Source organism: Mizuhopecten yessoensis, unplaced genomic scaffold (assembly GCF_002113885.1).
Source record: "Mizuhopecten yessoensis strain PY_sf001 unplaced genomic scaffold, ASM211388v2 scaffold2213, whole genome shotgun sequence".
NCBI lineage: Eukaryota > Metazoa > Mollusca > Bivalvia > Pectinida > Pectinidae > Mizuhopecten > Mizuhopecten yessoensis.
The window spans coordinates 224,973-297,061 of NW_018404434.1; the positions used below are offsets into that span (position 1 = coordinate 224,973).

Consider the following 72,089-nt stretch of genomic DNA (forward strand, 5'->3'; position numbering starts at 1 on the left):
CTATTACAAAATTAAAGAGAAAACGTGAAGTCACGTGTGTAAGTTAGGTTCATAACCCGAAGTGATGTATATATATATCATATATATCTAAATTCATCATAATAACGTAATGTATTTCTAAACCAATATTGCCAGCGCTTTTATCTAACTCTTAGTCGAAATCAATATATATACATACGATGTACACGCCATAGGACAAAATGTGTGGGTTATAGTGTTGATTGAGCCGGCTGACAGCTGATGGTCTACAAGAGTGTCACACTCAGTTTGGCACTCTCCTTTCCTCTGATCGGTACCAAGATCAGCGACTAAGCTAGCAACTATTTTTTTGAGTTCGTCTGCGTGGAAAACATTTACTGAAACAAAAGACAATATGAATAAATGTGGGTAACAGAGAACAGTAGAAAAGGCCTGATCCTAAAAATAAAGGCTATCTCAAATGGATTCATCTTGCACAACACACCTACATATATATATATTTATATTAATTATTNCCCCCCCCCCCCCCCCCCCCTCAAAAACATGGTTACATGTACCACATAAAAAAAACCCACTACAAAATGCAAATAAACAAATTCTATCAAATAAAATATTGACCCCCGCAGAAAGTATTGTTTTTCTCTTAAAACCTGTCTTAAACAAGCAATGACCAATCCGATAGATTCTTCATAATAGTTACACATGTTCTGAGTACAAAATAGACTATATGAACAGCTAGCTTTTGTTGTGTTGACACAGATTTGCAAATAGCCGAAACTTAAACCAATTTTGAATATTGTCATTGAACAATTATGTAGCGCACATAGTCCACTTTATCAAGTGTATACAAAATTTAGTGCTGATACCCTTTTTTATTAATTTTGATACATGCTATATCAATAATTGTACAAAAGTATCACCCATGGCCACCGGACGTTACTGTACAACGGTACCTATACATGATTCAGTATATTTACACAGCACGCTTGTTTGTTTTGAAATGTTGTTCGGCCGATCGGCCTTTCGAGTGTTTTTGGGAATAGCAATTATATATATCCGTATTAACGTATAACTGTTTGCAATTTAAGGAATCGGGATTTGAAACCGGAAATGTAATCCACTCAAAATTAGTTGTTCTAACAAGTTGTGGAAATACATACTGATGGTTTGGATAAGCCAAACTGTTAACAATATGTTCATGCCGTATAGCAGGTTCTTAATGCGTGCTTTGATTATCACGATTTCGACACAAAAGTATATAATGAAATTCTACACAGATTAAAATTTTGCGATCTAAACATGTGAGGGAACTAAATATCTGCGGTGTTTTACCCCAAGGCACGGGTAGATATAAATGTGTGATATAAACTATTTTCAAACAACCTTACTATTTATGTATATGAATCGTCACAACTGCGTACACGATATATCATGACGACAATACGAGCATGAAGTTTATAATAGCGGCTCATTTGTACGCTATATTATTATATCATATTATTCTGCGGATCATATTTTCCCGATCACTTTATTAATCTGCGAAACGGCGAAACTATCCTTCTCAATAGTATCGTGAAAGTCATGTACGTTTCTTATCGACAGTGCATATGCAAAGTTAAACCGAAATAACATGCAAATGTTGTCTTGCTAAAACTTAATGTCATGTCAAATAAGAAAAAAATAATAAGAAAAAGCCTGAAGGTATGGATACGGAAATCAACATCAGATCAGAAGGACAAGAAAAACATGAAGTCGTCAATTTACTCACGGAGGCTTTGCAGGATTGGGTTAAATGAAAAAGCCCGGTCTTCATGGGGTGCAGACATTGCCAAAGGCAGGATGATCACGAGGAAAACAGCCAACTTCATTGTGATTTGCGTTTACGACAGTTCAACGTACTGTGGTGAAAAGAGAGCACAACAAAATGTACGTAAAACCTTTGCAGGTTCGGGCAAAGAATAGGCCATCTGTATTCCACTTCATGAAGTTAAAGGCACCCAATGTGGGAATCGGAAGCATTCTTCAGTGTGTTTTGCTTAAGGCACATCGCAGAAACCATAATTAAAGCCAAAAGTGTGGTATTGCCAAGCACGGCTCTGAGAAACAAAAGGTAGTTAGAAGTAGCGAGAAGTTCAAAAATCCCAAATAATGTAATGGGTGCAACAGGTTTATTTGGTCTCTTTCATGTCCTCTTCATAGAAGACATGGAAGAAAACCTCCGATTCTGCAGGTGGCCCCACGTTAGTCGCATTTTACAATACAAGTGCAGTTGGAAACAACAGGTATAATCCTGATTTCCAAGTGTCCCCTAAATAGAAGACAATGAAGAAACCGCCCCGATTATGCAGACAGGGAGGTTCCTTAAATGAAATAAACTTAGCTGTAAACAAGACGTCATCAAACCAAACTAACATTGACCTTGCAATATGGATTGTTAAAATAATGGCAATCTAAGAAGATATCAATATACTTCACCCAGCATATATTTCAGACACGAAGGCTTGTACTTAAATGACATTAGCTGTAAATAATATGCTTAACAAAATAAAACATTCATAATTATGATATATAGGAACCAAAAAGTAGTATTTCCCGCATGAAAACTCCTTGTGACAGAAGTCTGTGCACTTACCAATTCAATAGTCGGTGTAGTGATAGGTCGCACAATGGGCTGTGTTCGGTTTATGAAGAGATAGATATGTGCCGATTAAGCCGAAAGGGCAAACCACACCCACTGAGAAAGGACAGATGAAGTCGGTATCGTATGATTATCTAACCAAACTGACTTTTTATGTATGGAAACACTTCTGTCCTTGCCATCTCTGTCACGATACGGTTTTGTTTTCTATAGTTTAGCGTCCTATCGAGAACTTAGATAATTTAAGGACTGCCTTACTATGCTATGTCGATCTACTGGAGTGAATGTATATGTTGTTCTACATTGATTTGATTTGATTTTTATTAACGACGTCCTATAAACAGCTACAGTTATTTAGGGTCGTGCATCCATGTGTGTTGTGTATGCGTGGGTGTATGAGTGTGTGTGTCAGAGACAGGGTATGTTGATGTACTTGCCTCCTTGTAATAGCGCGGATCTGATACCGGCTTTATAGTGCGTTCTCCCTGAAGTATCATGCCTAAGGCACCTAGCACAGCATTCGCCCGGTAACATGTTGCATGCCCCTCAGTGCTGAACGTTAAGCATGTAATAACAACTACCGCTTGTACGGACTTTTGTATGCCTCGACTTTGAGACAGAACCCATTGCCTTCCTCAACAGGGCGAACGCCCAACATTAAAGACAAAAATAAGGTGTTGCCAAACAAGGCACTAAGAAATGGCAGGTAGTTTGAAGTAGAGAGAAAAATAAAGATCCCAAATATTGCAATTGGCGCAGCAGATTTATTTTGATCGCTCCTGTATCCCAAAATTGAGGACATAAAAAGTTTCCAAAATAGTTGCCTCTTACGATACAATCAGTGGGTAACAGCAGGTGTTTTTTTTTCATAATCCCCGACCTTCAGGGTTCGAGAATGAATAAGCCTGCTGTATCCCACTGCGGAGGCGACTAATCTCGTTTCTCTCCGTGTCTTTTCTGGAAGAGAATTTTTTTTATCTGCCACGACCATTATAGCACTTTTATCGTTTTTTATCATTTTTTTCTATTTCCAGCAGTGTCTCCCTAGGCACCGGTCCTTATATGAGCATGGCTGTTGCAGGGACGTTAAACCCCATAACAAACAAATATTACTAAAGTAGCTGACAGTTATCATAGAATAACGGCTACAATTTTAAGGACTATGGTTCATCTTCTGAAACGTTCAAAAGTCGAAAAGTGAGGTATTGCCAAAGACTCTTTAATATTGCCTTATAAGAAGAAACAGACGAAACCCGACCGTTCTACTGGGAGCGCCATAAGTCTCCTTTTTGGACATGCAGCGAGATGTTTGTGATTTTTCAGTTGTATTAACAGGTGAGGATTATTTTTTGCTTACCTGAAGTCTCCTTATGCCTTGGTGCATCGTCCGTCAAGTAACATCTTTTTTCTTCAAATCGCCCTGCATCAATCCGTCGTCCCTCCTCAAAACAGTACATGTTATCGCTATTTCTAAAAAAGGACTGGGGGGGGGGGGGGGGCTTTATTAAATCTGATAATTATTAAGTTCTCCTAGGTACCTAGCAGTGCATGTTACCTTTAAAACTTACTGGATAAATTTAAATGGCCGACCGGCAGCCTCCTTGGTTTTGACAGTTAATGTTGGTTATGGCTATCGCTATTTCTCAGAAAATATTGGAGGGATATTTCTCAAATTTAAATTGTATGCTTCCTTTGATCTTCAGTTTTGCTTGTTTACTTTTGAGTCTGATCTGGTGAATAAAATGTCCGACTGACGGCCATCTTGAATTTTAACAGCTAATGATTGTTATTGCTATTTGTCACCAACCATTGTCAATAAAACATTTGCTATTAGATTGCATTCACCACCAGCCAACAAGAGAACAAATACAATAATAAAACAGTTCTTAAATCCCTTTTCGAAAAGGTCAGTATCTCTACAATTCTAACCTACCTAAAAAATGTTGGTCTGTTCAGAATAATATACAGGTAACTAAATCATCGCCACTTTTACAATTTTTTCAAGTTGGCGTTTGTCTTTGACCTCTTTTGTGTTGATGAGCCGTTTAGAATCAAATAATAATAGTAATTGTAAGAAAGTGCATAAAGATCCTCTTTCATATATAATTAGTACATTCCCATTGGTCTCTAATTGTGCAAGTTTATTTTTTAGACCGATTTGTAAAACAATTGCCGACCGACGGCTATCTTTGACTTGACTGTAAAGGTTGGTTACATATGTACCGCCTTTTATCAGAAAATGGTAGAGAGATTTGTTTTCAAAATTTATACGAAGGCTCCCCTTGGTCTTTAAAAATGCATGCTTTCTTTTGAGATTGATCCAATGACAAAATGGCCGAACGGACGGTCGTCTTAAAATTTGACCGCTGAGGATTGTTATCGTTATTTGTAAGAAAGTATAGAAGGGATCTTTCTCAAATTTGATATGAATGTTACGTTCAGCATTTAGGGTAATGGCAATAAACGTTCATCCGTTGTCAGTTTATTGTGACCAGGCGGAATGCTCTGCTAGGTGTTTTCGGCATGGTATTTTATTGATATAGCACTATAATGTCGGCATCATACCTTGTCTTCAGCACACATGCACGCCTACGCAACACACATGGAAGAACATCATTAAATGACCAAAACTGTTAATAGAAATTTAAACAAATAATAACAAATCAAGCCAACTCAATATGAATGTCACCCTTGGTCTCTAGTTATGTATGTTATTTTTTATTTTGACAGTTTGTTTAGCTATGTCTCGAAATGCTGTGTTGTAGTTTTACCATCAGCAGCTGTACATTACACAAACGGATGCAACTCTTAAAATGACCTTAGCTGTTAAAACCATAAAAAAACCAGTTAAAGCTATAGTTGAATCCATATATAATTAAGCAGATATCAGCAAATCCCGATTACTGAATGCGTACAGAAAACAACTTTATCTCTACATGGAAGTTACACAATGTTTAAATTTCTTTATTTGGTGTATTTTTGAACACATCAACTTCCGGTAAATGTTGTTCTTCGTTTTCATTGTTGATTGTTGAATTCACTCGAGTTTTTTTAATTAACTTTTCCATTGTCATAAAATGGGAATTCAATATATATCCTATAAGTACAAAATATGTTGAATAAATTATTCACTGACAAGGAATAACTTAATTTGATTTTATAATTCCGATTATGCAATCCATGAATTAAAACAAGTTTAGTAGTGTAGCAGAACTCGTAAGAATTTAAGTTGAATATGGAAAACGTGATGTGATGCAGTGTAAACCAGCTCGATATCGTTTAGTACGCACTCACGAGGAAATAAGTTATCGATTTAATTTTGACACAGATAACCTTGTTATGCATGTACACCACCGTTGTAACATTATCTTTATTGTACCTGTAGATTACGTTTGTTTGTTTGGGATTTAACGTCCTCGCAACAGCCGGGTCATATGATGACGGGTGCCTAGGGAGAAACCCCCCAAAACAGAAAGCAGATAATATTATGTTGCAATGGGGACAGCAGATCAATGTTGGTCTCTTTCGTGATCTCTTCGTAGAAAAACATCCGATTCTGCAGGGGGCCTTATTAGTCGCCTTTTACGTTAAACATGTAGTTGGAAATACCATGTCTATTCTATGTAGAATTACGATTAGACAACTGTTCACCAAATAGACCCGATATATATATATACAGCAGGACAAAAATGATCACTTATTTACTACTTGGCTCTTTGACTAAAAAGATGACCGGATTTTAACTAAATTTATTTAGGAAAGTGCCTCATGTGTGTAATTAATGCGTGCTTGCTGAAGGCATGACATGTTGATGTGTTTGCCCGCTTGCGATAGCGCAGATCTAATGCCGACTTTAGGGAGCTACTTTACTGAAATGATATGCCGAAGGTACCAAGGACCGTATTCCACCTGGTCATATTATACTGACAACAGGTAAACTAGTTGTTGCGATTACCCTAACAACAGTTTAAGGACTCTGGCATGTCAGAACCAATTGTCTACCCCACTTGGTCGAACCCTTTTCACAAAGACCGAAAGTGAATATTGCCAAGCAAGGCAATAGGAAACAAACGTTTTCAGGGAAAAAGAGAAAATAAAAAAATACCGAATGCTCCAATAGGGGAAGTAGATCAATTGTGGTTTCATTAATGTTCCTTTAGCAGAAGATAGAAGAAAGTCAAGGGACCCACATTAATTATATAATGATAAAGGTACCCAGTACAGTATTCTTACCCGTCATGTAAAGCAGGAAATAACAACTCCCACTCTTAGGGACTTTTAAGATAAGCAAATACACTAACATACTCTGCCTCCAGCACTCGGGCACAATACAAATTGAGACCTTAAATGACCTTAGCTATGGATAGGACGTAAGCACTCGACCATATAGTATAAGCACTGTATAAACAAATCAATGCAAAAATTTAACTAGAAACTATTTATTCTATTTTCGGATCAAAGAACTTAAAAAAGAATGTAAATTCAATTAATGCATTTGTTTTTTCCAATATACTAAGTCGTCATCCATTCTTCGCAATATTACACCAACATTTCCTGTCTCCCAGTGGTGTAGCATACATTTATACCTGTATGCTTAAACAAACACTAACAAATTGAAATAGGATTTTTTTCAATCATATATTTTTATCGTTTTTTTTTATGATTAAAATTGACTGTCCTAAAAAAAGGAAAGAAAAAAAATCTTCTTGAAAATTTTAAGCCGACGGAACATATTATACCGTGTTGTCCTGAGATAAGCGTTTAAGGTTTGAACAAGCCCAATAAAAGATGTAATAGTCACCCTAAATTTCAATCCCTATTAAGTCATATTCAGAGAACCTTATTAAAATTCGGAATATATATAACATGTAGTTTTAGATATATTGGACTTTTACACAAGCTACTTAAAATGTACATAACCAGGTTAACGTAGTCAATAATAAAGCATTAAGACTGATGTCTTCACTTGACTTTTAACCTGTTAATCACTTTAGTAACCTAACTGAATACTACGAAATGACCTATTATTCAAAGTTCATTTATAAACCTAGGTCATGCAGAGCTTAATATCTCTTTAACTATGTGTGGAGAGGCTTTCCGTCTTACCGGATGATTGTTTCTATGGAAATATACAAAAATGATAGCGAAACGTCCGAGTAACATGTTTTACTGGTATATATGTCCAACACCATACACTTATGACCATAACAAAACACTTAAACTTCATATAAAGCGTCCTTTCATAACATTTAATATTTTTTATAAAAAAGATAGACATGCTATAAACATTAAAGCACTTTTCAGCTTCAATATTTATACAATGTAAAATGTCTAGCACATTTAAAACATATGATTCATCATATAAAGTTCATTTATCAATTAAAGATACTTAGCCATTGTGTTCTTATTTATAATCTGTTAAATTATATTACTATGGGATGTTAATATGATTTTAGTGGTTTCGCATGACAACATCTATCTTTATTTGAGGTAGGAGTTCTTCTCAGCTTCTAGGAGAAGAGAAATAAAGCTCCGCATGACCTAGGCATAAACATAAACTTTAAAGTAGGTGTCATTTCTTACATGTAGCACTCAGTTGGGTCGCAAAAGATATTGACGTGTTATAAATCCGATCATCTTGAATGCCTTATTTTCGACTACGTTAACATGGCCATGTTTTTAAATAGCCACGATACAAAGTTTAATATATTCAAATTACATATAATATATAAGTTCCGATTTTTAAAATTAAGGGCTTTGAATATGACTTATCAGGGGTTTGGAATTTTAGGTGACTACAGCATCTATTAAGGGGCTTGTTAAACCTTAAGGGCATTTCCTTCTTATTCCGTTTGATCATTAGCAAGTGAAAGTTTTACTTGTTAATAATCAGATTAAAAGGTGTTCTCAGAACACGGGTGATTGCGTATAGGGCCTGGTAGATGGTTTTTTTCCAGCTATGTAATTATACACTCCGAAAAGTGATTGGCTACGCCACTATCTCTATCACAAATGCATTACATTGTATACGCATTGTTTGGGTTTATATGGTTTAACGTCTTAGTAACAAAGGAAGCCTAAATGATATTGGCTCCAAAACAAGTACATGTATATATAACTATTCTGTTTGCATCTATATCGAACCAGAAATTGAGAAATGTATATATTCATCCGTTAGGGCACTGCACTGCCAAACTTATCATTTCATTTAACGCAAACATATCAACATTCAACATAGATCATATTTGCGAAACAATTAACAATCACACTATATAGCAGAACTTGCTATATGTATTGTATGAATAACTTAATAACTAAGTTACTTCACGGACATTTTTTTCTAATGTTACCACAAATCAATGTAAACATATGTTGCCTTAATCTTGTTTGATTCTGAACGAACCAACTCTCGACAATAAGTAACCTTATTATATATGTACTGCTAATAGCATAGGTCTTTAAAAAAACAGTACACATGTATGTTGGCTTACCAAGAAAAATGTACATGCTACAGCCAAGAACCCTAGCAGGTTCGGGGAAACAACTGTAGGAATTGATACAATGTTGTTGTATCTCACTGCATGATCGCAGGATGCGACTAATGTAGGGGCCTCCTACAGAATTAGGGTTGGATTCATCCATGTCCTCTGCATAGGGGACATCAAAATACCAAGAATAGACATGCAGCATGTGTATTGTAAAAGGCGACTAATGAGGTCCCCTACATACTCGGGTTTTATACTAAGAGGAGAAGAATAAGACCAAAATCGATCTGCTGCCTTTATTGCAACGAATGTTTTGGGTTTTTTTCACTGTCTTCCAGGCGGTTTTGCCCTGTGCACCCGTCCTTATATGACCCTGGCTGTTGCGAGAACGTTAAACCCAACAAAAACAAAGAAACCCATAGCTACGATCACGTTATTCTCCATACAGAAACCAACTATAAATTAACGAAAATAAGTCTGGCCCCCTCCCGCCACACTGCCTTTTCCCCGGTACATCCACCATAATAACATCTACTATTGGAAAGCACTAGCATACAATTTTAGGACTCTATCTAAACGGGATATCGGCTTGAAGTTTGCACTTTACCGAACCTTCGCATAGTGATATTTTATCTCTAACATCTTGACCTTCATCAAACAGCAAGCTAATATCTGCTTTGATCGAGCATATCGGCGTCCTTTTGACAAATAAATACGTAAGCAATATTATCATTATTTACGAATTGGACACGACATGTGGCTTGCGCTTATACCATTATGGATATATGAAATCGCGGTTCTCATTTTGTGTCCTGACAAGTGCCTTCTTTGAATACAACCACCCACGAATGTGAAGAGGTTTCCATTGCAGGGGAGCTCTAATTAGGTCTCCGACCTTTACATATTTCGAAATTGCTGGACCACAAAGTTGTCCATATATGTGTGTCACCATTATTTATTGTACGCTATTTATACAATACATCTCCAGCACACACGCATGCATACACACATAGGGAGATACATGTATAAGCCAGGTGGTATAGGACGAGTAGTTAGCGCCTGATAAGGCACCTCCAGCGAATTCTTCAAAATTGTATTGATTAATGATTATGCTAATTGTATTCATTGTATTAAATTGTATATATATGTACTGTAAAACGCTTTAGGGTGGCCTATGTTAGCTAGATAGGGCGATATATATTAAATGTTGTATATTTATGTATAATGTTTTATTTCAATTGTGTGCATTAGAAAATATGTTTAACCGTGGAAAACGGGATTTTCGATATTTTGTACCAGACCCACTCAAATTTATTGGATAAAGCACATGCACTTTTTAAAATAAAAAAAAAAGTTCAATTTTGCAATTTCTTTTATTCACACTTACTGAAATAAACAGAAACTTGACAAAATCATCTTTGGGCACGTGCTTAGGTCAGCTACGGTATTAAAACTATCTAATTCTCAAACTCTCTCCCTTAAACCAACTCAACAAATCTAAAAAAAAAAAATGACACCATAAGGGCAGTATGTTTAGGTAAGTATATGCCTCAACCCATTTTGTCAAATAGTACACACCAATGACGTAACGATTCTTATCTGTTTTAAGTACAGGCAAGACTGTGGTTATGTCGTGGAAGACTTGATGCTTGATTTACCTTGACCTGGCCCCTGTTCGTGCTTGCACACTGATCACACTTCTGATAGAAATGTTTGAATGTCTCGGCATGTCCTGATCAGGAAAAAAGATGTCCATTATGTAGTTGGTTCGTGACATTACATCTCTAACAATACGATGTGATAAATTCTTAAGAGTTATCTCCCCTGTATCACTGTTACATGATACCAGTTTCACCTACATAGATTGTATGCTGTTTTTCAGCCTGACAGTTTGGAATAATTCAGTAACATCTCCTCATCTCTGTTTTGAAATCATATAATTTAAACAATTACTATTATACGTCAATAATTAGTGAGCCTGCTAGCCGAGGACTTCTAAAGACTAACTCAACATACCCGACCAAGCCATATCAAGCCAGTATACCTGACGTTGTCTATTACAACCACTCTTCAGAGCGTAAAAAGATATACCCGGTACCTATATCAGGTTAAAACATAGGGAAGTATCAATATTGTGTTCTACACAAGACAGCATAGTCAAATAAGAAGGAATAAGAACACTTTGATGACCGGCAAATTCACATCTGTTTATGCTGTTGTTAACCGAGATCATTAAATTCAGCCAGGTATTAAAAGTATAATTATAAAATTGCATTCCCGCTACATTGATATCAATCAATGGGCGGGTTTATTTGTATATCTTTATAAATAATAGATATCACGAAGACACTGTGTGCACGTATGATGGGACCATTCACAGGCCATTTTATTGAGCAATGTCAATGTCAAAATCTTGACACGATAGCAAGACACTCCCTTGGTCACGTAATACTAACAACGGGTTAACCAGTCCTTGCCACCATCCACTTTAAGCTGATCATGAAACAGAATATGTCGACGATATATTAAGCTTTACGTTTAAGTTTATAATGACCGAGAAATCCAATCAAGTATTGCGTTTGAACACGTAAAATACTAATAAGTCCCGGAAGTGCATGATAAAAATACCGAGATAAAAGTAAATTTCTTGCGACATCAGGTGATATATGTTATTATTTTCAGATCAATTTGTTCAATGATAATTTGCCGCACTATGGATATCGACCAGTGAGCTTAGTATTAGAGGGAGCAATACTACTTTCCTGTACGGAACACAGTGAGGACCATTTCCAAAATAGAAACATTTCGACATGTTTGTGTATTTGAAATAAAACGTCCTTACATGACGGGTGCCAAGGGAGACACCCCTGCAGGTCGGGAAGCGAGTAAAGAATACACCTGGTGTGGGAACCCCCATCATAATTGGGGATATGCTTTTATGCTCTCTAATTGAGGACACAAAAGCGACATAAGTTAATCTGCATTGCAACATTTGGGATCTTTATCTTTCTTTCCACTTCTATCCACCTTTGATTTCCTAGTGCCTTGCTTCGAAAAACCTCACTTTTGGTTCAAATGTTAAGCATCCGCCCAGGTTAGGAAGGCAATGGGTTCTGCCCCCACCCTGATACATACATAGGTCCTTAAAAAGGCTTGTTGTTTCCTGCTTAACATTCAACATTAAGGGTAATGACAACAACTGGTTCACCCGTTGTCAGTAAAATATGACCGGGCGGACTGCCGTACTTGGTGCCTTCGGCTTGGTATTTCAGTGAGATAGCATTATAAAAATCGCAATCAGATCCGCGCCATCACAAGGAGGCAAATACGCCAACATACCCTGCCTCCAGCACATACATGCAAGAACACATACACAGCACACATGGACCTTAGATGATGATAGGACGTTAAACAAGATAAAACCAAATCAAAGAAAAAAACGTTAGAAGAAAAAAAAGGCAGTGGTACAGTGGGAACAGCAAATCAATTTTGGTTCCTTCAGGTCTCCTTAAATAAAAACCCAGAAAAAAACACGACCCCCCGAAATCTGTTTTTTAAGACATGTTGTTTGGACACATCATGACGTCTCTCCCTCGAACCTGCATGACATATCGCTATAAGGTCGGCATCATACCCGCGCTTTCACAAGAAGGCAAATACATGAACATACCCTTCGGCACATCCACGCATGTGCAACACACATGTAGGCACGTCCTTAAATTTCCTCGGATTTTGATGGGACGTTTAACCAACCAACAACCTGCATCGTTATTTTGTTCAAGTATATGGTGGAAAACCTATATACAATTACCTGTATGCCAGGACTAAAGGGCTTTTAAAAACTTCACATGCCAATCAAATATTAGATAAATCGTCTTTGTGGCCATCATTGTTGCTCGTTCTTTGATGTTTTGACTTTTCTTTCCACTTTATTCGCATCTAATGCATGTTTTGATAATTTCTTATGAATTACATTGAAAGCGATGTATTAGAATCCTAAGAATGCCGTTTAATCGTCCCAATCATTTGATATTTTAAATGCGATACGGTCATTTCTGCGAGAAAAGTGAAATCAGCATATATATCTATGATATATGATTGTATATGACTTGCATAATATAGATAATAAAACTCACATTTAATCAAATTGAAAACTTTGCAAAGGGAACGTAGAGAGGCTGTAAAATGTTCGTATGCCCGTCGTAAAATACCTATATTTAGATTTTTATGTAATGTAATACAGCGTAGATGATCCTGTTGAATTACATCGACAAATTTAAAACAAATAGGCATAACTTTCTCTCATTTATGAAATTTTGACACCTAGTATCAAGAATGGTCGAAAGAAGATGTATGTCTTGCAATAAACGAATAGAACGGTTAGGAATCAGCTTTGCCTTACAAGTGTGAATGCCAAAGCTATTTACCTGCATATGTAGCGAATTCATCTGCAAAATGTTTAATAGCAATAAGTGATTGCCGCTGGCATTGCTAGTCCTCCGTACTTCGCACTAGACACAGGTCGATACCCGAGAGATCACAACAAACGATAATGTACAGCCGGAAAGCATTTAGCCATTTAAGCGTGCAGGTGTACTTGCATCACGTAAAACAATAAAATGACAACATTATAAAATGACACTATCATGAGAGATATTTAGCGGGCATAGAGAAAATACAAAACAAACACACACAAAAAGCAGAAATATTATACCTCCGCGTCACCCGTTACTTTTGAGACTAACTTGTTCCAATATCTAAACAGTTTATCACTCGCCTACTGATCTATGGTGGGGATTGAATATTTAAAATCGAAGTCCAGATAAAACAATCAATACATCCATTATTGATATATTGATTGAACTTAGACCTGAACCACCAGAGATAAATAAGTTTCCAGGTAGATAAGACATGGAGTATGTTCCAGAAATTAATTGCATAAATACCCTTACTCCTACTGAGAAGAATTGATACAATGATACAAACACGCATATATGCCGGGGAGGGGAGTGTATTTTTAAGCTGTTTCATAATCCGTATTTTGTTATACCGACGCAGGAAATTTGAAGGGCGGATATACTGGAATTACTCTGTCTGGATGTCTGTATTCCGCAAAATGTTATCCGGGCATTGCACCAATTAGAACTTTACAGATACCATAACTACTGCCTGATACTGTGCATCTAGGTATTTTATTTTCATTCGGATTATTTTTACGGAGTTATGGCCCTTTTTAAAAAAAAATACTTCTTTAAACAACTCTACTAATGTAATGATTTCAACGAAACTTTACAGATATGGTAGATATAACTTTTCTCTGACGTTGTGCATCAAAACAGTATTTTTTCATTCTGACCATTTTTAAGGCCCTTCGTTGAAAAACCTTTGTATTTAAACAACTAGATCGATTTTAACGAAAGTTTAAAGATATTGTCACTACTCCCTGACGTTCTGCATCCGACTCTTTTTTTAACTTCTAGCGAACATTTACACATGTACGCATACATTTCACACATAAACGTATGTCGTAAATGAGATTATCTGTTGATAATGTTGATAAGACGTTCAACTTATGAAACCATACCAAACCGCGGTACCACAAGGAGGCATACTAAGACTCCTTGTCTCCAGCATTCGTAAATGTTATAAGCTATTAATAGGACGTTAAATCATATCAAAATCTGAATCTCTATACTTTTTCCTTAACATGCATTATATTGTAGTTTTACTGCTAGATCACAAGCGTGATGCTCAACTGTGCTACAAAAAAATGTAGAATGTATTGAAATAAATTAACCTACTTCTGTTGTCCCTGTCAACTTTTGCCATCCCCCGGCAAAACAATTTGATTGGTTTTTGGCCGTTATTGGATCTCATATATCTATTGATAGTTCTTCATGACAGTGAACAAGTCAGGTTTTATAATTGTATCTATAAATTACTCGCCACTGCAATATTAAACATCATATAGATGGTCCGAGGAATTTTCATGTGTCGATGGCACAAAATGGACCAAACTAATTGACAATATTATCACAAAATTTACACGAAGATCACAGCTGACTGATATGTACAGCTTATATCCATAACGATGTCCACTATTGATCTCTTTATTGAACGGGTCTATAACGGATAGTGATAACAACCGGGAACCCTCGCTTGGCAGCAATATCACTCATTCTCCACAATAAAGCTACATTTAATGCTAATTCAGTACAACCTACATTATTTGGACCAGTCAAAATATATGAGTAACGAGGCGATATATTTTTGTCAGGTAATCTGGAAAACAAACAAGGAATGTGATTCTTCCTTTGTTCTGAGGATTTCCTCAGTTCTTTTATTTTCCCAGAATTTTAAATGTTTTTGGTTTTTTCTGAAATATTAAAAAATTACTGAAGTTTCTTAGAACGTAAGGTGTGTCCCTTACTCTTCACTATAATTTCCTCCCCTTTCTCAAAACTCTCATCACATCCCCCAATAACCTAGAACATATCCTTAGTTTAATCAACATTCACGCGCATTTACTATTGTTCAGTAATACATGTACATAACCAATAAAAATGTCGTTACATCGCCTACGTAGCAGATTTGATAATACTCCATGTGCCTGTATATTGGTGTTTTGCATTTACCATGCACATGTTTCAAATTTAAACAAGCAACACAATTGATTCCAGCGTTCAGAAGTTTAAACATAAGCTGTGGGCGGCATGTTTGACAAGGTACAGCCTATGGTACCTGCAATTTCTATTACATGTATAGACTAGATAGAGTCATAATGAATAGGTTATGGTGAATTATATAACTCAGGATTCCAAAATGTCGGAAAATATTTAGCCAAAGCCGAAGCAGCATTCCCTTATATTTCCCCGGTTAGGTTTATTTTGTTTAACGTCCTATAAACAGCTAAGGTCATTTAAGAACGTGCCTACATGTGCGTTGTGTAAGCGTACCCTGTTTTTTTCCTTGTCCTTGTGATACATTCTTCAACAATACATTCATTCAAGTTGCCTATTATCTTCATTATCAGATGGGTTTGGTCTTATTGTACCATATAACCTTGTAATCAGGAACAATGTTTCTGGAATGCTACACGGATTAAAAAAAATTAGTCACGACTGTGTATAGTTTAAATGTGTAAGCAAGATTCACCGGTAACACTAGTACATTTGGGACACACGTGTGATATAATGTATTCACACAAAGGTGCACCCGCTAGCCTCCATTTTTTTTAAATCCGATAAAGAAGCATGTAAAAAATACCTCCTGACTTCTCCATGTTCAGTACCCAATACGCTGACGATATGGCGATCGCTGTTGCCTGCACTCTGTTGAATAACCAAAAGGTCTTGTTAACGGCTGGGAGAGAAAATCATTATAAAGGTACATCGAGAAGCCCTACATAGCTATATAACAGACTCAGCTAGTATGCCATACAAGTTGCAGATAAATAGTATAATTTCCAAAGCGATGCATTCGTGTATGTTCTCTATATTCCCGGGTTATTTAAAAAAATGCGATATTTTCTTCTTTTTTGTATAAACAAAATCAGGTGAAATGTAAATTGTACAGTCATGCGGACAAATCACGATGGAATAACTCAATTAAAAATAATTGAGATTGACATCAATAATAAATGAAATATAAATACACTGCTATTGAAATACATGCTATCAAGGAATAATATTTCATTATTACATTTTCAACATGCTCGTATTTATAAATTATTAATTTACATTTAAACAGCATGTTATCCTCCTGTAATTATCCCGTAAATCACCCGAAAAAGTACAGGTGGGCTTTTATAAATCAATACAATAATACATAATCGTTCAATTGGCGGTATACCTTTTCATTATATAGACTCAATCATTTTTCAAGACCACTTTCAACATTATTTATTTTCTGTTTAATTTGCAAAATATTAAGCGTAAATATGAAAACTAGGTTGGTGTGAGCCTTATTAATTAAGGCAAAAGTAATCTGAAAATTGTAAATCACGATGTCGTTATAACTTGTTCATGAATTAATTGACATGAATACTGGTAACCAGCGGCTAGGAGAATGAGTGGTTTTTACCGAGGAGGGAGACACCGACAATTGTTATCGTCATGTCAAACAACGTGTTTACACCATAGATCATGGTCTTACCTGTATGTCATCAGAGATCAGGTATTGTGTACAAATATCCCAAAGGGAGTCGATTTAAACTGTACGCCATACACAACAAACCGGATCATTGGTTCATAGGGGCTTTAAGCATTGTCGTTATACACGTTAGCGTCGTGCGGCACTGGCAGGCCGGTACACCATAGGTGACAAAGATCAAAACGTTGGGGAACAGATGCAGCGACTTGTGCGTGCGTTTCGTGCAATTGGAAATGCACACGGAAGAGAAGCCGTGGACAATTTGTTCCTGTGGGATTTCCTGTTCTGAATTATGCATTGGATGCAGATTCCTAAATACGACCAATGCTGCTGGATATGTGTAATTTGATAATTGAAATGGAATCGTTGACAGTGTTTTTGTGACTAATTTAAAAAAGAAAAAGGGATTTGTTGTCAAATATCTAAATTAAGTATGCAGATTTCTGAACACTATCAAGGTTCTATCATTGGTTGATTTCTATGATTGGAAATATCACCAGTTTACTGATTTGAATCTGAGTAGTTTACGCTTCGGTTGTTGTAGAATATATCTTATGAAACAACTAAATATTTTAAAGCATGTTACTTTTTAGAAACATCAGAAGATGCAAACTATATCTATCATTAACTCTATATATATTATACTCTCATTGAGTGACTCCAAACAATGTAGACAAATCAACAGCATGAATCATTTATGAAAGTGAGGATGTTAGGTTATGTGTTAAAATATCGATTTCATGCTGCTAAAAAAAACATGGAACCGTGATGAAATGATATTACGGCAGACCTAATTACTCAAGTTAATATAGAACTCGCTACCGCTCTATGGACAAGCAGATGCTTAGGTAGGCGTTTGCTGGGTAATACCGGAGCAAGCAAAATGTGTACAAGTACAATCACATAGAACATTATGGATAGAAGTATCTCACTGTGCAACATGGAAGGAAGCAATACTGTAGATGAAGACGAGACGTATTCAAGGAATGAAGATAGCAAGTCCCTTAGGCTAAATACGCCAAACAGTATAACCGTGACACTGTGTCTCTTATAAAGTGAAGATGACAGCGAAAAGAATGGCGATCAAGTATAGGTAAGGTTGTTATCAGTTGATATCATGAAATAATCCCAATTTTAAATTTGTGTTTGAAAAACTCGATGCATGATTCAGCTAGAAAATGGATAGACTACTACACACAGAAAGGAAATGTTGCTAGTTTTGAGTACTATAATCCACGATTTGTAATATTCATAATCACTGTTACATGATTTGGATGAACTAACCAGATCAAGGGAAGACAGATAGAATGGTTGAAAGAGAGGAATACTGAGAAAGAGAGCAATGAGACAGATTTTGTGTCGACATATAACAGTCAGCAGCAGTTTCGTTAATTGTTAAAAGATAATTAAACCCACGAAACTATCTTAACTAAGGAGGCGACAGTTTTTACACAACCTGTTGAGTCTGGCCCGTTATTATTAACAATAATGTCGCGTCAAAGCAATAATTCTGTACTCAAACGAACTTTCTTCTTTTTGTCGTTGAAATAATGAGAAACAGTCAAAACGAAATATCATGACATAGATCTGTTCGAAATTTATTTGTTTTAAAAGATTTCCTTAATGATTTATCACTTACATAAGGAATAATGCCTGGTACAGGATTCGAGCATAAGCTTGATAATGATACACGAAAACTGTTAATCTTTGTCATATTGAAGTGCTGTATGTGTCCTAGTCTTAGCCAACCTGCAGTGTCCAAAATTGATCAGCTTTTGAAATTGCAAAACCGAAACTTTCCACTTTTTTTCCTGAATTAGCTTCTATTTAATGGTACATGTAAGCACACCCTCCGAATAATGTGTTCAGGAATGATATCAGGATGCCGGGTCCAGTTTGTAACTTTTATTATTATTCTTATTATTATTTACATGTACTTAACGGCCTATCAACACAAAAGAGGTAATTATGGCCAATAAACGTAGATAAAACATGTTAAAGGAAATACCTTCAAATGAACGAACAGATAAAATACTTCAACTTGAAGTTTTGTAAATGTGGCAATGATTTCGTTGAACAGATCAAACAGTTTTAGGTAGGTAAAATTGTAGATATACTGACCGTTTCGAAAGTGATTTAAGATATGTTATATTATTATAAAAAACAACAACGGTTTGTTGGCTAAAGATCAATGAAATATAATACAAGTGTTTTAAATCGAACTACACTCTCTGTTGATAGGCGAAACGTCCAAGGTCGAGTGATATATGAAATAAACAATTTTCTTACATCGTTGTGCAGGTAAACGATACAAATCATTCACTCAGTCGTCGCTTGACAACGGGACCAGTCGGTCTTGAAACGATGCGACACGTTAAATACATAAAATGTGTATACAATAAAACTTTTATATTGCATATATAAACGTATGAATCCTATTGGAGATACCAAATTATGTTTAATATTCACAAGTAAACAGTATTAGTTATGTGACTTACTGTATAGTAAGTATACAAAATATTGGTTGCTGATATAACTTTTCAATAGTAATAGATTATAATGTTAACACTGAGAAAATACAGATATACTAGTCCCGATTATTTTGAAAATACAACTAAAGAACAGACTTTATTTAAAATTGATGCAAATTTCTTCCATTATATGATTTAAGTTAATGAATACATTTTCAAACATATCTTGTAATGGGTATAAAAAGTATTAGTAATTATTCATAAATTAAGAAAAACTTTTTTAATTTAAATAATGTATATTTAGTTTTGAACATGTATAGTACATATTTCCAGTCTTAGTTTCAATTAATCTGTAATTATTTACAGTCAATTGATCTGTATACATTGTAATACATTCTGATATGATTTACAACCAACTCGTTCCCGGTTGATGCATTTTTACACCTTTTAAACCTATTTATTTCTAGATTGATGTATTCATTTTTGTGATTGTCTATTTTAACGTGTTGTTAAACTCGAAATAACTCGCATTGTCGATCGGCCGTGAAAGAATAAAAACAAACTATATAAAAGACTGAATAAAAAAAGTAAACTCTGAACTAAAGATTTTGTTTCAAAAGTAGGGCCTGATTCACTCATACACTTGTGATACGTCTTTTAATGAGTTCAAAGATCGGTAACTGTATGCTGATGATTTTATCAGCCTACTTTAGAGATCGACATCAACCCGATTACTCGTGTTTTTGTCTTCGATCCTGTATGAGAATGTCATGATAAGTGATCAAAAGAATTGTACCATGAAATAGACAGAATTTCGATGTTTTTGAAGTGTTTTTGATCTGATATTTTGTTGAAAAATATTCATTTCACCATTCTAGCACATACCTGTGTGTCAAAACGGTACACAAATGTGACAGATTAATAAATGACTAAAACATTCGATATAAAAACCTGTGAAATGTCGCAAGTATTGTTAACCTCCAAGCGAAAGAAATTTTGTAATTAGCACAGGTAAGACAGCAGGTGTAACTATGTTTGACCTTTGATCCTCTCATCAAGTATACATGTGATGCCATTTTGCGTAAAGTCTAGCGAAATTAAACCCATTCATGGTTGTATACATTGATTGTCGTAAATAATTGTATTATTTAACCACTTAAGCATTTTGTACAAGGTTCCATACGAAACCTCAATGCCCATATTTGTTGTCTTCATCACACCTGTATAGTATATTTGAACAGACTTACAAAAGGCAAACAGCCCAATATTTACAAACATCTTCTTCATAGTCTATAAATAGCTTGAGTAAATACTGGCCTGTCGTTATCGATTTCCTTTATCACAAACACCTGGACAAGCCTCTGATAAAGGTATGAAGAGAGAGATACATTCACAAGTCCGAAGAAGACATAAAAACAAAACACCAGACAATGGCAAGCAGATCTTCACATTGTCATATGATATATTTGTGCGGCCAAACGTGTACATAAAGATACATTTGTTTGTTTTGTTTGTGTGTGTGTGTGTTTCACATTACCTGTACTTTAACATATGAGTAGTATTAGGTTTGGGCTTGTAATTAGCTGTGTCAGTGTAGAGAATCAAAGACCAATCCCTTTATCGATCATGGTATTGATCTCATTGTTCTAAGCATACCTGTTTGACCAAGCTTGATAAGCTTCAGTTAAACTCAAGTGTAGTCTGCTTTTAAACCTTTGTTGTGATTTTTGAATATATTTAAATCGTTTAAGTTTTGTTTTAGCTTAAATAGAATATAAAAATATAATGTGAAATGTTTATCAATTGCTTAAGTTTTTTGTATTAAGTTCATTTCCTTATACGTCGTATCGAATTTCCAAGATGATTTCTGGCGAAAGTCCAGTGATATTAGACTGATCGTGATACATTTTAATCCAAAGCAATATATATTTAACAAAATCATTATTAGTGCAAGAGTGCAAGAGATCACCACGACTCAATGCTTCTTTAGGTAGTTTGCATATTTTTATTTTTTGCAGAGGTTACAGAAACAAACTGTGAAACATATTGGATTTGTCAGTAAACGATATAAAAAGTTCAAATATATTACCATTATGTGCACACTTCAAAGTTGTCACGTTCTGAATATATTAGATTGTACGTCATAACACAGGGGCAATAAATACTGAGAATGACACTGACGAATAGAGTACCTGATAACAGTACGTAAACGTATGGTCAGCTTAATAACAATTTACATTAAATATTCAAGAAGTATTTTTTTTAATATTGACTCTACTTATAAAACCAGATTGTTTGCGACAATAAATGATTACTTCAAGCCAACAATAAAAAAATATATGTAAAATATTGATATTTCATTTTAGAAGTACAAGCAAAACACTTAAGTAAATGACATTCTAAGTTGATGGGACTTCAAACATACATATTAAGGTATCAAAACTGTACGTTCTATATACATTAAAGTTATTATAGTTAGAGTAAAAGCAAAGCATCTATGTATTTTATTATATGTTATCCCGACTACTGATACATGAATGTGATATTATTCGTTTTCCTGTTTATATGCATGTTAATAATCTTTATTAAATCGTATTTGAGTAAAACATTTTAATTATTCGATTCAGTTTGAGCTTTTCAAATGCGTGTCTGGTTTCTAAATTGTACCATATAACATACACCTATTTCATGCTGGCAAAGACAATTGCCTGAAATATTCCCCTCCGGGGGTTTTGATGAACCAAAAGTACTAATACCCATGGCCAAAGGCAATTTCATTTAGGTCGACCGAAACAACAAGGAAGACATATTTCAGACTGTTTTCCGGAACACGGTTGAAGTAATTTATTAACTGATTTGTTACCATTATATATCAAAGTCTAAAGCATACATCGAGTCCTTATCATTGAAATCAAAATATTGGTAATATCTACATTTAGATATTTTTAAGATTCCCAAATACGGGGTCGTACTTTCAAGAGAATATATATATGCAAGGACAGAATGATTTCCAGACGTTCACAGTGCAAACGGTCCCTGCGCATGGTTTATTTTGCCGTTTTTCAACTCAAGTTTTTAAACAGAAAACAAATAATATTTCATCTAAAGCAAGATAGGTGATAGAAATCGGAATAACGCGTATATGATCGATCTTCCGATCTTGACATCAAAGGGATCAGAAAACATACTTTACCTGAACCTCCCAAGTAAAGCAACTGTCTGCGCAGTTTGGGATATCGACTGTCTGTACTTCTTATTATCCTTGGCATACTTGTGTACAATTCGCAGTCATTTTGTCTGGACAGCTTTGTATGCAATACTTACAGTGTATAGCTAATATTCTTGATCATAAGGTAGTCATAAAACATATGTATGACGGTATACACTGAATATATTTCCTATTGTATCATTTTTTATTCTGCCTTAACCTTACAGAAGACATGCCCTTTTAAAACCGAGACGTATAATTTAATCGCAAGTATAGATTGTCAGTGTGAAATCATTATCAATAATTCAAGATATGAATTTAAGCGTCACATAAACTCACCTCATCGTAATTAAAGGAGTTTAAACATCCATGAAGCAATTCAAAATTATATAATACAGGTACTGTAAAAAATTGTTCGGGGAAATAATATACCTTGTGTATCCCATCGCACGTTATCGAAGAGACGACCCATTTTGGAAACCCTACAGAATCCGGTTTATTTTCTTCCGTGTCTTCTGATGGCAGACATACCAAAATAGATCTGTTACGTTATTGCAATAATAAGATCTGTCCTTCCTTTCTTCACCTCCCTGCTCATATACTTCTTTTCGGCGATATAACTTAACACAATACTTCTCCAGCACACACACAGGCATACACACATAGGGAGATATTAGCCAGGTGGCATAGGACTAGTAGTTAGCGCCTGGTAAAGCAGCTCCTGTATACTGTATCGACTGTATACCAGCTGTATAGCTATGTACTGTAAAGCGCGTTAGGGTGGCTTATGTTAGCTAGATAGGGCGCTAAATCAAATGTTGTATATTTATTTAATTTATTATCTATAACTTCTAGATCTAATGTTAAGCATTGAGGGCAATGGCAACTGATTCACCCATTGTCAGTATAATGTGAGCGGGCGGGACGTTGAGCTGGGTGCCTTCGGCATGATATTTCAGTAATATAGCACTATAAAGTCGGCATCAGGTCCGCGCTTGCACAAGGAGGCCATTACAACAACAAACCCTGTCCGGCACACATACACACATGCTAGCATACACAACACACACAGAGGTACGTCCTTAAATTACCTTAGCTGTAGATACATATAGAATGCTAGACCCTATAAAACCAACCCAAACTCTTCTAAACACCCGTCTTCAGACGCTGCAGGTAGGGCGTAAGAATTGAACCTGCTGCCCCCAATTGCATGATCGTAAGTGGCGACTAAATGTACAGTTGTGGGACCGCACAACGCACCAAAAATGGCGTGCGCACACCGTGCATACATCGTTCACACACCGTCCGCACATCGTCCACACATGGTGCGCACAACTGTGCGATTTAGCAATCGTTCGCCCCGTTGTGCGCTTCTCTCCGCACAACTGTGCGATTTGGTATCGTTTGTAGATCAAAATTACGGAATGACAAAAATACGGAAGGCTTGTATGCGATAATGTACACTGTGTATATATCTGTAATTTCTCATCCCAATAATCAAGATTATACAATTTCACAATGCGTATTACACAGTATTACAGTGACCGTTAGGCTGTCAAGAATGGGTTTGGCTCCAAGGTAACAGAACAGGTAAATAACAATTTTATGAGTGTCCGGAGTTTTACCTGACCAGTGCCTGACACACAGAGCTGATATGCGATACCGTTTGACCGTAATAAAAAGGATTTGTTATTTGCATTCGTTTACCTATATATAGCTCCCCTTCACCTGGATTTTCACACCCCCGGCCTTACCCGACGAGTTACGTAAATGCCCCAGGCGGGGAGAAAACTACGGTCCAGGTACATGTACACAATGGTTATGTTTACCTGTATACGGGGTTGTGTTGTAATTTTACATGTGTCGATTAAGTTTGTTTAAAAACACAGAAAACACAATTCCTAAATATAAGAATTTATAGACAGAAAGATAAGTTTATAGATGTTGCTAGAATATAGAAACATACGTAAACATCAAGTTTATATGTTTAACAAGAAACCGTATAAATTGTTAAGGCATTCCTCAATTTACACCAACCACGATTGTTATCGCACAACGTCCGTCCATCGTGCGCACATATGTGCGCAAGCAATGATCGTTCAGCTTTTTATCGTTCGCTCATCGTGCACACACCGTTCACACACCGTGCACACATCGTGCGCACACCGCACATCGTGTAACGTTGTGCGATCCCACAACTGTAGGACCTTATCTCTTCTCTCCTTTCTAAATAACTTTCTTGTGCCTAATGCCTCACTTTTGGCCATGTGTTGAGCGTTCGCCCCTGTGAGGAAGGCTTTGGGTTCTGTCCCCTGGCCGAGCCATACCAAAGTCTTTAAAAATGGTAGTTTCTACTCCTGCTTAACGCTCAGCAAATGAGGAGTGGGACGACTGGTTTGCCCGTTGTCAGTATAATGTGACCGGGTGGGGCGTCCTGCTGGTTGTCTTGGGCAGCATGTTGCAGTGAGGTAGCACTATAAAGTCGGCATCAGTTCCGCGCTATCACAAGGAGACAAACACGAACATATCGCAGCCTCCATAAATACACACATATACACTACACGCATGCATCTTGCACACAGGGGAGGCCGTCCGTAAATGACATTAGCTGTTAATAGGACGTTAAACAAAATCAAACAATCAAACAAACAAACACCCGTCTTCAGGTAAATCCCAAACAGATTGACGACTTCGGGTGTTATACTACTTTATTATGAATTTATTAACATTTGGTTTAGCGTAACTTCAAAATCGCTTCAAGAGATGTCGAAATGTTTATAGTTGTAACTATGAACATTTGATTATGTCTGCATAATTTTCAATTTTGTGTAAGATGGCAATTTTGAACAATGTTGTCAATGATATGTAAATTAATATGCAATAATACACAGAAATGGGTTATATGTGCGACAGTTTCATTTTTGTGATATTCTGTTTAGAATCTGCGGATTTAAGTCGGTATCCACACCTGGCAACCTAAATATAACGATTTCACTGAGAAAAGTTGATATTCTACATGAAATCAAAAATAAACATAAAATAAATGATATCTACGGTAATAAATATCCAAACATTTTGTCCTTTTAACAGCTGACTATTAACAACAGCCGTACTACTGCCAAAAATGTAACTATGAATAGAAACTGTCTTAACTTGCATAATAAATATATTTAATAAATTATTTCTGACCTTGTTGAACAATTGTGCAAAGATGAAAGAAACGAAAACAGTATATCTAACAGATTAACTGACAGTGAAAATGCAACAAGGCAATACTGGAATTCGAGCCCTTGACTTGTGTTTACATACGATTGATCCCACAACCTGGGGTAGTTTAATGATAGATATCAACTACAATTGTATCATATACAAAATTAAAGGCAGATTATGTTACTGTTTGTATAAAAGAAAACTACGATGAAATTCTCAAGCGTTTTGACTGTAGTGGGTAAGGGTCCGTAACTCGGGCATTATATCCTTTGCAAGTAACAAAACACTGAAATAATAATGACTGCTATTAATTATTCATTAAAAGCGGTTTTATGCTGTGTAAATCACTTCGAGTCTTGTATAGAGAACATTGTATGGGCTTTGTTTAAATCCGTTTAGTTTGATCTGATATTCTCAGAGGTAGCCATACTTTGTACATATAACAATGCATTACAGCTGTAAATGATAACGGGTTACAATGAAAGTACTTTATTACCTTATCATAAAGGGCACCTTTTGCTATGGGACAATAACATAATCAGTTACCTATTCATCATTACAATTTGGTATTATACAACTTCAACAATACAAGCCAGCACTAGTGTATTGGTAATTTTACAGTATACAAGCTTTAACAATGTAAACTTAAAACATGTATGAGGAGTATAAAGTTCTCACACACTAGAAAGTGAGAATATTGTCATTATATTTGGAGTTCTCCTTTGATGAGTAGCTTAAGGTTGGTTTCTATTCTATTCACTATGGACGGTTTGGGTACACCTGTCCGTGTATCGGTTTCGTTTGTGAAAACGTGAGAACGACTTAAGTCCAAAATGACAATATCATTGTTGAGAATGACGGTAATATTTTCTCAGCATACCGTTGGCAAGCCAATCTATAGGGATAAGATTGCCCTCCTCTTAACCGACTTGTAATTGTTGTCATTAGAGACTAACTTTATCGAAGATATTATCAGGGCAGGTAATAAAGACCTTGTCAAATCCCTTATATCATTTTAAGAGATATCGATAATGTGTTATCTTTCAATAACAAGAACATTAGTGATGACATCGACCGAATGTCCTCTCTTTAATTAAAAAGAACATTAGTAACCGTCTCCTCTACTGTCACCGCTGCTCTCGATCTTTGCTTACGACATGAGTAACAAAAAAGGCTTATTTCTAAGCTGCATAATAAGTATGACGTCAACAGGTTTCCCGCCTGTTGTTTTCCCCCTTCCTGATAGTAACCACTCGGCTTTCCCTCACCTACGGTGTTACAATATAGCATGTAGTGAATTTGGTATTTCAGGTTTTATTTTCGAATTTGTTGCTTAAAGGCAAATGTTGATGGATTAACCTGTAACAATTATTTCAAGGGATGCAGGTTGATAAGGACTTTGTAATCTTACGTGGAAAATATCTACGATTTCGATCACTGTATGCAAAAAAGAGGAGCTTTGGACAGTTTTTGTTGGTGTTAATGCCGATTACATTTCAAGTCGAGTGACTTCCGGGAAGAAACGACGTCTCGTTATATAATCTCAGAAAGGCCTATATGAAACATGATCACAGTAGGATATACAGAACAAGCAGAATATAAAAAAAGTTGACTGTTATTGAACATTCACATATGTTAACATTAATTGAAACAATATTTCATTATCCCCCATGCGGTGTTGTCGATGAAGCTGAAGACGCTTATCCTTTCGTAACACCATGTTTCAATTTGATAAACACCCGTGTTAATTCTCCCTTATTGGTCATTCACTCTTTTATAATTCGACCCCTGCAGAAAAAGAGGCATTTTTTGCCATCCCATTTAGGTGATATTGAAGAACCTAAAATTGATCTGCTGTCTCCCATCGCAAGACTGGGTATTAATAGAATAGATCACCCACTTGGGGTAAAGATAGGGGAATTTCAACCCGAGGGGAAATAATCTTATGTTGCCAAGCACGAGGCTTTGCCGAGTGTCTGGCTACTTAAGAATCTTTTCCCGATGATTGATTCCCCTATCTTACCCACAAGGGGGTGAATGATTCTTTTTCTCTTACCCTGTTCTCCCAATATGTATCATATACACAATGTAATGATAAAGTTACATGCTAAATTCAGGGTTGACGTGACGTCATTGTATTGTTGAACTGACGTTAAACCATTGTTATGAATAGGGGAATCCCCCGTCTCAACCCTAGGGTGAGACAAGTAAATCTCACACCGGTAAAAGTGCGGATACACCTGTCCAGAGTAAGAGAAATATCTTTGCTTTATCTGTTTCTCTGCTCTTTCTATAAGGCGATTTTTCTCTCGAGGCACCCGTCGTCATAAATTCGTCGCTCCTGTGACGACATGCGACCCCATTAAACGAACGAACAATAATATAAAACACAGCAGTTAAAGAAATTTTGTAGAATGTAAAAACATTGTATTGGTGTAGGTAAGAAATGTAGGCACACCTGGTAAATGTATTCTAGGCGTCGGAAAACGCCATATACCACTTTGTTCATATCTGTATGTTAATATTAACGGCATGCAGTAAATCAATATATATTTTTACAACTTGTCAGCCATACAAAGGTTTACACCAGTAAATTTGATTTAATGTGGTGCATTCTGTGTATTTCAGTGTTTGTGTTCTGTACATCAAAGACTTAAGCATTTTGCGTGTCTATAATATGTCTTATATTAAGGTCAAAGAGTCTAGACGTTTCGACAAATTAAAAAATGTAATTTATTATGATCGATGTGATTTTTTTTTTTTTTTAAATATTTTATGTACATGGCGTGTCGATTCGATTTTAACTGGTTATTCTAGCGTTACAGTTACTAAGACAAGTTTTGTTCGCCATCCTGCACTCAACAGCAGACAACCTACATTCCGCCTATTATTTTGTTTGCAGTTATGTTAGAACTATACTCTTTGTAACTTTTGCAAGTGTTCCATATCTCTACAAAACTATAACCTACCTTAAAACTGTTGGTCTGTTTAAAAAGATATAACTTACTATAGCCACTTTAATTTTCAAGTTGACGTTTGTCTTTTACCTTTTCGTTTATTTGATGTAATTCCCTTTAACATACTTTCTTTACTTTTTATTAGCGCTAATGGCCTCCTTTGTGCTGATGGGCCGTTTGGAATCTAACAAAAATAATAATCATTGTCACCAGATCAGGCGTGTTGCAAAGAGGCAAACATTTATCAGCCCTAATGATTATATAAAAAGTCCTTAAAAACGGTAGTTGTTATTCCCTGCAGAATATTCAGCATTGAGGGTATTGGCAACATCCCAAAATTGTCCCTATATATATACTTATGTCGATATGATGACCTCTACAATCATACCATTTTACAAAATAATCACAGTAAAAACCATGGAGAGCCAATTCCGTAACTTTATGTTTACGTCGATATCGTTTTTAATGAGGACACAAAATTAATCTAGCATCGACAACACCTTCCCTCGGGAATGTAACAGACACCTACACGTTTTGACTCCCGGATTTACTGTCACATTATATTGATGTCAATAGCAAAGGTTATGAAATTGATATAGGGAAAAACTAAGTGAGTTTTATCCAAACAAAGGATGACATATCGTAGATGATTGCCTAGGTATCGGGGACATTTTTTACGACAATTGCACTACATCCTGGTTGAGACTCATTGAATCGAGTGGACTAGTCTTTATGCAAAGCATGTCATCAATCGTTAACATTAAAACGCTTATTATTGCAACGACCTACATCCGACAAGAGAACATTTTTAAATACATATATAATATTACATATCTTAAATTTCTTTTCGAAGTTGCAAATATCTTTACGTTTCGAAACTACATCTTGCACAGGAAAACTGTTGCTCTGTTCTAAAGTTTTTGAATTGACGTGTGTCGTGAATTCCTTTAAAGTGTTTCAATCAACTATATTATGGCCCCTTCTGAGTTGATAATGTTTGGCCTTAAATATGTACTTTAAATTTATATCGCTTCTTTATCCCTAACGCGTATTGGAGTGTATCTAGTGGGGGAGATTATAGAATTCCAAAGTATTGTGGGTGGCCTTATCTTCGGTTTGTACTATTGATAAGAAACGGAATTAATAACGTGAGTATGTGGCAGGTTATCTTTCACAGTGTCATGGCACATGTACCATTGGTAATTGTGATTAGATTAGCTCTGTAAACTTAGCATTCTAAAAACAGTTATTGCGCGGTATTGTTTAGAATCGATACTTATCCTAAACTTGGCAATGAATTCAACGTTTATCATTTCACAAATAATGCTTATGAGTTAAACCGGAAATAGCTAGATTGAATGTTCACAATATTTTGATACAGAGTAGTTATTTTAGTTATATGGTGTATGCGTTATTATAACAAGCTGCTTGTAACCGTTTGTACCGGAAGAAAAACAATGTACACACTATTAATGTTAAAACACTCTCAACATTTCATTGCACTAAAAGCATCCGGTTTAGATAGTATTTTGGTATTCCCATTCCCCCTTCTGTTCTTAATTTCCATAAACATCTAGTCATTGTATGTCTATCGATTGGGAGTTTGCTTGATTTGAAACCTGCTTGTTTAATAATTCACTTAAACCTATTGCTGTACACACAATTGCATGCATGTAATTCTGCACAGATTGTCCCTGGCTGTAGCAAGGACATTTAACTTCAATCAAATAAATAGCTGGATTCGACAAAACTCCTTCTCTCTATGTTGTTATTTTAAATATCATCTGCTTGTCATTGTACCAATATACTTTGCGTTGTTATGAGGCTTTTAATTCTGAAATAGAGCATGACATCCATAAAATAACATTTGTTATTTTTATGTGGGGCATTATGAACCATTTTTGTTCTTATTGATTGACTTTTATAGTTTCAATAGCATTAAAAGACACATGTACTTCAAATAGCCTGGTCCTTTGACATTACTTTCTTTGCTAAACTCATTAAACCTGGGTCGATAAGGGCCACTTTGTTCGTTTTATGAGATAACATGAATTTCCCTTGTGGTTTAAAGACTTGTATCGCTTGATGTTATGAATCACATCGAACTTTGTCGCACGATATTAGCAAGAGGACATTCTCAGTCGAAAGTTGGTCATATAGACAGCTGATAGTGTGCTAAAATTGCATTTTAAAGAAGCTTGGCAATCTTTAGAGTATAAATGATTATATAAAAAAAGAAGATGTGGACAAGCCAAGTGTTGTCAGTACGCGAGGTGGCATGTAAAACGAGAGCCATTGAAATGATTATGTATCGATTGTGTTTTTTCTCATTTGAACATTATAACAATTACTGACAAGAAATTTGCATTTTGTTTAGGGAAACTCCATCGGTTTAAGTTAAAATGAAACGATGCGTGCATCATCTGGCATATTGTGTTTAGAACTATATAGTTCATAACTCTGTTAAAGCATTTTAAAATCATTATTTCGTTCTAAGGTGAGATCGTTATCATATCCAAACATCAGTGAACTACTTAAAGTAAAGTAAGGTATATTACAACTTTGTATAAGAGCAAACAGTACTGACAGTAGCATAACAAGTTACTTTGTTATTGATGCGTATGTCTGATAAGACGCGACTTTCCTCTACAATATAATACAGCGTAGGATCTAATAACACCGCCTAGCCACTTATAAACTTTTGTCGTAAATGTAAATCCCAATATATGATAGCACTGTAAAGTCGGCATCAGATATGCACTACACATGGAGGCACATACACCAACATACCCTTTGTCCGGCACACATACTCGCATGCACGCATATCCAACACACGTGGAGGTACATGTGCGTCCTTAAATGACCTTAGCTGTTAATAAGACATTAAACCCTATAAATCAATTATTCAATCCAACATATGACATAAATTCGTTGAAGTGTATCAATCAATACTTCGTGTTTCATATCAAGTAGACATATACCATGTATCTTACTTTGTAAGGTTTTGTTAATATTTGCTTTTCACATACAACTAAGCATGTGTGGTTAACATGAAAATTGGTAAGGCATCTCTGCTTGTTTCACGTGTGTAGCCGCCTTATAATACATCTGGAGGGGAAGGTTCATGATGTAAAGTCTAACTTGCAAAAAACAGAAACGGCCCAATACATTTACTTTGCTTTCTATATGTCACTTGATCATTTAAAGCCATTTTATTTTATTAATAAAGCAAAGTCATTATCTGTGTATTAATGTTATTTTCATGTTTATTTCAAATTAATTGATTTAAGTTTTTGCCATCATATACTTGAAAACGAAAATTCATCTGAAGCCAATCTGTCTTAGAAATTATTTTATATCCAGTCGTGGTAAGGTAGTGTGTGGTTTTCCGCACGAACGTGCACTGTTTTGTCGTTGCCATACTTGTTTTCGATTCAAATTAAACCATATTACAAGTCGGTATACCCTCTTTGAGAACCGATCTGTTACCTGAGGTGTCACAAATGACATATCAATGACATATTCAGATGATTTATTATAATCCAAACCTCTTTTTGTCATCATGTCGATAAATCATGATTTTTGTACTGTAGTAAAATTTAACTTCCTTCAACAACACATTGCATAAGAATGTTTATACTAAAAGTTATTCATATAGTTTTGTGATTGAAAGTTCCTCGACCGCTTTAGGATAATTTAGAAATAAGCAGACTATTGGATAGAAGTAGCTTTTGAACAATAATAATAAAATTGATGTATATTTAATTGATTCTGATATTTTTTGCCTTTGGATTTTAATTTAGAATCACCTGGCGAAAGCAGTATTGAAAACATTATCTAACATTTTAAATGAAATGCCTGAATCTATCTTCATTTCATTTGATCATAGCTAATATTTTATAACGTCACATTTGTATTTACCTGAAAGAGATTTGTCAAGCTAACAAATGTGATGTGAAAATGCCTTCCAAAATGAAACCTAATGATTTTCATTTTAGTTTAGTTGTTCAAATGATTAACTTAAACAAGTACCATAATAATATTTGTTACATATTCTAGACTGATAATACAATCACTCATTAATGGAAATATTTGATGCATGAATCATTTTGATAAAATCGGATTCTTGACCCAAACCTTTATATCCATTATGAAAGGAAGGATTTAAATGATAACGTTAGAATATTAAAACACCCTATATAGTATCGTTGTATTATTAAGTTTTGTTCAAGTCTGATGTCCGCGAATCATCTACGTTATTGTGAGACGGGTGCCTTAACAAAAGACAAAACAATGAAATATGATTTCTCCTGTTTTTCATCTTTAAAACCCCTTTAACACAAGACACGGAGGAAAATCCACGATCTGCATTAGTTCACATATTAGTTAACTTTTTATTTGACATTCACTGGGATACAGCAGGCTTATTCTTTCCCCCGAAGCTTTCCATTTATTATTATCATATCAAATCAGTATTGGAGAGGAAGTTCTAGAGGCAACGACCCCCAATTCGCGGAGAAAATGACACGCTTCTCTTTTTATCCCTGCGTTACTTGTATGTCTTATATTGTAGTATTTGATATGTACATTTTCATATGCAGACAGATTGTTTATAACTGCAACTGCGCTGATTGTTGAGATTATCGGGGGAAGGGGCACTGCAAGATATAATTTGGAACAGAGCTGGATACTGAATATGAGGACCTCGAACGGAAGATATCAAAACCAGAGAAGGTGTGAAGGAAACATCAGTGCTAAAATCCTGCTCCGGACTTTATCTGGAATTGTAAACAATTAGGTGAAGACGTGACCTTTAAACACTTCATTTGATAAGGAATGTTTGAACTTATATGAACTCTTACATATACTGAATACATACCCGATGACTTGTATTTAAACTTGATAACATTTTAGCACTAAACACCAACGCTAGGTGTGTTTGTACCCAGTCGAAGGCAGAAACAGCATGTGACGGAACACAGGGAGCGTCTGTTATGTTTCGGTGAAAGCGAAGTAAATATGTTTATTTTTCTCTCCTACCATCCAGACTATCGCTAGCATAGTGTTTGACTTCTAACTGCTGTTTAATACTCGCATAGGATCATCAGGTACAATGTTAGATATACGAATTTCACACATTTTCTTCATAAGAGTAGATGCAAAATGTTGGCTAAAATAGCGATTTCAGGTGAGAGACAACTTTGTACATAATATATACAAACCAGGTGGTAAATCGATAGGGTTCATCTCTCGATCTAAATTTTTTGTCTTTTAACAAAACTTTTCGTGACAATTATAATTTGGCAATCATTTCGTAATGTTTTATGTTGTAATATAATTTTTATATTTCGTGACGAGAGATAATTGAAAAAAAATGCTAGATCTATAACGCATCTAATTAGCGAGACAAATTGAAAATGTCGGTTGATACGAGATCGCGTTCCATTTTGCCAACGTTAAGCACAATCAATTAACGACAACAACCATGTCTGTTTGGTTGATCAGAAGCACGCGCAAGTCATTGATTCGCACTTTGTAGATTTCAATTATCTTTTTAAAGAGTTTTGAAATTAAACTAGTCGTAAATGTAAACGATATTCAACACTCGAAAGATATACGGAAGTTTTTGTGTAATTAGAGTGTTTGTCGGGAAAAAATCGATTCACATTCTATGTAGATTTTAATTATATATAATAAAGTACTTTCACACTGCTGATGGTATGCGTAATGGTAGTGCAATCGTGTCGTGTTTGTTTAGACGACAATGAGCAGCCGACAGTAGTTAAAGTTTGCCGGATTAAAATCGCTTCCTTTTTTATAAAATACGAAATACCAGTAGATGCCTTATACAACTCATCTCGTGATCAATTTCATTTTTTGATAAGTATAGGTATCACACACAACGAAACTTAGACACGATGAGAAAATAAGAGTGAATTCTTCATTGATTGTTGAAGCTATAATGAAGCACACGCTAATACAACTGCTCACGTCTAATAATTCGTTTGCTGTAGCGCAATGTGTAATAAACGCGGTGATAGCGTGCGCATTAAAGCAAGCCCGCCAAACAAAGCCGATTACATTTTGTTGATTTTTATAAACCCTTTGTACTTCCAAAAAAAGGATCACCACGCGTTTGGGATTTATTTCATACGTTATTGGCGGTCAACGAACAGAGTGAAGCTTGGTTTCTTCGCAGTTAACAACCTCGCAACAGCTAACGTCCTTATACGACAGTATCCATGGACAACAGGACCACTAAAGGGCCACTTATAGTATCGTCATTCTGAATTATCATACACAATTACTAGATATACGCACTAAAGAAAAGTTCTGTGAAAAATACTCAAAATTTACTTTGTTAACGTTAAACAAACTGAAATAGAGAAATAGATAAAATGGGTCCCTGTACATGTTTTAGGTTTAGACATCTGTTGATTTGATTTGACAGAATATTTTCTAACAAATCAGCTAAAACATTTTCAACACAATAATGTTTCTAAGAAACTGATAATCTTTACATATTTATTCACTCATTGATAAATATATATTAAAGACAGATATATCGGATGTACCATTTTTTCAACATAGACAATTATTGTTGCAATCAAACTCAACATACTAATGATGGACGCAAGCTAGTCCATGCATATACGTAACAGCCAGAAAGTATAACACTGCGTCAACCCTTTAGCAAGCCGAAAAGTTGTTGAATGTCGATGTCAATGAACGTTCTTTTTCAAACAGATATAATATCAATATGAATGATTATCATACGTGTTTGAGAAAAGTGAGCAAGGTTTAAATCTCAAAGCCTGTCATCAGATGTATGCTAACTGCGTCAGTGGTATTTAAGCAGTCGTTTAAACATTGTTTAGCATGCGTCATACATACCCTGTGTATAGATAGGATGTTTCATGGGTATCATAGCAGGATGAATACATGTTTATTTGTATGACCCCCTTTCTCGGTGAGACTCTTGTGACAAATTATACGGAAGTCAATGTATATTGACATATAAAGCTTGCTGATGATCACAAACCTTAATACCATGTAATCGAGAAGATGTTACTGATGTCATTAAAAGGAAATCTATTATCGCTTTCGTCAATGTGTTAATAAAAATATTGATACATATATACATAGTTCGCAAAATGTGTCAGTGACCTTTGGACTTTAAAAATATTTCATGATTGTATCTCAAAATACGAGAAACTTTCTGGAGAAAATATTTTGTATGTTTCCATAATATAAGCAAATAGGAGTTCTAATGTATTATATAAAGTTGGTAATATTCGCAGTTATTTAATATTGCTAAATTATCGGTCTTCAAACATAGCGCGAAATATAATACCCAGCAAATAATATTACCACGTAAAATCATCTCCATGAATGTAAAAACTGTTTACATGTTAACTGCCGCCGAACAATGAAAATAATAATAAAAAGATATTTTAATATATCATTTCACTTTTTTTTTTATTAAAACACTTAAAAAAAAGGTTGCTAAAAATGTAGTCCCCGCGAACTAGTTGTGATAGGTTGAACCACGAAATATTAGCCCCGCTATATTAAACAATGATATAGTGTTCCTCACTTGGGGGTTACTACGGACTATTGTATTGACCTTAACAACTGCTGTCGATTATTTGCAATGGCAATCCACGAAACATATTAAGATGACGTCATAAAGGATATAAACAGCAGTTTGTTTAATCATCCCTGCAATGTAGTATGTGTACACATTCGTGCATGAGCATAGTTATAAGGACGTACCTTGTATCACCTTATAAGGGTTGTGAAGCTGAAGTTTAATACAACTTTTACAGAGTACCACGCCGCCTGCATACATATATAAATATTTAGTTAATCACAAATTCTATCGGAAAACCATCAAAGGATTTCAAAATGGTGGAATGGCACACTCTGGGGCTTTAACATTTTATTACTGGTAAATATGTAACGGAAAAATGCACGGCAAGACCGGAGTTAGAACCCGGAACCCTTCTGATTCTGGACGGACGCTCTACTAATTCAGCTACCGTGTCGCCGTCGATCGACCGAGTCCAGTTCCGTTACATTCCTCCCTCCTCTTTCTCAGTTCCCCGATATTACGCTATTTCCCCTAATGGGCCCCACCCATCTTCCCCTAGAAGGGGGCTATTTACAACCCAGGTTTGAGTATCCCTCACCACTGGTTTGCGGGTTCGAGGCCAACGTGGGGCAGTCGCCATGTACCAGCTGCACTTCGATGGTTTGTCTGAGGGTATTTTGGTTTTCCTCTACCACAAAACCTGACTCGTCCTTAAATGAGCATAGCTATTAAAAGGACGTAAGCACAAACACATCAAAAGTAAAATTAAAGAAAAGTCAAAGTTCCTCTTCAAACCTCTGGAACATTTCCAAATATTGTCGTTTCATACACTCTCAGAACAATACATCCAAATCAATATTGAAGATATCATGTCAGGTCAATAAAATTCGAAAAATATTTAAACGCAATTTTAAATGATTAAATCGCCATCATTTCAGCTATCTTGCGCAAGTACATCTAGACTTTTGAAAACAAGATAGGTATACAACGAGGTTTCGGTTTTGGCACTTTGCCACATTAATGTTTAATAACATATCTTGTGCACCGAGGAAGTTTTCCGAATTGTACATTATTCTTCTAAAAGAAAACTTTCTTTAGAAAAGTTTTACTACCATATTCACTCTGTCTATATTTAGCGTAATAATGTCCTCGAATCGCCGCAAGTTTTGTCGTTCTTTGTCATAAATTGTTTAACAATAATGTATTTGTAAACTAGAATTTAAAATGTCAAGCATGTTTAGGAAATAAGTACCAATTAGAAGGAAATCATGTATGATATGATTAATCGAAATTGATGAGGCCGTGTAAGATGATCGTATGAAGTATGTTTAATTGAATAAATATGCATGCGTCTATCCAATGATTAGTAAAAATGATTAGTAAAAATGAATGATGAAGCATTTTGCAATTCACAATGTTATTTTAAGGACGGGAAACATTGGAACATATTTCAAATTTAAGGATTTTAGAGAGAAAACACAGTTATTAAAATTAATCCGTTAACCTTCCTATGTTTGCAACAACAACCGTTAGGAAACATCACTCTACAGTCTGGGTCACACTGTAGAGTGATGTTTACTAACGGTTGTTGTGTGATTTATCGTGTTGGGAACGAACTCCCTGCTGTAACATCTTATGACATATCGTCTTTCACATAGCAAAACTATGAGGTTTTGTTATGGACAAAATATCTATTTTTTATCTCCAGCAGACACAATCTGACGATATGAAAGAGGTATTATTGGACTAAGCCAGTTTGCAAGTTTCTGACACAAGCCATTTGAATTAAGTAAGAGTACCCGTATATTGATCTAATGAACATTTCATCTATGTGGTAATTTTGGTTATGTATTAAAAATAACTATTTTTAAATCATGGATGGTTGACAGTGCTAATGGTATTTTAACACGAGTATTTTTAAACTGCTATTACACATGCATGAATCTGATAAAGTATCCATAGTTATGTATTGTGACTGACTTGGCTATCTAATGTACATTATAACATCGATATTTACCTGTGTGTTATATCATAGTGTTAGTTATTGATTAATTTATGCGTATAAACATAGTACGACGGCACAAACAAACAAACAACACCCTCCACTACGTCCTAGCACTCAATTTTGACAGTGTGGCGTGAAAAATGGCGGACAAATACAAACACTTAAGTACCCCATGTTAACATGATAGACATACACTGTCAATGTTATCTTGTAATTTAAAATGTTGTTTTTATTCCTGTGTTCCGTAATCGGTAGAACTCAGATAATAATATGACGACAATTTAAATAAAAGAATTAATCACGGCGTCTGTAAACGGTTCCCGTACGTGTGCAGGCTTATTAATTACAAATCAGTTAAGAAGAAATTTAACAAATAAGGAGGTCGAGTAATCTAACAAATGTGTGTTAGATAATGTAAACCAATATATTTCTGATAAGTCGAGTAACCCGGTCTTGTATCGCATATACAAAAAAAAACGTATTTATTAGTAAGTATGTAATAAAACCCCTTAATAAACCAAAACAACTTGTCCGACGACGTGTGAACGGTGTGTTATGAAGACCTTCAGCAGAAGTTGTTAAACATGTTACACTCCTGGTGTAACAGAGAAATGTCTTCTGTCGAAACAGAAATATATCTCTCGAAATATAACTTATGTATATGATACACGTTGTATTTAATCATATATCAATAGATTGTACAAAAACAAAATAAAAAGGGTTCTTAGTACCTCCCTAGAGCATTTACCACTTTAGAGGTTCTAAAGAGGTGGAGGCGCTAGGGAGGTACTAAGAAACTTTTGTAATTTGTTTTTTTTTATATTTAATCATGACAAGGATTTTAAACGTTTTTCAATATATTGTTATATATTTTACTTTATATTTATGAATGTGATATAGTTGAAATACAGTCTATCAATGGAGTCATTGCAAGGCAAAGTCCTCTTCACAGGTGATACAGAAAGGTATAATACTGCGAAAACATTAAACTCACGTAAAAGATATGATTCACAGAAAACCATTTTCATCGTACTTATTTATATACAAGGTATTATGAGCGAGATCAACAGAAGTCGATGAAAGGGGACATTTAACGCACCGGTGGGTTTGATAAATAAAAGGGTTATTCGAAATAAGATAGCACCGTATGTATATGTATGATGATTTGAAGGGATCATTTGTTAAGGTGTAACACGCCAGCTACCAAGTGAGCAGTTTACTCGCAGTCGTTACCAGTGATAGCAGGGTATTAGGAGTGCGATAGTTTATATATATATATATGTATTAAATAGCCTTGATATGCCACACAGGTGTACTACATACCTGTCAGTCACTGCTCTGGATCTTGCGGACGAAATATAGACGTTTGTTTAAAGAGAATTCTAGAAATTGTGGATTTTTATTCGTTTTATAATACTACCTGCGCATCAGTTCATAAGCGTACAATTTGTTTAACGTCTGAAGAAAAAACAACAACTTTTATTTGTGATAGATCTGGTTTAGGCGGTTATAGATTTAAAAGAAAAGGACTATGTGGACACAATGTTGAACATTGTGAAATTAAACACCATTGACTGATAATAATACACATTACTTGATAACTTCATGAGACGAAATACTGGTTTTTATCATGGACTAGTGAGCACCAGTGTTTACCTATTTCCTTGTTATATTACGCGAGGATGTCGTCGTAATACGTGTTATAAGACTACTGTGTGTCGCTAGATGGCCGCAGCCTCTGTAGCAATGGGTGAAGGAACAACTGTAGGATCAGGGGGTGACGTGAAACCGCTCCCCTCAATAGTTATCACAAGGTAGGTGAACCATTAATGCTGCCGTAATGCTTTTTGAATAATTCACGTTGATATGACAACCCTTAAACAAACTGTGTTTGCAATAATATGATATATTTTATACGATTTTCATATAAGAGAACAAAACCAATCTTGAGAGACAGGTGTTATATAGAGACAGGTGTAATATAGAGACAGACGGTAACTATAGATAGAGACATTGTAGAGGTGTTTTTTTAAAGGAAGATATATGTGGATGTACTTTACAAATAGTGTCTAAAGAATGCTTCATTTCATAAAGTGCAGTAAATATATTAATTTGTACATACAAGCCGCACTTGAGATAATTTAAAGATGAATTAAACATATTTACAGAACTAGAGACAGGATACGTTGGACGCCTACAATAAGAAATAAAAGAGAAAGAAAAAATATAGAATCAGCTCGGATACCATAGTAATAAATCGTTTAAAAATAATGCGATTTCAAAATGCCCAAGGCTCAAGTTATCGCATTAATAATTTTGTCACTGGTCGCCAGATTAACAGTGCAAATATACAGGCTTCTATGATTACGTTGAGGAAATATTGTTGTCGTCTGAACTGAACGACCGATCTTTTGCATGTGTTGTCATATTCAGTACCAGTTAGTTGCTTATCAACATTTGTAGATCGGAGATCGAGAAAACAATACATACCTGCTGTTATATGATCGTGAGAGGAGACTAGCAGAATTGGTGATTTGCGTTTATGCCTGAAAGTGATGACCAACTTTAATCTGCTGCAACCAATTTCAATATATGGGACATTTATATTTCTCACTGCTTCTAACCGCCTTTTGTGTGATCCTAAAATCATTTTGTTTTCCCTTTCTGGAGCGGCTAGTTGCGCTCCATGTAAAACGTAGGGGAAGTGGATAGTTCATTACGTGTTTTGTTTGCATTACATATCTGCCCGGGAATGTTGATTTTTTTAACAACGATTTCGAGTGAAGTCTAACATTTCTCCTTGTTTGGCGGCGCCAAAGGTTTGGTATAGTTTGTAGGGTTTAGCGTCATATTAACAGCTAAAGCAGTCTAATGACGTTCCCCCCACATGTTCAATGTATTCGAGTGTGCGGCGGTATGTTGGTGTATTTCCCTCCCGGAGATAGCGCGGATCCAATGCTGTCTTAGGAGTGCTACTTCACTGAAATACCATGCTGAAGGCAACAAGCACAGTATTCTACCTGATCACCGTATAATTATGGACGTTAAAGTATAGTTTTACCAAAAAGTAATTTGAAAGTTAATTTGTTTAACGCTCTTTAATGATAACACATGCGTGCGTAAACAGAGTTGATTCCCCTTGCTACACCTTGCCGTTAAATATTTTCGTCCGGAAGTAGACTGCTAATTTATCTCCTGCAATTTCGGGAAAGAATAGGCCTGCTGTATTCAATTACAGCGCATGTTAAAGTAAGAGATGATGTGACTCTCAGCACAATCGGTTGTTTCTGTGTCTTCTTCTTAGGGGACGTTTATGGGCAGCACTTGAGATCAATGCTTTTTCTATTCTTTCTTTTCTATTCTTTATCTTTGTTTGTGTCGTACTATGCACCCGCATTCATATGACCTTTGCTATTGCGAAGACGTTTACTCCGGAGAAGCAAACTATACCTGTTGTATCCCACTTTATGTTTGTTTGTGTCGAAGTATTTTGGGTGCTACGTTTTCATCTTAATTGAATAATTTTTACACCTAGGTAGAATAATACGAGTTAAAAAATATGCCCTTCGTAAGTCCAAATGGTGTTTATCTCTACACTGTCTCCATTTGGAGCCAAAACCTGGTTTATCAGTCTAACACTCTTCCGAATGAGCCAAAGCGAAACTTTCCTATGTCGAATCAGTAGGAACGGCTTGTACTCACCCCTATTAAACCGAGAGCGTAAACTACTGAACACTTAGCGTTTTCCACTTCATTAGTGGCAACTATAGCCATTTTTCCTGTCAACAATGGCCAACGCTCTTCCCGTCCTCATATGACCCTGGCTGTTGCGAGGACGTTTAACCTTAAAAAAACGAAATAACGATATTTGGACAAAGTGAACATGTTTTCAATCATTTTTCATGACTTCCAAATAAGGTGTTTTTGATAAATGTACATATTTTGAACACAATTCCTATTAATCTGTGCGCTATGTTATGAATGTGTAGCTAATAACGTTGGCGTTTATTCCATCCGTACCTCATCCTTAATTTGTCAGTTTTTAAACGCCACACTGGCGACGCTTTTGAAGTATGGGATTAAGCATACAATTATAGGAAAGGATAACAACACATCAGTATTTAGGAAGAAAATGACACGGCGAGCTTTTTATGAATACATTGTATTTTAAACTAATTGACAAGTCCAAGGCCTCACACAAATTGATTTTGTGATTTGTTGATAGTATGATTAATTATAAAAAAATGGTATGCCATTTTTATCTGACAAGGGGGGCCTAATATGAAACGTAACATTTTGAATGCGATTTTAATACATTCCATTTCACAAACGTTTAATTATATCCTAGTTTGACTATGTTTATGAAAAGCAAGAAATACATATATATTTAAATGTGTTTTATGTTTCTAATTGCTTGCACAAAGGAGTGTACCACTAATTGAATGTCATTTTAAAGGAATTATGCGTCATTTAGAAAATATAAATCGTTAAGAAAGTGTTTCCCCGCGCAGTTTCTTTTATAGGAAAATTGTATTTACTTCACGTCAATATAGATTAATTCATATAGTTCCATTGCCCAAATTCAGTTGTGATATGTAGTTAATTGACTTCGCCTGAATTAGAACTTTTTTTTTCAATTGATCTGACACTAATTATCATCATCATAAATGTCCTACTTTCTTACTTTAGGGTGGACTATATTGTGCCTGAGAATCCTTTTATCAATAACTTGTATTCGATCTAAATGTAAATAACTTTACTGCTACAAAGGTTTAACGATCAGGCCTTGCAAACATATGTTAATTGAACTCAGCTTCTTCATAGAGATGTTATGTTTAATCTAGTCAATCAGAATATGAATTCCATTTGATACATTTAATGATGTGTGCAATTTGTTATCAAAATATTAACGTTAATAACACATTTACATGTATATGCTTATGCATTACTATTTGTCGTTAAACTAACAATGCTCCTTATCATACACTTAAATAACCTGTCCTATATGAGATTGCTTTCCGGTTTTGTTAGCTTAGCAGCAGAAAAACAAATATAAAAGATACCTAAAGTGTCAACACACAAGGCAGAAGTTGAAATCCAAAGTGTTTACAAAAGGCAAAGTGAAGATCCTCCCTTTGTTCACAGTCGGCCTAGATGAATCAGTTGTCAATTCGAAAAAGAATAAAACGTCGTTATTCTGCCAGATATTGTCTAGAAAAAATGGCGTTATAAAGAAGTGTGACGATGAACTAGATGAGCTAGTAAGAGATCCACTTTTCCTCTCCAATTTGACTACATCACAGAAATAACATGTGTTGCAAGAAACGCTTACATTGTAAGATTTCCGTATTTGTCTTTGTTTATATAATTATATGTTTCCATGTTACTAAAGCATGTCACGTGATTACATATACAACAACTTCGATCTTAAAAGTGTGTACAAATTAGAAATTAAAATACATGTACCAACTTTGCTTTTAGAATAAAAAGGTTATATGAATAGTTGTTGTTTATAGCGAATCGGTCATAGTATTTCATTTGTTATTCACTATACCAATCGGCCAAGCTAGATTTTCATTAAATTTCTAATGAATATTTTCTGATTTTAAATGCAGTGAAATCGTTAGACTTGTCTATGGGGTTTTTTTAAGGTCACCGAGATAAAGTTAATGTAAACAAATGACGAGAAAATATTTTCGAGAAAATATTTTCGAGAAAGTAAATAAGATTTCATTATGCATGTAATAGCCTTTCTATAATAATAATTTATTTAGGTCACCTTCTGTGTGAATAATTGGATTCGAATTCAAATTATATCGATCATAAGTAATAAAAGCTATCATGACCTTCGTCACGAACCTAATCATTTCTGACATAACCATAGCAAATAATTAATTAATCATTTTCTTCTTTAAATAGTCAGTTTACATTTATCACTTTTGACTATTACAAATCGTGAACGTAAATTGTGATTGATTTTAAGTAATACTGATGTTTGTGAGATCTTACTCTGAGATAAAGACAAAGGTAAACGTGATCACAGCTTGCATGGTAATCAAGCGTATAATTTGCCGAAGAAGAAATTCATTGGAATCAAAACAAAATCAGATAACAAACATGCACAGCTTATGGTATCAGCCTTGGTTTTGCACAATGGTATTTTGAAATTTATTGGAGATAATACCAATGTCCTCATTGTTAAAAATACGGTTTTAGTTTTGAAGGATTACTTATTCTTCCCTACAGTAATCCACTGCGCGTTCATAAGAGGCCACTATTGTCGGTCATACGAACGCATTTTATAGTAATAGGGGATATGGTCCCCCAGCAAAGTCGGTCGTTTTCGTCTATTTGACAACGAGGAAGCCTAAATTGATCTACTACGCCCATTGGAACACTTGTTATTTATACATGCTCTTTTTTTTTACTTCGCTACTCCTTCTTTTTGCCATGGTTCCCTAGGCAACCTTTTCAAACATAAACACTAACTTGACCTGTTGTATTACGCTCAGTGTATATTTGAGGCAAAGTATTTCAGGTCAACTGGATAATTTAGGGTATCTAGTCTACGTTTTATTCTTCATGTCAATATTTTTGCATTCAGGTAGGAAAATACGAGTAAAGAATTAGTCCTATTTTAAATCCAAACGTAACGGTACATGTAGTTATTATCTCTCGAATGTCTCCGCTAGGGCTCGAACTCTGGACCTCTTGTTTACCAGCCTTATGCTCTACCGAATTAGCTAAAAGATAATGTATCCCAAACCAAGTCGGTAGGAGGCAGCTAGTATTTACCAGAGAAGACAGTCTTTACAGAGTGTTAGAGTGAGTGTAAGATATCAATTATTTTTAAATATATTATTCTTTTGTATGATGGTACACTCCTAGTGAAGTGCCCACAAGCTACCATTAGTTACGATTTGTTGATGTATATTATTATAATCATCGGTGTTCGATTAAGCTTTCATGGAGCATGGAATTTCATCGATAATTATTTTGTATACAGTTACGCACAATAAAACACTTAATTGCCCATAACTTATTAATTCATCACATATTTTTGTATGTATATCTGAGACGATGATATCGACAAGAGCAGTATTGTCTGATATAAACCTCCTGAATAACAACTTTAACATCTATATCGTGTGACATAGTGTGACTACAATACGTAACGAGGCTATCCTTTTCATGAAGAAATGGCAATAGAGAATTCAGTCTTCAATCATTGCCAAAGTACAGTACAAAGGAGGCTCATCGTGACATGACAATTTTTAAAGATAAGGAAGTATAAGAGGTAAAGCATATAATGTAGATCCGTGTCTCTTGCCTTAACTAACAATTATAGTATAAGAGCAGCTTTCTTTTACATCGACACCAAAATATACCTCGCATATGAAATAAAAATATGTCATCATAACATAACAAACTTAGCATGCATCTAATAACATAACTTGATGTAAAACCTCATGTATATATCTGTCCTACGAGGTACGATAAATTAGCTTCACTCATAAAAATACATATATCATAGCATTACTCTCTAAGCTATGCACTGAGGTGGCCCGACATCAATGAAAGTGGGTTAGATTGTTGATAAATTTGAATTTCACATCTAACCTGTTTTGAACTGTCAGAATGTTTCAAAAGATAAAAACCAAAATGTCAGAATAATGAAAATTCGAATGTAAAGGATCGATCATTCAATTCGTACTGGTATATGTACATGTGAAAGACCCTCATCAGGGGATTACTGTCATTCCTGAACTGCTTAAATATACAAGCTGTATTGATTTCGTCCTACCGCAGTGCAATTAAGTGGCCAATATAAAATATTGTGTTCGCTTAATCTGCAACCTATATTCGAAGACACATAGAGTGTGAAATGCAAATGATTGTTAAAATTCTTGTCATGAATGCAGACTGGTAGTTCATAAATTATGAGAGGTGCTTGGGAACCATTATGCATCGCAACTGTAACATCACTGTTGCAGTATGAAACTACATGTGGCCAGTACTCTACTAGTAGTATTTACTGTCTTTTTGACAATGTTATCAACAGCGTGCTGGTGATTGTAATTACACATTTACTGTAACTCAAACAAACTTCAATCTGATGCGAGGTAATATGTACAAATAAACAAGTCGAGAAAACTTGATTATGGTGTATGCTCTTGACGGATTGTGATTAATTGTATTACCCCTGTTCCGTCACTGCCGTACAAACAGACAGGTGGCCTGTGTTTTGTTGTTCCAATGAAATTTCATTGAAAAGGAACCTTGAATTTGAAGAGTGATTGCTAATCTTAATATTATCTTTATTTCAAAATATAAAATAAATCAGCTATTTAACTACATTCGTATATGCAGTTTGTATGTTAAAATAGTCATATTTCCTGTTACCTATGTATTTCTTACATGTTCCCCTGGTTTTGCTTTCTAGTGTGTCTAGTAATGAGGCTATTGCTTTGTGACTAATTTACCTTAATTAGTTAAAAACCTAAATTTAAATCCGGTGATTGCTCGCGTTACACCATGCATGCTAACAGTGGAGTGTGAACTGAGGTCGCCTTTAAGACAGCACACGACTGACGTTTACAACAGTGTTTTACCTTCAGTTAGTGCGTTCGCGTGATTGACAAGTGTATTGATTAAGGGATCATTACCGCTTTTGTTGACAGGTGAATTGATTTAGGGATCCCAGAAGATTTTGGATCCCTGACGACTGACTTTGACTTACATGGACGTTAAACGTTAACGGAAGCCATTGGTAGCTTCTTAGATATTCGTTACTTCGTGTTATGCATATTATGCTTCTGTGTCTCATTTACTGAATAAAAAGTCAATAATTTACTTTTATCGAGCCTTGTGTCTTGAAATTGTACTTTAATTGCATTTTGTTAGATATAACGAGATATTGCGCCACATGCTGATGATAAATTACCTGCCTGAAATGCAGTTTTTCTTTTTTAATAAATACTACAGCTTGGAGAAAAAGAAATTCTTCGACCGAGTCCAATAATCCATCACTGATAGACACATTATCTATAAAATGACGTCATTGCCAAGCTATGTATTAAAGGGAAGAGGGGGGGGGGGGGGGGGGGGGGGGGGGTCGATTGTGAAAGTTTTTTTCAGGTTAAATGACCATAGCTGTTCATAGGATGTTAAACAACACTAAACCATACCGAATCCTTCTGTTGTTTGTAGTTGCTGTTGTTGAGATAAAGTCTGTACCTCACAATTTTTTTTAATTTTTTTTGGAAGTATATGAAAACGCGTTCTTGCGAGTATTTTTAAAGATTCATAAACTTTCTCTATCAAAGTAAATACACTGTGTTTATATTACGTAAACCACATTTTTTTGGGTCTGTTATTGATAAGTACGCCATCGAATGTCTCGAGCACACTGGAATTAAACAGTGGGCCTTTTCGTGATTTGATTGCTCACAGTCTAGACTACCGCACTTTTTAATGGTCAAGCCGTCTGAAATACTTAAAATGTTGTACAAGTTTATTTGTTCTGGTTTAAAGTTTTTAAGTTAAATACATACGAGCAGTATTTATACAGATGTTCGTGCAAACGTTTATCGATTTTATTTCCATAGTTTGACATTTGTTTTTGATATTTCATCATTAACGTCTGTTTCTCGAGTGAAAGTCCACTTATCTGTACTGAAAGACTTCTTATTCCTATATAGTAATTTGAGTTGAAGTGAATTACATGGCATTCGAGAATAGATTTTTCGTTTCAAAATTATAAGTTCAGCTACAATTGTACAATAGTTGCGGGATATCGGCAAAAGAAATTATAATGCAAGTAAAAGTGTAGAAAATGATGCTTCTCAAAAGAAGAAATGTTTCATTTTCAGCTGGCATTACTGATGAAATTTCTACAGTATAAAATCAATTAAATATGTTCCGATAAATATCAACAAAACTTTCTTCACTTACTACACGTCAAAGCAAAACGAAACTTAGCATTGACAGTTCGACTTGTTGGCATATGAGGACTGACAAAGCTCCATAGGTTTCCCCCGTGGTAGATTAAACATGGATATGTTATTGATATTTGGTTTTTGCATATTTATCTTGTTGGGTGTTGATTTCATGTGGGTCATGTTTCGAGTATCATTGCTGTCGACATCACTGTCGTGACATCAATACACTGTGTAGTCCCACCAGGTATCCTGTTTCGGGCTTTCTGTAAAATTAATACGGTGGAAACCTGAACGTACGTGCCTGATTTCATGGGGAAAACATCATTCATTTGATTTATTCAGAACCACATCCCCACATAACTGTATACAAATTTATATCACAATTGTTGAAATTTCATTCAGTAGCGTATTTTTTAGGGAAAACTTTGTACACATCATATAACCAGAACATCATTATATAACTGTGGTTCATAAACCAATATTTTATAATATTTTAAAGGTAAAAAAATAACAAGAAAAAGACAAATATATAAGGTTTGGTACGTTTTCTATGTTGTAAGTTATACGTTCTGATTCTGAGGAGAGTGTTGATGTTTCATTCACACAATTGGAAGCACGCTCTCTAATGTTAGGTTCGGAACCGTATATCAAGTAAATGATGCGAATATGTTTTGAAATTTTCAATGCTGTTTCGTCAACTGGAAGATTGTATCTACACCGGGAATTAAGTAGAATCGGATTTAACAGTCACGCTTGCTTGATATATATTTTCTTTTCTGTATCGGGTATAGCTGTTTATTTGTCAAATCATATTAACGACTTTCATTCTGATATTATGCATGATAATATGTGTAGAATTATAAATATGGGATGGTAAGACCAAACAGTATTTAAGTTTACCAAGTCAACAACAATTATTTGTAAGCCCTTATATGACCCTCACTTTCTGGCACTCAAATATAAGCAAATGATTTGACTTGGCATAATTTACTTTTCCTATTAAATGCATAGGTTTGTATCTTAAGATTTGTATATATATACACGCTAGAAAGGAAGCAGCCAGAACAACATAAACATTGAAGTACCTTGCATGTTTCCTTAGAAATGAAAACTTAATAGAAACTCTGACATATCAGTACTTAAACGGATAATGATTAAAAATAAACTATTTTATCAAAATCGGTCATGTTTACTCTATCAATTAATCAGGTTTGTTCTGTAATAAAGGAGGTCGAGATAGTTTATACATACAATGGTATGTTCGCAACACCCAAATACATATTCGTGTGTATACTTTCTATATCGATAGGGGCTGCCTTTTTTGACTGGTGATTTGAAATCAGAACCGATTTGTAGACTTTTGGTGTCCTTAGTAGATTTGTCTGTATTTCATTGACCAAGTCAACGCAAGGAATCTATTCACAAGTACTAATAATGCTCTATTTCAAAATACGTTCATCATGCTGGATGGTTTCGTTTAAGCTAATAGTATGACTTCCTACTGACTATGTGTGAACTAATGCATGACTTGTATGGTATATATAGGTCGAGATTCGCCATTTTGTCGATTGACCTTATCGAACTATATTGTAAAATATACTTATAGCATATTGAGTTCAATAATAATTACATACTATCAGTACATTGTATCAGGATTAATGTATAACATTCCAATATATTGATAATTTTTAAAACTGAGATATTCACCTCCATGTTTTTTTATTTATGAGTTTTATAAACAATACAACGAAACAATTAAAATGTATATTAGATTCATTCAGAGCTTAAGGTTATATATCAAATAGAGAACAAAATGATATAAATATGAGACATGTTTTCTCTAAAACGTCCTTATTGTTTGATTTACAAACACAATTAAAATAGATGTAAAATGTATTTGTCGGGTCGTTTTCTAAACCATATATTAAATATTTAAAGTCTGATAAGCTTAACAAGCATTTACTTAAAACTTTTAATCCAGTATGATTTCAAAAACATTTTATTTCAAAACAAATACTACAGGTAAAAGGATTCAAAATGGTTATCCCAAGAAACGAAACATACTAAAATATTTGTAAAACTTCAGATATTTCTTAAAAATCGCGTTTTGAAAAGTTGCGTTAACGACCTGTGAAGCTGACCAGACTTTTGATCATATGGCCCTGTCATTCTTGTCGACCAGGATAGATAACGTTGCATATAACGACTTGTTTTCTTAAGGATCCTCGTCCATCCGCCTAAAAATAACACTGTTGTATGTAATATAAAAAATGAACTTGGAATATAGGCCTATCGGGCATATAATCCTGACTATTGTGATGTCATGTGATACACTTACTTGTGTATAAAATGTCAAAATGTCAAAATGTCAAACAGGCCAAAATGTCTCTCCTGTTGGCTATTGCATAACCGTAGCCTAGTACCGCATTCCTTACAACCTTTCTGGTCCAGGTATTCAGATAGCACCGCGAGTTCAACCACTCGTCTACCCTGCAAACAGGTTAAAATGTTAATGGCGTATTCGTGATCACTAGTACTGGAGGGATCATCAACGGACATCGTTGTCGGCTCAACAGTAAGATTCCAGTAGTAGGGGCCTCAGTAGTCAGCGTCTCTTCAATCTGCGAAAGAGTGTCACTTTGTTTCGTCGCATAGTCATGGTCTAGAAGTTGATATTGGACATCGTTGTTGTTATTATTGTCAGTTAATGCGTTTAGTTTACATTTAAAACGACCGATTTTGCGTCGGGCTTGCATGTCGGCCATCACTGCCACGATGTTGTTTACATCGTTACGACAGCTTTTTTGCCCACACTTTCGCGATTAGAGATTTTCAACGCAAGGGACACAACTCTGTAGTCGAAAGCTTATTCAAACGAAATATATTCAAGGGAAGATAACAACATTGTCAAAATGGTAATCAGGGGCAGGTGACTCATACACTGAAAAACGACAGCCGAATTCTTTAGTGTTTTGCTCTGACTGGGACGGGGATCCTTAACCTTCGATCGGTTGAAATCCCTAGAATAATTGGTGCGAGAAGCGTGAATCATTCTGGTATGTTGTTGTGTTCAGGATGTATTTCAGTTTTTGATATTGATCCCGTATTCCGTTATTTCCTGTGGTTTTGGTTTTTCATCATCGTCATTATCTTTAATTCATTTGCTACCAATGTTGTTCATTTAATAATTTATTATCGTCAATGTCAACTTGTGCATTTTTTTTTATTTATTGAAACATTTTCAACATACACGACACTTAGGTTTGGGGGGAAATGCCTGCTCTATCCCATAGCATATCTTAAGCAACGACTTATGTTGAGCAAACTTCAGAACGGGATTGTCTTCAATCTTTCGACATTTTATCTTTATTTGTTTTTGTCTCACCTGCTCCCCCCTCTCTCTCTCTCTCTCTCTCTCTCTCTCTCTCTCTCTCTCTCTCTCTCTCTCTCTTAAGCCGCGGTCACATAATACGGTCACGTGCATAGTTGACCAGAGTTCCTGTGAACGTACATGTAGTTGACCGTAGTGACACTACGGTCAACTAGGTTGAAGCAGGTTGAAGCAGGTTCAAAATCGGGCAAAGAGAAAATATAAAGAAAGTAGGGTAAACTACGTGTAAAAACAAATTGACTAGGGTTAACTAGGGCCGCACTATGTCTAACTACGGGCAACATTTTAAAATATACAGTCACAGTAGGGTCAATTACGGTCAACTAGGGTCAACTAGGTTCAAGCTACGGTCATAGTAGGGTAAAAACATCCACACCCACCGTAGAGATATTTTGAACACTTTGAAATCATGAGTTTCTTGAAGTTCAGACTTCGTTCATAACTACATTGAACTACGTTTTATATGTTAAACTAACGTCACCTACGGTCTACTGCAGGCAACTACGGTCATCCCCCACTACGGTCAACTACGTGCGTGACCGTTAGATATGACCGCGGCTTTATATGACCTCGACTGTTACGAGGACATTGAACCCCAAACAAACAGTTATGCATAAATGGGACACGAAGTTGAAAACGACTTAACACCACACCTACTTCTCAATATTGTCCGACATGGGAATTTTAACGTGGAGTAAATAGTTTCCATTACGTTCTATAGTCACAACGTTGGATGTTTAGAAACTCTATTTAATCAAATGAAGTAAAATGAATTGTTTGTCAAACTGCAAACTTATCAAACACCATTCAATAAATTGTATTATTTGTGATGAATAGTTTAAAAAACTAAAATGAATGCACAATATGTCGCATTGTTGATGTTTAACCTTCTAAGGCTGACAATGATTAAAAACATATGAAAAGAATTGTACTTTTCTCATTGTTATATTTTTTTTTGCATTTAAGCGTATCTGCAAGAAATGAATCGATTTTATTGTCGTAATGCACTTTTTTGAAAATGTTTCCCGTGATCAAAGGTTATGGGAACTATTGCGTTATTGCTACGGACATAAACAGTGTCTATACTGATGTTCATGCTGTTATGCTATTGATCCGTGTACTGTAAACTCCCCAAGGACCAGAGGCGGATACAACATAGGCAGTGTTATTGTGTAAAGCATTCCATTGTGTTTTTAACAATTGTAATGTAAGTGCTAACATGCATATATTTTGTACAGAAAATGTTGTATTATGAAAGTTTTAACCCAATAACAATTACTGTAAATACTTTTTATACATTTTACCCATGACAATGCGTTTGTAAATATAGGCAACAAAGACATAAACTTTTATAAGAAGCAACTTTACTGCAATATTTTGATTAGTTTACGATACACGTACATTTTGCTATACTGGTGAAGGTTGACACATGATCTAACAAAGGACATGCACTTTTTAACACGTTTATTGTAAGGAACTTTGTAGTTAACAGCACATACGCTCAGATTTAGGACCTATACATTTGATGTTGGCATAAAATTTGTGCTGTCGCTAACTGTTGGTCTGTTCAAAAGATATATATAATCATAGCCACTTTTTTACTTTTCGAGTTGACGTTTGTCTTTAACCTTTACGTCCGTGTAATGTAATTTCCTTTAACATGTTCAATTTACTTTGCATTGACCCTAATGACCCTTTTTGTGTTGCTGGGCCGTTAAGAATCAAATAATTGACTTACTAACAACACTAACTGTCCCAGGAGGGCAAATACACCAACATACCTTGTCTCCAGTACACATACACACATGCATGCATACCTTACACACATAGAAGCATATCTTTAAATGACCATTGCTTTTAAGAGGACGCTAAACGCTAAAACCTGTATCAAATCATGACATAAAAAGCTAAAATGAACAATAAATAAAAAATGCTGCACCTTTACAGATGTTTTATAGTATGATAAATATGTTTTCTGTATGAACAACGTGTTGGCAGATTAAAGTATGGGAGGCGTGTTTCTATATGTCTTCAAAGTATAAATGATATGTCTTCAGTGAAAAGAATGTGTTTGTAATGTGGAAGGCGTGTTTAGGTATGAAGATATAAAGGATGTTTTTGGAACATGAAAGGTTTGTTTTAGTATGAAGGGTGTGGTTTTAGTATGGAGGCTGTATTTATGATGTGACGGTCGTGCTACTAGTGTGATCGCCGCGTTTATAGTACAAAGAATGTGTATTTAGAATTAATGATGTGTTTATAATTTGAACATTTTTTTCACACAAACCCTGCCTCAAGCACACATACACGTATGCACTCTTACACAACACACATGGAGGCACGCCCTCAAATGACCTTAGTTGTAAATAGGACGTTAAACAAAATAATACCGAACCATAGAAAAACTAACTGAAGAAAAAAAATCATAAAATTTTAATTACACCACAACAAAGCTTATAAGCTATTGACGTCTGATATTATAAGCCACTGAATTGCAAACCTCTCTCCAAATGTTAACGTAAAATTTAATGTTTATATCTTACAGGTCGCCTGATAATCAGGATTCACGTCGGCATTGGGCCGCTGAGAAAATCCAGGTAATTGTGGCGTTATGCTTTATCATAAATATCTGTATATAGTACTATTCTTCTTTGGAATATTCAACATGTTAAGTATTGAACGATGATAAGAGATCAAGAAAAACTCAGTAAAAAAGCTTTCTTTGTTTGGCTTTGTTCATCGAATTGCTGCGTGTTTTTTTAATGCATTACCGTCATATGACTTTATTTGATGGCGATACTTGATTTTCTGCCCTGAAGGATTTTAATTATTCATTTTTTGTTCACAGCTGAAGTTACTGACATCGGAGGAGAAGTACCGAAGTTATGTGCTATATAACCAAATTGATGCGTTTGAGGATAAAATTTATCGCTGTCATGATAACTTCAACGCCGATCTGATGTTTAAAATGCTCAAAGAACTAACAAAACGTATAAAGGGATCAAAGGACATCCACACGGTTGCTGGACTTCGTCAGGCGTTCAAATCGGAAGCAAGGCGTATACACATGCGCAATAGAGGCCGGAAACCAGGCTTTCAGACAAACGTAGCACCGGACACAATGATGCAATATTTTGCGTGGTTTTTCGATTACTTGAAATACCTACGGGAGCTACGGTCAAATTTTGTTGATCGAATCTTTAATCCATTGTTCAAGTATTTCCTTGAAGTGGCTAGTGCCGCACCAGATCGGGAAAGGTCTGTAGACTCTGCCATGTCCGTATCGAATTTAAGTCTTGTGTCTAACAGCTCTTTCGATAGTAGTCTCAGTGGATTGACGGGACTGTCAGGCTGGAGCTCGTTCGCCTACTCTGACGCGGACAGCGAGGCATCTTCTGATGACATTCACGAGACACGGAAACGGATGTTGTCGCGTGCAGCTCTACTTTTACTCGGACGCGAATTCCGGGACATCAAAAATTTGTATGACAATACCGAAATTGAAAACATTGCTCAGAGACTGTCTGTCCTTAAAGAACGGATTGATTTCTTGCTCGACAACGAAAACAGTATAAGCTATGAAATGTTCAGCCAAGACAGCGAACAATCGGTACATCATTTGAAACTGAAAAACGTGAGAATACATTGTTTAATTCGTGTGCTGCCTGATGTGCTTGTGAAGTTTCAGAAGGCAGCCTGGCTCGCGAGACGATGGCTTCGACTTGACGACAAGAAAACAAAGGATGTCAGTGAAAAGTTAGACAAGTTGGCCGCTATCGAGGAACAGTTGTCTCGTCGTCTGTCAGTGTTATCAAAGGATATTAGCACCAGACAACAAGAACTAGACAGGGACTTAAAGGAGCTCCAGCGCCTCATGAAGCGCGAGGAGCGCTCAAATGAGCTCCATGTAGCAATACACGAGACTGAAGAAAGACGAATTAAGCTTGAAGCGAGCCTTGACAAATTAGAATCCGAGAAAAACGAACTTGCCAAAAATATTCAATCCGCCGTTCGATACCGAAAACAGTCTGAATACAAACAGATACGGACTATGTACGAGCGAAACAGGTTACAACGTTACGCGTTAGAGAGACAGATCGCCACAGTGAAATTTCACCAGAATCTGGTACAGAAAGACATTCACATCGAGCTGGAAGTCAAACCTGATCTTATTCACTTCACAAACGACGTACAGGATCGGTGCGAGGAGCTTGAGAATTTACTAGAGCGTGAAAAGAAGGAGAAGAGGACGCTTCAGGCGGCCCTGCTTCCCGTTGTCAAAGATAAAGAAATGTTAACCGAAAGGCTACACGACTCCGGAAGTATGGTTCCCACGCCGTTTCGGAACAATTACGTTGCCGAGTACGTAGGCAGTCGGCATCTTAAATCGACAACGAATGCCAAGTACGTCAAGTCTATGGAGAACGGCCGAACATTTCCAACACATTTGCACGATGGGTTGAATGGGAACAACAGGAACTCGGACAACAGTTTGTCTGCCGATTGGTCTTGAAACTTTGAATGTAACTCTTTACTCACAAACACGTAATTTAAAAGCGGAATACATATTATGCTACCCACTTTTAAGGACGCACATAACCTACTGTGATATGCGCCTCCTTTCAAAAAGACTTCCGAATTTAAAAACCTAAAACAAAACTTAGGTGATGTCAATTTAACTATTTTTACAGATGCAGCTCTATCTTTTTTACATACTTAAATTGTTCGTTATAGTTGATACTATGCATAATTTTGATTTTAATTTAATAAAAACATGTAATTACAAGTTTCTATACAAATGTTACTTCTTGAAATTTTGAATGACAGCTATACACTATAAATCAATATTATGATGGATTTGTTGGATTTGAGGACAAAAGTTCTAAAATATTATCTCCTTAGAGGATTTTGTAAAGATGTGTTTCCCTATGGAGACAATTTAATGTTATACAATTACATGTATTGTGAAATTTACAACAAAACACAATGCATATAGATTAGCTTCTATTTATATGTATGTATAAACTATAATAATAAGGTTAAATCCTACTAAATATCCATGGAAACACCGCGTTCGCGTTCTCACCGGATATTCAGTATGTAGTTGTTTAATGTATTTTGTTATTGTTCTTTAGCACTGTAGAAATATGGTACTCCACAAACACGTAAAGTTAGCTGACAGTTACAGTATGGGATTGAGGGACATAGCAAATTTCTGGTTCCCCCTGACCGGGGCTAAGACTACAGCCGGGAGATATAGGCCTGGCCTTAGAGAAACCGCGAACTTGGTATATCCTGAAATCTCATACTTCAACTGCTTCGTTTTACCGACACGAACCGCATAGATGTTTTTTGCACAAAGCAATATAACAGACCTAAATTTCCAAAAACCTATCCAATCCAACAAAAGGTCAAGGCCATTATTTATACTGGCATAAATTGTGTTTGACCCCTGTGCTTCTACCGTAATTAGTGTATGCAAAGAATTAGTACAGAATGTGAATATCCTTCTCGGCGTTCTATTAGATAGAGTCTCCCGGGTATCTCCATACAAGTGTACATGTACTACGTAGAAAGAATGTTTACATAAGGGAAATACAATGGTCATCGTGTGAAAAGGATCTTATCACGGCATGTCGAAAAGTAATTTATATTTTTCTTTAAAGTCCACAGAATACGCTTTGAATTGAGAAAGTCTATGCAAACAGACAAGGTATATATTATCTAAGACTGGCCGATTACCCATATACACCGTGTATAATTTAAACCCATAAATATCATGAACAATTTGGTGTACATGCATTCACGTGCTTTGTTGTCATGTAACAGGTTAAATTTATAAAGAACGGTAAACTGATGTGGTAATTATTTCGCAGCTTTAACACAATGAACACAGTCTTATCGTGGGGTAGCCTTTTATCTATAAACTCATTTTCGTATATATATTTTTTCGTATTTTTAAACGCCAAAATATTGTTGAATAATTTGTTTACATTTTCTTTTCTTTGTTGTCCATTAAGTGTTTTGTTGTGGGACCAAGGTGAAATGGAATCAATTTCACGCCCCATTAATATATATGTAACAGGGTTAGTGGAACTCGAATTAAATGCTGTACTATATGTAATATATAGGTGAAGGTATTGATTAGCAGGTGCGAAAATTGGTGTCGTGACAGACATACGACCTATAACCCTAGCTAAGATTTGGGAAATTCTGAACAGGCATTCAGGAAAATAAGGTCAGTTGGGGTCAAACGACGGGAAGTTGGTAGTAAAAGAATCAAACTACAAAAGAATACAAAGGAAAAAATACCGAGCGAGTGTCACCCCGAATGTTGACGTGTCAGTGAAAAAGTACCGATACGATTCAGTCAAAAATGAAGCACACATTTGATCAAATTTCTAATTTTGTAATCAAGTGATTTTTTCCTGTCCTTTGTTTCATTTGTTTTGTCATACATTTTCACTGTAAATTGTTTATTGTCACAAATAATGTCGACACAGCACAAGCACTTGTATGAGTACAAAATCATTGTATGTTTCGTCAATATAGCATTACAATCAATAAGTCGAATCGGGTTATCTGGAAATCTAATGTACTTGGACTAAATTGTCCAAATAAGATGTTATATATATCGGAAAGTTTGTTCGAATTGAATTTGATCGAATTTTCAATGTTTATAATGTAGGAACATTATTTAACATGTTTTGTTATAGAAAGGCAATGTCATTTAATGATAAGCATACTACAAACAGCTTCTATTTGGTCATGAGCGCCGTTAGATACGTTTCCCCTTTCTTATGACGAAAATACACACATGTTTAAGTTTTAAAATTCGCAAATTCTGCAGATATCTTTAGTATACATGTACTTGTCGTAAACACATGTGTATAGAGCACGATGCTTCTTATGTTGTAGCATGCACGTGAACGTTTGTCAACAAAATCGAATCACACACTGTTTTGTGTACAATGTATAACCTAGACTGGATTATCTCCCCTGTTGACAAAACCTCTGAGCATGTGTTTCCTTTCATACTGTACCATATAACCTTCAGTATTTGTATGCGAATTGTAGATTATGTTTCTCAGTGTATAAATTATTTCTATAAATTATAATATACAATGGTGCAAAATTAATTTATCGCAAATAAAATATATTTAAATCTCGCTTCTGTCAGGTGTTTTTATTGTATTATTCGAATACAACATGTGAATACCGCATATCACACCGCTATTGTAAAAAAAATATCGTTTTATTATTTTCGACTCATTTCACTAATAAATAGAATCCTTCACCCCTCAAGTTTAAGAAAGTGGAATCTTAACCCGAGGGGGAGGGGTTCTTAATTTGCTTGCTGAGTGTTTTTCAATTTAAGAAACTTTCCTCTGGGGTTGATATTTCCCATCTCGCCTCAAGAGGATGTGTATTTGTTTCTCTTATCCTGTTGACCCCGTAATATACACAATGGAATATTGACGTCATATATTAAAAGCGTTGACTTCGTCTTTACCCTCGTGTAAGAAAGAAATATATTACCCTGACCGGAAGTGTGGATACATTATGTATCTCTGTCTAATGGGGAAAATAATATAATATATAATCGTTCCCCACCTTGGGGGGTGAGACAGAAAACAGCTCAACCAAAGGGAAAGCCTTCTCAGTTGTACTGAGAGCAAGACGTTTATGAATCAGTTAAATACAGGTTAGTAAACATCACTCGTTAGGGAACATCTGCATATACAATCCCCTATTTAGCACGACATCAATACGAAATCTGCCGCGGTGGCCAAGTTGTTAAGCCGTCTGACATTCAGCTACCACTAGCCCCCCGTAACTTGGTCGCGGGTTCGAGGCCTACGTGGGGCAGTCGCCAGGTACTGACCGTTGGTCGGTGGTTTTCCTCCGGGAATTCCGGCTTTCCTCCACTACCAAAACCTGGTGCGTCCTTGTGTTACCAAAGATGTTAATGACACACACAAAGCAAGCCCAACGAGATCTGCCAATGTCTTGAATATACATGCAGAAATGTTTTGTCCCTGTATTTCTTTCGATAATTACTACAGGCCCACGTACCTCTATATCCGTAGTACTGTTGGCCACCAGGTTTTAAAATACAATACAACTCGTTAATCAAATGATGTTAAAAGACTTAAGGCAATCGCTACATCGTCCCGATATCTGATTGTAAAATAAAATAAAGAAATAAAAAAGGGTTTTGCTCTTAATATCACATATCTACCCGGCACAGCAGTTACTTACAGCATAAACGTAACCATTACATTTTGAAGATGGGATGATATTCTCGTTAATTAATAACTTAATTATAACATTAATTTGTGTTTATTTTTCACCAGGTTAGCCAACAGTTCCCCACTACAACCAAAAAAACCCATAGTATTCGCATGAAATTTTCATAAAATGTATTTAAATATTAGTTGGGTTCAGCTAAAGTTGTATCCCTGTTTGATATTTCTTGCTAAAATATATGTCTGCCAAATATTTGTGATGCCAAATATATAATATTGTGCCTGTTCTGGGCTACCTTTAAACAATGTTAATGCCTTATGCGGGTCACTTTTAGATCTGTTCATACTACTGTTCACCAGGGAACGTTCGCCTGATATATCAATATATTTTCCCAGTTTGATTAGTTTATATTATAATATCATGCTAAAAGTGCAATTCCGTCAGTAGTATAATGTTATCAAGAACTATCAAATCTTTCGAGTCTTGCCTAGACCATCACTGGAGAAACCAACCGATACTCTATAGCTATAGAGAACTGATTTTATGTACTGTGTTATCCAGTGAATATGTTACCCATGTAATTTGACCTATCAGCCCTGTGATTAGTTGTAAGTTTCAATTGTGTCAATTGTGACGTCACGACTAGGACAAGTACATGACGTCATAGACTTACGCACTGGAGTCAAAATGGCGGCTTTTTACATTTAAAGGTTGCATGAACATTGTCGGTTTACACGAATAAATGCCATAAATCTTGATCATGTGATGAAGAGGATCTTACACGCGTTTTCATTTCATATGAAATTAATGAAACTAGTCATGATTTTTTCATTTTAGTTCACCAATTTGAAAAATTCTTAGACTCGATTCATAAATCTCATACATTTGTATGAAATGGAAACTCATGCAAGATCTTTTATATCAACCCGTAGTGAAATAAATGAACTGGATATACTGTCTGATAATAATCAGCAAATTAATGTTGTGAACACTAATTACTCTAGTTGGGAATTGATGTATAATTTACTTTTTTCACCTCAACGATTAATGTTATTCATATGTCCATGCTCTTGTTAGAATTGTTCAAACCGTATTGAGCTGATGTAGCAGACTCATTTCCATGTACATGTATAACAAAAACGTTTCTTAAGGTTCTCTCCTTTTATTCCGATCCATTATGACAAAGACTGACCAAACATGAATAGTCAGGCTGACATTGACACCCTGCAAATATACACAAATAACACTTACAAGCATAATACATAAACATATTAGATATACATATACAGAGATATACATTTCATTATCCTTGTCTAATCTACAAAGAATTATCTTTACTTTTAGATTGAAAGAATTCCTTTTATAATGAATCTTAACTTTAAATAATTTATCAAATAGCTTATATATAATTAACTCTACATGTATCATAATTCATCATTATTTAACTAAACGAATAACATGCAACGAATTACTTGTCTAGTAATTACATTTCATACAAAAAGAGTTATAAATGATAAATACATTCACAATTACTTTTACAAACAGTAGACATACTTTTAACACACGAATAAAAGATACACTATTAGAAAATACACATTTTACAAATACACATACCCCATATATGGAATGGAGGCATCAACTAGGACTCGGGACTTATTTTAAATGTTTCCCTCCAGCTGTTTCCTCAGAGTGATGTAAATAAATAGTATGAAGACAAAATACAAACTAATAACAATCAATTATACTACTTTTATCAAATATAATTCATTTGATTAGTTATACACATTCAAAAATACAACATAGCACTCTCTATCAAATATCTTAAAACCTGCACATACCTTTGTTCTGTATTATGACTTCTATAGTATGCCTCAAAATCTTTCTTTCTTCGAACTTTTGGCGGAAAATACCCTGACTATATGTCTAGCTAATATTTTTTTTTTTTATTAAAATCAGATTTAACCACTCTACTACACTGACAGCAGAGTTTTTTTTAAAGTTATAATCTGTGTATCTGTGTATAATCCTTATGCCATGTGCAAAGAGAGATAACTCTAAAATATGAAAAATTCCATCAACCGGAAGTTTACATATTACACAACACACGACTGTGTACACACATGTGGGGTACACTTTGACCGCCTTTATCGCCTTGTTTTGACCGTCACACATGTAATGCTCGGCGACATGGGAAGCTCTCTCGGGAAGGCTGCTGCTATAGACTTCGGTATACAGTGGGGTTGCTGGGCCGTCGCTGCTGCTCTTCAGACGGAGAAGTTTTACGACCTAGCAGGTACATTGTGTGACATTAGACGTGTCTAGCTCCGAACGCTTCGAGACTTAGATATTGAGATGGCCCCACCCCTCCTTTACGGGCTCATTCCTATGTCTTGCACTCAGAGTGTCCGGTGCTTGACCAGGAAGATTTAAGACGATTGTTTGTTTGAACCCAGCGAAGTGCAACTTTTCGCAAACTATACCCGAGACATATAAAGTAGAATATACGTCTATGACTATGCAAAGTTGTATAACTTTCTCGGTTTACAGAGATCGAGGTACATTTTAATGATTATGATTGCAACGGTTCACGTTTGTTGACATACCGACAAGAAACTCGAGTAAGCTCAATGTTCAAGGACATATGTCATATTCTGTTGCAAGTAAAAGGCAGGAGATGTATAAACTGAGTTCTGTCCTGAATTATGTTTAAAAGACGATATAATTGTAGGCTTTGGAGTGTGTGTTATACATGGAATGATTATGATTAATGTCCAACGAATAATAATTAAAAACAAAAAAAATGGATTCTTTAGTTTTTAAGCTATTAATATTTTCTAAAAATATTGGCATTCTGCAATTTATTCAATAGCATTATTTTATTTTACTAACCAAGCGTTTGTCTTTAACCTTTTCGTAGATTTGATGTCTGTTTCATCTACTTTTATTGGCCCTATATAATGACATCGTTTGTTGATAGGCCGTTAAGAATCAAATACAAATAATTATCCCCAAGCCCCTCGGAGATATTGTGCATTTTACATGCTTATTTATTTTAATTGCATGCTATAATGCGCTAGGGATTGAACCAAACACATTGGCAGACTTCTTTATACTTATTGTCTCTCCATTTAAGTAGTATTTGTGTAATATATATGGGCTATATACATGCATTTCATAGAATACTGGGGTGGCCTAAATTGTGCCGATGATATGTTTTGAGGCCGCTACGGTTTTCCAGCACTAACTGATTAAGAAGTCTGAGAATAAATAGTAAAAAAAAATTAGAAAAAAAAACTGAGATCATAAAAGAAAATATTATAAAATAGACAAATATTAATTCCGGTCTCAGGATGAAGAACATTTGTTAACTTGAGGAAATTACGTAGCTAAGTGTTCAATCGGTAAACAGTAACATCAAGTAAAATTCGGTTTTTTTTTATGGATAAAATCCGAGCGTATCGAATTGCTTTGTCTGTATTAGCAAAAGTTTTTAACAATGTCTTCTAGTTCATGTTAAACAGAATGGTATTAATGCATATATTGTGAAGGTGCTTGACATCTTCGATGTGTCATTAATTAATTGAGCACGTTCAAATTAACATGATGGCATAAAAAAAAAAAAAATAGATGTCTAATTGGTACGGAACATTTTTGGAAGGATCATATCATTAAAACTTAAAGGTAGCACATTTCCTTAAGTACCACTGTCAAAATTGTAACTATGAATTGAAAACCTCTTTACCGGCCTATTAAATGCTTTCATAAATAATTTCTGGAAAGGACCAATACTACGCGGAATTGTTTCTGAAAAATAATAAAGAAAAAAAAAAGAAAAAAAGGGAGAAAAATATCTTCAAATAAAATGCAGTCTTGCCAGATCGAGTCTTTTTAACTGAAGCTATGATGAGCTACTGATCAGCAGGAATTGCAAGGCCCAATCCAGTTCCAGCTTTAATCCAAAACGAAAGTAAAAGGAGGTTGCTGTATGCATGAGAACCTACAGAGGAATGTTTTCGTGTTTTGTCGGCAGTGGGACAAAGTCATTTCTTTGCTTTTATTCATATTTCAATAACAAATTGTTGTTTGCAGGGTCAAGCACGTTTTTCTTCTTGGCACTCCAGACGTTTCGATGGAACAACACGTACTTTACCCGCCAAAAGATAAACACCGGCATGGTAATGACGTGGTCGGCCAGGTGTGTACCCGTCAACTTTACCCTTTTCATTAATTAGAATTCGGCCACTGACTTACCAATTACAATTGCAGATACCATTCCAAGACGAACAGAGATTACTTCATTATATTAGGAAATATTGTCAAACTTTTTGAAGAAAAGTTTGACAATATTGACAATATTAGTTCTGATTTTATTTTTATCTAGCGTTCTTGGTAGAGGCTCCGATAGGGTCAGGCACCATACTGTATCTTGCTCTTCTGTCTCTGAAATGGAACAAAACCAACTACAGACGACAGCGTATCGTGTCATGGCTGGCTGCCACCTGGGGTTTCAGGTGTGTTGGGTGTCTTGACGAGTTATCTCCCTTAGATATATTCCCTCAAAGTTGTCCGTTGTTTGTCCTGTTTTTCAAACTGGGATTAGTTAATTTTCAAGTTTTATAAGAACCCGAACTTCAGTGATCTTTTTTAAAATTGAAAATTAACTAGCGAAAAGGGGATACATAATACAAATGGTCCTACGTTTTAAAACTTTGAGAACTTTTGAGACATATTTAAAAACTCAACAGGCTTTTAAGACAGCTTTCAGTTACTAAATTCGCATATCCACCCACTATTAATGTATTTAATCTTGTGTTACAACCTCATGTATGATTGAACCAACTTTTTTTTTGAAGGAAGCTATGTTACAACTGAGAATATTTAATTTCTAAATGGTACAACTTTTCTGTTACAGGCTAGGGTTATTTCTGTTTTCAAGAATCCTTAAGGAAGGACAGGATCGTCGCTTCAACAAAGTCCGAACTAAACCCAGTACATTCTTTGTCTACTGGACCATCCAAGGTAAAACCAATGTCCTATTTTCGTAATTTGTTAAGCGTTTAACGTCCTATTAGAAGCTAGGGTCATACATGTATAAGGACAAACTGTACCCCCATGTGTGTAATTTAAGTGTGATATTGAGAATCCGCGTACCACTTCCAAAAACTGTAAATATTCATTGGTAACTGTTTTCCCGGCATGACTATAGCTCTGATAAATCGTTTCTGAAAATAGATCCATACGCTACTGAACTTGAATGAAGAAATAACAAAGATTTAATAAACAAAACGTTTAAGAAAATCACAGTCATGTCATAATTATCAATACCAAGTTACTATTGGTTTATGGCCAGTAAAGAGCATGGACTAAGAACTGAACCTTTGGGAAAACCATCATGATTATTTAAAAAAGATGTAAAACTTAAAATCATACAAACAAAAAGTTTGTAAAATTATTTCATTTCATAAATAATATATAACTATTATTTTAACATAATACGAAGTATTGTAAAGATATATATATATATGAATTCGGTCAGTACTACTGACACAAAACGTGTTGTATTATGTTGCATACCTCAACCAGAAGGATCCAGACATTTTTGGCATTAACTTGCAATTAAGCAATGCATGATTTAGCAAACGTTGTTATGGTCCTATAGCACAATTTTCTATTGATGACAAACGTAGCAATAAAAATGTGTGTTATGGGACCATAAGAATATTTGCTAAAATATTCACTATTTATATTTACATTGTGATAGAGTAGTAACGCTTTATTCAGCGCTGTTATAGTCTCAACAGCATTTTCCTTCTCAATGCATTGCAACCGAATGATGCAGAGCAAATGTAAATATTTACATTTGCTCTGCATCCTTCGGTTGTAATGCATTGCGAAAATGTGAATGTTGTTACGAGACTATATTACATTTTCCCTTGCGCCTGTTCGTTTATGATTTTGACAGAACAGCTGGTTTTTTTTCTGTTTTTTAAATGTAACATTTTTGTATAAATTATGGCGGACCTGTAAATGTGTTTTCATGCCTTGCAAGGCTTTGTCAAGGCTTACCTGAAAGCAGCATCAGATTACTAGGTCCGACCTTATTTCATGTTCATCCGTTTCGACCACGACAAACGAAAATGGCACTAGTTATTACTTTTTTCTTTTCAAAATTGGGTAAGTTGTCATAATTCTGAAACATATGGTAAGAAACAAATCCCTCTTCTGCATTTGAGTAAGAAAGAAGATCTTGGGGCAGTCCACACCAAAACCCAGTATTCCAACCGGTAGAACATTCATCATTGTCTTATTTCAGGTGTATGGGTGTTTGCTACCCTTCTGCCCACTCTAATCCTCAACAGTAAGAAGGAAGACAAGCCCCTAACGCGTCGAGATTATGTGGGCTACGGTCTATGGGCCACGGGGTTCCTATTGGAGACTATAGCAGACTATCAGAAGTCCACGTTCAGGAGTAACCCAGATAACCATGTAAGTCATGCAACAGATATCTCTGCAAGCAAGTATTTAAGAGGTCTAAACTCCCATTATAGTATACAAATTGTATCTTTCGTTTCTTTTGTCTTATTTTCTGTCCTCCTTCTCGCCATCTGTCTTTCTTTATAGAAGTATGTCATTTGTTCCTCACATTGTCGTAAGTCAGTCGCGCAGGATAATAAAGAAAATGTTGGTGTTAATTTATTCTACGAAACTAACGAAGCATTTCATCGTTAACAATAAAAAGTGGTACCATAGCCTGTATATTTCCACCTAGATACAACACCCCAATACTATTCCTATATTTTGTACAGAAGACGTCCTGAACTTCCGATAAATAAAATCAATCTTATTGAAAATATCCAGAATTGTTATGGTGATCCCATTTTTGACTATCATTGTTTTTGTTGTTGTAGAAGACATTTATAAACCAAGGTCTTTGGCGGATGGTACAGTACCCTAATTACCTAGGAGAGATTATGATGTGGTCCGGTCTGTACCTTTCTTCATCCACCGTCCTTAAAGGCTGGGAACACGTAGGCGTGCTGTCCCCAATCTTTGTGGCCTACCTACTCACCAATGTCAGTGGGATCCCCATGCAGCAGCGATCAGCCATGAAGAGATACGGTTCCGACCCGGCTTACCTGGAGTATCTTAAATCAACACCCAAACTTTTACCTTTCATCTGGTGATGTGCAATACATATGATATACATAATGTCCTTGTACTGGTAACTGCAGAATCTTCATATTTTGGAATAACATACGATTAAATCATTCATCCCTAAATTTCATAACGAGCTATTCCAACCTTCGATTTGGAAGAGTTCAATTGTGTCTTCAGGGGTGAATGAGTTAACTTAACTACGGGTAGATGATGTGGGTTCACCATGCTACTCATGGATGGCAAACAGACTCAGCCAAGTACTGGATTGGTATATTTATCTTTTTGTTGTGAACATATTCCATTAATCAGTTAACATCGTTTATATTACATATCCTTAAAACGTCAGGTCCATCTCGGATGTCTGTGATGAACAAATTGAACAATGTTTTGTACAAGTGTATGAACAATTTTGCTTTGATCTTTCACGGTACCTCGTCAGCTAAAGCGATCGGAATGTTATTGTTATATATTATAATGTGTATCGATATAATTTGTTGAACATGACGATCAATAAATTTGTTTTTGATATTCAGATCGATGACGTCATTGTTGTCCTATGTTGAACACGTTTTCGTTTAGTTAACAAACAACGTGTTTTTGTGTCTCCTTGAATCAACCATACTTTCAAAATCTGCAACACACATTCACTGAGTTGTCGCTAGCATGTGAAAGGTGAACGTGTTTTTTAATATCAAGAAAGCAATTGAACAATAGATAGTTATATGTATTTTTCACTCAATATTTGCTGTTTCCGCAATCTTTACAAAATATTTCTTTGACGCTTCAAACTACCTAAATTTGGTCAGACATACATTCATATATCTGCTTCAATTGGTACTTGTATGAAGGACAGATAATGAATTTTAATGATAAGTTAATACTAATTTGACACTTTTAAGCATGCAATATTATTATATTGTTCATTTAACGAATGATTAATATCCATAAATAAGTCTCTTCGAGGAAAATAGTGAAAAAGGCTATGAGAAATGACTGAAAAAACTTGTTTTCAAATTTCGTGTTAACAACATACAAATGCAAATATATTGATATACGACGAAATATGTAAAGCAGCAGAATGAACTATACGGACATTTCCAAATTGGTTATGTTATAAAGATCGCAACGAGATAATATATTCCTTTACAGGAAGCGATAAGCATTCGTAATCAAGCCATATTTGGGATTGTCTTCGTTATTTGCAGTAAGTAGTCTAAAAAATATCCCCAATTATTTGAATATTACTTTTTATTCGAAGCGAAAAAATATTACAAAGAAAACAAACAAAATGTTGTTAATAAAGACAAAAAAGTGTATTATTGTATTAATACTAATGCATCAATAATATAAGATATACAATCGATTCATGTTAAATGTCTGCATCTGATGCTGGAGATGGTAATACAGACATTACTTGTACAAAAACTGGTATGCAAACAAAGATTAAAATTAAACCTATTAAAAATCTTCTTTTATATGATATTTTTGCTTATTATGGGTATTTCATGACAAACATGAGCGATACTCCAACAATCGATTACAATTATGACGCGGTGTTAAAATGAAAGACCTAATAGCAATAATACCACTCCACTGCTTTTTTACTAAAATTCTAACTGAAAAATGATTTATCTTAAATTTAAATTCATCAACTTAAATCGCTACATTAAGTCAATACATGGAACGACAAAAACAGTTGAAAAGACTTTCCAAATTGTTGAATTGATAATTCCTCCATAACACATTGACAAAATCATTAATTAACAGCTAAAAGCAAATCGCATTCCTTTCGCAGAGGGATGATCATTGAGCAAATACTATTCTCCATATGATATTTCTAATATGTAGATTTTTTTCACAGTTAATAGACAATTTAAATAATGTAAAAACGTTTGTATCATATCAAATATCGCTTATAAAAGGACAAGAAATAAATAAAACAACCCATATGATGTTGTAAACAATCGTTTTGATTCTGTCTTGAACTCCATATCTGGATAAGCATGATAAATCAAGTAACCTTTTCAGTCTCGCTACAATTCAAAAACAGAGCAGCTTAATATTGGTATGGATGGGGATGGATTGTTGGGTGTGTATTTCATTCAATTTATTTTCGTCTGTCATTTATTTATAATTTGTTTTGTATTATTGCACTTTTCGTTGTCTTTCAAATGAAAAACAGTGACGGTGTACCAACACAATCCTTTGGTGAATTCAGGATTTTTGGAACGAACTCGGAAGAACTTTATTTGCGTCCCTCAGAGAGCTTGCAGAGTGGTGCACCTCCCACAAATACCTCCGAGCCGTCTTTTTGCCTTTGATTTGAGTAACAATACTCATCATCATATTTCAAAATGTCAGCTGAAATGTTTCAAAATCACTTTTACTGTTAAGAATATTCCTATATTCGATCATAAGTTGTCGTTTTTCCTCTCGTAATGACGAATTTACAGCCATCCTGAAACATGTAAAAGAACGTGTACGCTAGATTGAAACAACGATCAGCTGTAAGGAACACACATGTACTGTAAACGTGTTTAATTAGCATGGTCAAATTTTAACGCTCTATCAAATTGTAACAGATTAGCGCATTGATGACGAATTGGCGCACCCACAAAATATGAAATAGATACAGTTTTGTTACAACATACATGAACTTCTGTCGGCGCAATGAAAGTTTAGCGCAAAACCAAAACCGCGACAATCGCTAAAAAAAAAAGACTACTGCTAAGAGATTTACCATACACTGTATTCAGAAGAAATTATGTAATAGATAGGCTAGCGTTATCCACAAGGTAGCATTTAAATTTAAAATTTGTCGAGTCTCGCACCATTAAAAACATTATAGCATTTCTTNCCCCCCCCATTTTTTTAACTACGGTTTTGGATTACTCACGAGATATCCTATTATTTCTTACGATAGATAACTTACTTTGTGTATCTCTGAAAGTGCAATATATAGAAAAAGTATAATTTATAAAGCATTTTCTCCAGAGATACACTTCTCAGGGAATTAATCTACAATCTAATACCGGGATTGCTGAATCATGTTCCAAAGGCAAGAAACTATTGAACTCGTTACTAAATATCGGCTTAGACCCAGATGAACTCAACCCGTCTGCAAGTTTTAATATCATGAAGCGGACAATCATACCTAGCATAACTAACTGGTCTGAGTTATAGAACGACAAAAGCCAGACATCTGCAGAATTACTTGAACAAGCTCAAAGACATGCTTGAATAAACTTTGTCATAGAGCTATGCAATTATTGTGCTCATCGCTAGAATTAGCAGTGTTCTATACGCACATCCATCATCCAACATGCTAGGATTCCTCAGAGATGTAAAAATAAAATTCATGAAGTTCAATCTACTAAGTCTACTCAAAGACTTTATTGTTAGCCCGGTACGAATGGAAAGGCTTACTTGACACATTCATGTCTGATTGCTACTTTCACAAATGGAGAGAGAAACTGAGTATGGCAAATGTACGACAAATGCTCCTTACCTTTCGCTACGTACGTTTCAGCTTAAAGTTAGAATAGTTCTTATGGAACCTTGTTTATTTACTGTAGTGAAATGTAAGTTGTGTAATGATATTGTACACCCTTTATTATTGAATGTCCAGTACTATATGCGAGTAGAGATGTCTTTTAAAATAAAAAAAGAAGAGTGTATACATGTACATTCATATACAGACTTTTCGTTCTAGATGGAGACAAATCAATCAATGTGTTTTTAGGAGATCGGACAAAATGTTCTTTGTAGGATAACGAACGGCGAAAAATTTTGGAAGCAGGTACCAATAACATCAAACTGCTTTTGAAAAATAGGAAATCAGTTCTCAAAATTTTCTCTAAATGTGGAAATAAAGAATGTCTGTCTCTCTTGTCTAAACGCGAAAAATTGCAAAATATCTCCGTTGCGGTATTTTATCCACAAACTATGCATAACCTGAGTTATCCCGGTCGGACAGTATGTAAAATACAATTTGTGTCTAAGCATTAAAGCCATCGACACGAGGGCAACTGTATTTCTAAATAAACAAAAATGATATCTAGAATATTTTCTTACTTTGATAAGGCCAGGTACTAAAAGCCAAAATGACGCATTTGGAAATCTTTCGATGCCGATGTGCTTTCTATAGAAGACATTAATTGACATACCTCCTATCACATATACCAGGGCAATGACGAGGACACTGAAACAGAAATAGCATTGATATCATATTATGTAGCATTTTGACTTAATATCTTTATATCTTTAAATCGAGATATTATACTGCAAATAAATATTTTTTGAGATAGATTTTCACATTAATTAACAAGTATTATCTGTTGTGAAATTGAATATTTGCCGACGGATAATAACAATATACTATCATTGTTGAAAATAGCAAGCACAGTTCCCGAAATGAAGTATACGCCAAAGTAAAGTGATGTACATTAATTTAATGACGTCATTTAATTAGTTTTTTTTTTTATTAATTTCATGACCAATAAACATAGCGTAAGCGATCCTGCTGGCCCAACTTTGCTGCAGTTATATATATAAAAAGGAATACAAGGGAAAGTTATTGAAATATAGAAAAAAAAGTGCAGTGGGCAGGAACTCTAAATAGAAGTATCTTCTCTACATCGAAGTGATATGT

General features: G+C 35.3%; 4 protein-coding genes across 7 annotated transcripts in view; 2 read left to right on the forward strand and 2 right to left on the reverse strand.

Moving 5' to 3' along the window:
* The window catches only part of LOC110445308, a 3,802-nt gene extending 1,088 nt beyond the window's left edge, over window positions 1-2,714 (reverse strand). The window contains exons 1-3 of the mRNA XM_021489848.1: window positions 2,612-2,714; window positions 1,748-1,877; window positions 179-356 (exon numbers count right to left, since the gene is read on the reverse strand). Coding sequence (XP_021345523.1) covers window positions 179-356; window positions 1,748-1,847 — 278 coding nt within the window. The 5' untranslated portion in view covers window positions 1,848-1,877; window positions 2,612-2,714. The remainder of the gene's footprint in view (window positions 1-178; window positions 357-1,747; window positions 1,878-2,611) is intronic.
* Window positions 2,715-17,832: 15,118 nt separating this feature from the next.
* LOC110445325 lies at window positions 17,833-56,725 on the forward strand. 2 transcript variants are annotated; one of them, XM_021489873.1, is made up of 3 exons: window positions 17,833-18,346; window positions 54,576-54,627; window positions 54,879-56,725. In XM_021489873.1, the coding sequence occupies exons 1-3, from the start codon at window positions 18,315-18,317 to the stop codon at window positions 56,541-56,543; spliced, it is 1,749 nt and encodes a 582-aa protein (XP_021345548.1). In that variant the 5' UTR covers window positions 17,833-18,314; the 3' UTR covers window positions 56,544-56,725. The 2 variants fall into 2 exon arrangements, with proteins under 2 accessions (XP_021345548.1, XP_021345547.1); XM_021489872.1 differs by lacking the exon at window positions 17,833-18,346 and adding an exon at window positions 39,919-40,512.
* A 5,644-nt stretch (window positions 56,726-62,369) lies between these two features.
* LOC110445327 lies at window positions 62,370-68,642 on the forward strand. Its single transcript, XM_021489878.1, has 5 exons — window positions 62,370-62,573; window positions 64,370-64,475; window positions 65,193-65,299; window positions 66,594-66,766; window positions 67,189-68,642. The coding sequence occupies exons 1-5, from the start codon at window positions 62,456-62,458 to the stop codon at window positions 67,462-67,464; spliced, it is 780 nt and encodes a 259-aa protein (XP_021345553.1). The 5' UTR covers window positions 62,370-62,455; the 3' UTR covers window positions 67,465-68,642.
* Window positions 68,643-68,729: 87 nt separating this feature from the next.
* The window catches only part of LOC110445326, a 14,548-nt gene continuing 11,188 nt past the window's right edge, over window positions 68,730-72,089 (reverse strand). Inside the window, exons 6-7 of one of the 3 annotated variants that reach the window (XM_021489875.1) lie at window positions 71,513-71,639; window positions 69,747-69,896 (exon numbers count right to left, since the gene is read on the reverse strand). In XM_021489875.1, coding sequence (XP_021345550.1) covers window positions 69,840-69,896; window positions 71,513-71,639 — 184 coding nt within the window. In that variant the 3' untranslated portion in view covers window positions 69,747-69,839. Of the gene's footprint in view, window positions 69,897-71,512; window positions 71,640-72,089 lie in introns of all 3 variants that reach the window. The other 2 variants (XM_021489877.1, XM_021489876.1) reach the window with 2 other exon arrangements.

Excerpts from the sequence above, each read along its gene's own strand:
- LOC110445327 (XM_021489878.1), top strand. The coding sequence starts at position 62,456 with ATGCTCGGCGACATGGGAAGCTCTCTCGGGAAGGCTGCTGCTATAGAC. Across the intron at positions 64,476-65,192 it reads GTAATGACGTGGTCGGCCAG|GCTAGGGTTATTTCTGTTTT; the intron begins GTGTGTACCCGT and ends TTTCTGTTACAG. Across the intron at positions 66,767-67,188 it reads GGAGTAACCCAGATAACCAT|AAGACATTTATAAACCAAGG; the intron begins GTAAGTCATGCA and ends TTGTTGTTGTAG.
- LOC110445325 (XM_021489872.1), top strand. The coding sequence starts at position 40,424 with ATGGCCGCAGCCTCTGTAGCAATGGGTGAAGGAACAACTGTAGGATCA. Across the intron at positions 40,513-54,575 it reads CCCTCAATAGTTATCACAAG|GTCGCCTGATAATCAGGATT; the intron begins GTAGGTGAACCA and ends TATATCTTACAG. Across the intron at positions 54,628-54,878 it reads GGGCCGCTGAGAAAATCCAG|CTGAAGTTACTGACATCGGA; the intron begins GTAATTGTGGCG and ends TTTTGTTCACAG.